Source organism: Watersipora subatra, chromosome 4, assembly GCF_963576615.1.
Source record: "Watersipora subatra chromosome 4, tzWatSuba1.1, whole genome shotgun sequence".
NCBI classification, from domain to species: Eukaryota; Metazoa; Bryozoa; class Gymnolaemata; order Cheilostomatida; family Watersiporidae; genus Watersipora; species Watersipora subatra.
This window is the reverse complement of record NC_088711.1, coordinates 42,466,135-42,517,954: the sequence shown is the minus strand read 5'-3', so window position 1 is coordinate 42,517,954 and position 51,820 is coordinate 42,466,135. Positions and strand designations below refer to the sequence as shown.

The following is a 51,820-nucleotide window of genomic DNA, read 5'->3' as shown; positions in this document are numbered from 1 at the left end:
CGCTTTCTCCCTAAAGACCCGACACATGTTATTAGAAAACAGTTACTTTTGTCATTAAAAACTGTAATATATCTATCAATAGGAATTTTGTTCAATCAATGGAGGTAAAAGAGAGGCAATTTTATAGAGTGATGGTTGGCAGACTACTAAGTACAGTTTGACTTCTAGTCAGAACCGATTTCAGAAGGAGAGCTGAAAAGCGATTTGTTTGAGTTTGTCTGATACATGTAGGAAAAATAATTCAGATTTGTCCAAAAACTATATGAATTCTATATTAAAGGCGATTGAATCATAAAATAAAAAAAAATTATAAAACTATCAAAATAAAGTCTAGAATAACCCCCACCACCAATGAAACAGTATAAGTAAAGATGTACATAGCCAGCCTCTCCAAGATACCAAACACTGATAATCAAATAAAAAGATGGTAGATGTAATTTAACTGATCTTTATTTTATTAAGATTTCTTAGAATACTTTGGGATCAAACTGCGCTTCACAATCCTTGAAGATGACAGTTATAATTTCTAGATACAATTCTTTTATACGTTCATAAGGAAGTTGGATGCTAGCGACCATTTCCTTTAACACTTTCTAAGCAACAGTCCACATAACCTAATACAGTTGAATCTTGAAACACGAGCAGCCTAATATACAAAGCTTTTGATTTATGAGACATGAATTGAGCAAAACCTCTGTTTGTCTTACAAGTCAAAAAAATGGATGCAACTCGTTCTGAGGGTACTACTACTAAATGGTGAGCATAGCGAACATACCGTCGTGGGCAAAAGTATTAACACCCCCCAATATTTTTTCGTATTAATTTAGTTATTGCACTATTACAAGGGCCCTGGCCCATATAAATCGTATAATCTGTATATGAAAATGATCGGCAGAAGATTCTCCATTTCTCTAAAGCATGTTACAGAAAAATAGTTGTTCATAGATGGGTACACAGGCTCTAAAACATGACAGTCTAATCACCACAATTTAGGACTTTATTTTATTTGTGGAATACAATTAGTACATGTGATTAAACACTCTCTATTGGTCCCAGAAGTCTCAACAAACTTTATGTAATGAGTTGGTGGCCCTGTAAAAAGGCTTTTGGGTTGATATTGCCTATCAATATTTTGTTGGCCATCCTTTACTGTCTACCACCGTCCTGCATCTCCTTGGCATGCTGTTGACCAAGTTCTTCAGCCTCTCTGTAGTGACGGGTCTGTACCATGCCTTGACAGTTGTCTCTATCAATGATACTTTTGTGGTTGGTTTATCTTTAGTAACCAGTAGCTTTTTCTGATGTCAGAAATTTCCTATGGGATTAAGATCTTGGGGACTGGGCAAGCCAGCTCAGCACCTCCAAACTGTGGGTGTCGAACCACTTTTTACACTGCTTGGCAGTGTGACATAGGGCATTGTCCTGCTGAAAAATCCACTCCTCATCTTTGTACAGGGCCCTGGCAGATTTCAACAGCTTGTCTTCCATCACTTCGAGGTACTTTTCAGTGTTCATTCTTCCTTCACACACATGAATTCTTTCTACACCATGAGCCGAAAAGCATCCCCAGATCATCACTGTCAGAGGGTGTTTCACTGTAGGCAACACACACTGTGGTTTGTAAGCTTCTCCAACAGATCTCCTGACATATTGACATATTCCAGCAATATCTTGAAGGTCAAAGTTAGACTCATCACTGAATATAACCTTGCTCTAATGCTCTAGACTCCAAGATGTGAGCTCCTTGGCCCACTCCAAATGACTTTTTTTGTGGACACTGGTGAGCATCGATTTTCTCCTTAGTGTCCTTGCTGTCAATCCATACTTCTGTAAGATTCTTCTTCAGTTCTTCGTGCAATAAATGTACCAGTTGAATCTTTGAGATCCTTTACCAGAGCTGTACTTTCTTTGAACCAGTCCTGGCGGCCCTTTATGACCAAAATGATTTCATCTCTGGTAGTTGCAGCCCGTGGGCTCCCTGGCTTGCTGCGATCTGTTAGTGTTCCATCCTCATATCTTTTTATGGAGCACCTAACAGTTGAAATATTCTTCTCATTCTGTTTTGCAATAGCTTTGTAGCCTAGTCCTTGCTCATGGAGGTGAATAATCACAACTCGATCAGCTCCTGAAGGTGTTTAGACATTTTCGCATTTGAAAATTTGTATGAAAATATCCAAAATGCACACTAGATGTTATACTATTCAAAAACTCTCAAATCTTTCAAAAATTTACTCAGTGATTACACTATGTTTAGGGATTTATGTAATGCATTGCTTTATTGCTGTGTACAGCATAGTGCACTTGTCTGGGGATTGAACTCGGAGATAAAAGTCAAAATTTGAATAAAAATATATGGCCTGTCTCCAAAAGTTTGAACAGAGTGAATCTTTACTCAATTAACAATATTTTAGTTTCATCAGAAAGAACAGACTCTAAGCTTTAATTTGGTGTATACTTTCCATGTGTTAACGATGTAGTCGCGTCAAAATTTAAGTTGAGCTTAAAAGAAAGCATTTTTTTCTCTATCAGTTGATTTGTTGTTTGTTGTGTTACGCGATCGCATTGCCAAGATATTTGAAGATTAAAACCGAAAAAATCTGATCGCCGTAAAAACGCTCAGGCCACCAAAACGTGCCCAGACCTGCCCAAAATGATGTCACGCGTTTGGCAACCTGTCTCTATCTCTTGTATTCACATCGGGTATTTGCGATAAAAGTCTAGTCTTACGCGGCTCTATTGGCATATATCTTATTTTGTATTTGCTCATGTCGGCTAGAATAAAATTTTAAATCCTGCTACAGATGCATTATTATGAATGTTTCAAAGGCCTCAAATAACGAAAATTGAAAATTTGTTCTACTCACTTTCTCCAAATGTTGTGTAAACATTTGGGTACCGACTACCAATTCTACCGGTCTACGGTAATTCTGTCAAGTCACTTTTGTAGAACGCGGTCTTTGTATCAGCACAGTTCTGCAGCTACCCATACAAACGATATACAGCCTCCCATAAGCCCCGCCCACATTATGTCCCCTATTACCTATTGCCTACGTACTAGTTTCTTACTAGTAGTATTTTTACCGAATACTAGATAAGTGAAATAAGCAAGCCACCTCTTTGAAAAGAATATAGACAGGGATAGAGTTTTAAGGATGAGAAGTCTGCTGCAAACTGGATTTGAACTCACATTCTCCAGTTCTGCGGACACCCATATACCATATCCGATTCACTACAATTTTCTGCAAATCATGTTTTGCATTATCTTCAACAATATTATTTTATTATATAATTTTTACAAGCAAAAATATTTTCATCTCGGCATAAAGCTTTTATTAAAAATATTCATCAAGTCGTGGCCACTCACACAGTATTAGCTGATACAATAAGACAAATTCATCTACTGCAACAAACTCAAACAAAACATCATGGCTTATCCAGCACGCATTCAAGTCTCGCTTTCTCCTTTATGGCAGTTTCCACACTGACAAAGCTTCTTCGGCTGGTGGGACGACATAAACATTCTGTAATCAGTAAAACAAATGTAAACAAAGTAAATGCAATAAATATGTCATTCATAGATATGTCATTCTAAAGCGTATCTATTGACAGCTTCCAAATTGGGAGTTGAATAGATTGCGAGTGTAATTTTAAAAACGAATAAACATTTAATAAAGGCACAAGTACGCCAAGCCAACGATTCGAAGCTTTGGTTCTGGAAATTAAAGATTTGCAATGATCAACCGATTTTACCCACTTCCTACGAGTGAAAATAATTTGTAATCATGACTCTAATTTACCAAAGAAAATTCGAAAAAAATATTATAGCTAGGTAAAACGGCAGATAAGCTATGAAACGATGATTGGAGATAGCAAAGAATTATCATTTTATTAATTAGTATATGTATTTATGACTATAAAAAATATTACATTTACTCAAGTATAGAAGACTCTAAGTTAATTTACCTCCATTCTGTCTTCTTCTGCAGCAAAACGCTGCTGACGCCTGTCAGCTTTGGCCATAGGCTGTCTACTCTAATCTTTTACTAAAAGTTGCTCAGATAACTCTGAGTAGCGGTCGCTTGAACTTGAAGCCATTTTAAAACTATGTATAACTTAGTAATTGTTGAAACGCGTTGAATCTGTAACGCGTAATGAGAATGAATTCGGAGAATCTTAGGGGAATTAGGAGAATCTTCGAGATCACAGACAACGCGTTTTACGAGTGATAACATTTATTACGGCCTATATAAAAATTTCGCACGCATGATTGGCTAACGAATCGACCTCATATTTATTGCTCGTGGTTTCGTTTCAGATACCTTGCTTGTGACGTCACGAAATAGGCACCCGCTAGAACGTGAGCCTTTTAAAAGAGGGCCTCATTCAAACGCATATATCTCTGGACAGGGTTGGTCTACAAAGACAAAAATGGCATCAAATTGTAGCTGATGTTTTAGCCTTTTATGGGTCCTAATTGACTTTTTTGACGCAACTACATCTTTAACCTGATAATTGGACAAGTAATGACTAATTGAAGTTGAGCAAATTTGGCATTTCACAGCTAAAGGACGAAAAGGGGTGCGTTAATACTTTTGGCCATGACTGTAAATGGTGGGCATAGCGAAGAAGGTCGTGTGTACATCAGGTATTTATTCTACAGTGGTATTCAGGTATTTTATTCTAGAGTGCTCTGTTTCATCGGTGAAAATGAAAATTGCGTAGCCAAAAAAAGAATGATGATTGAATTAAACATCAAGGTTACATTAACAAAATGCTCGTTTTTTTCTGCAAAATCAGATTATTTGGTTCGTTCAAACCAAAAGTTCATCACTATTATTATTTTTCATTGTCAAGGAAAATTACTTTAACTTTAAAGGTTAAGAGCATGCTTTTTCTACACAACCACTATTCACTTTTCGATACGACGAGAAAGCTAAGTAGAATAATTTTTCATTTCAAACAACCCTTTTTTAGGTTTTATCATTTATTAGTAAAGTATAAAAAATAACTATTATTTAAACTTAGAAAGCTAAATTGTATAACTCACTGGGATGGCAGAATATGTTTTCAGGTTTGAAATGCGTTCATTTGATTTTAGTTGTTTTAAATAACATTATTTCAATTGACATACATATTGGTTGATTAATGAGCTCAATTACAACACGTATTTAACTATATTTATAGTTCTAGTAGGCCTACAGCCAAAATGTGATAGCTTGCAAACACTGTTTTTACAATTTCGTAAGTGTGAATAAAACCAGATTAAACAGTTGGGAAGTAACAACCTGAACTGGTTTTTTAAATATGCACTAGCAATATAATATGACCTGTATGGATAGACCCATGCTTTAATACTCAACAATGCGTTTAAAAATTAGATTCAATAGCAATCTATATTAATAAATCCGACTTCTGGTGATTATATTAAATATATTTCTCGCATTCTGAATGTCTCGATAACTAATTCCATTCTAGTAATGCTTTATAGTGGCCACATTCGAACAGTAAGAAGCGAGGAAAATTTTGGCTGCAAAGACTTGATTCAATGGCATAATCTCACAATCCACTCGCATTAACTACCGATAAGGGTACTACGCTAACTGAAACTACAAGGTGACTGGCAGATAAAACTAATGTAATATAATCATACCTGCCAACTCTCACGCATTGGGCGTGAGACTCACGCAATCACCCCAAAGAAAAAATGAAAATGCGTGAGATTTTTGCCCCAATTTCCACAATTTTATATATACTATCGTTGATACATCAATTGCCCCAAAACCAAATCTCACGCATTGCCCCACTCTTGGGTTGGCAGGTCTGAATATAATGTATTATAAAAATGATGCTTCTGGAGTTGGTTGATACCCTCATATCAGACTAGCAGCTAATTAAATTAACATAACGTTACATTCCACATACAACAGAGAAATATTGGAATAAACTTTAGCATCAACCGTGCCGATAGAAGAAGCAACCACTACCAGAGGAAAGGCATAGGCTGGACCGCTAAACTGCCGTAAACTACTGCGCGCCCAGCGGCAGACGATGGAGTGCTGAGCCTATGGTCGGTGTGCATTACCGCATTTCGAGTCCTGCGTTTGCCGCTGATCGATCTCACTGATTGGACCAAGTACAATGTCAAGGCAGATATTATCCAATTACTAAGCGCTGCTGCTTCCTCTCTTATTGCCTAGGCTTTGCACTCTACTTCCTACTCTTTTAATTTTACAGTTTAATTTGCTTTCATCACATATAAGGTGCGTATTGAACTATACCTTCTAAACAAAAAATGGTATAGGTAACCGTATTATAATAAATTCTACGTATATGTAAAGATATTCTTTGTTCATTTGCCTAGTTGTAGGCTGATTGCGACATTTGATAGTAATCAATATGTCCTACGCATCTTTAACGCCTTGCGATGTTATGAGTTTCAAAGATTCATATTTGATTGTTAGTTAGTTCATTGTAACTAATTACTTCTAAAGAGACCTATTGGGTCATATATCTTGATCTCAAGCGCAACACATCAACAGCAAGTTTGAGAAATTACATTTTTACGAGCCTAATTGCAACATTTACCGATACCATTTAGTTAATTGTAACATATCGTAAGAATGTGCGTCTAGTCTTTTGTAAGCAACACATTTTTATACTAATTACTAGTATACACGTTTATAACTTTCAAGTGGAAAATACATTGGAAGAAAACTTCCTTTGTCCTGTTTCATCAGTGAAGCCGAATAGCAGAGCAACTGGTCCCATATCTCTTGGAAATCTTTGCCATACCAAAATTTGAGTTACAAGACCACTAAACTGCTGCCTAATTAGTTGCATAATACAAGTTGCATCTATGATTGCAACTTGATTCAATTATTGTAAAATTGCATTGATGCACAATGATGGATGCGCTGACAACAAGAACAAACTCTCGGCACTAAATCCAAGAAAAGTATAAGCTGTAAGTTAACAGTTGCAACGGAAAAACATTATATTTAGGTAGTCACTGAGCAAAACATTGAAGATCTGAGTCTAACTAAAATAATTTTCAACTAGCAACTACTTTTCATGATTGCATTTAACACACGAAAATGATGGATATGGGTTTTTAGCTGATTTGCTGATAAGCATTTTTAGGATGGTTAAAAAGTTTCTCATCATAGATCTAACTCTAACCCAAGGCTGTTTAAATCATTGGAAGGACTTACTTCTTTGCGATAATAACAGTGAAATATATTTTATATTCTTAAATAACATTATCAGTATTGTGGGAAATATATTCAGTTTCTTCTTATCAGCTTTCTCTTTTTATGCATGATTTATGTATTAATTCCTACACAAATAACAGATGAAGCACAAGTACTTTTTCAGCTATTGGTGTCAAGCTTAATGGTCCAAAAAAGTGTCCTGGTTATCAAGCTATCTTTCATTGAAAATATTGTTGAACCACAAATGCATTAAAAATCTCGATAACAGTAGTGTAATATACAATGTTAACTAGAAGTGTTTAAGTAGCCAGAAGTATTAACATCATCCTCTCCATCTCTTTGTAACATTGTTTGGGTTTTTTTTCCTTTACAGCCACTCTGTGCCACTTAGACCTTACAATATACATATCAAATAATTCTACAGTAGGTCTTCTCTCAGTTGAAAATATTCACCTAAAACAAAAACTATCACAGCAGTCTGTGGTGCATGTTAAACAGACTATGTCTGACCATTGAAAATTATTAGTTAGTCATACTCATGCATAATTTCTTTTTTTACAGTAGGGGAACACATAACATATCTGGTTGTGGGATCATTGTATAATTAGAAAGAGTTTTAGTAGAACAAATTCAGTATGCATCTAAGGTGTGTTCACATTGAATTGTCTGAAAAATGGCTAAACAGTTTGAAGAAAGTGAAAGAGCTGTAAATGTGCATCTTCACAATCAAGGGTTATTTTGTCCTGTCTGTTTAGCAATGGATTTGTAACCTGTCTCTTGCTTGTGAAGGTGCACAATCATAACTTTCTTTTACTTTCTTCAAGAGGTTTAGCCATTTTCGCAGTGAAAATTTTTGTGCGAAAACGCCTCAAATGCGCATTGAATTCATACTACTCAAAATCTTGTCAGTTATAAAATAATTCCATGATGTTATGTCCTCCCTTATGTTAAACATATAAAGAATATTTATCTAACTAGATTATTAGATGTCATTACGCACGGGCATAAATTACTAATAATTTTCAATAATCATAGTCTGGTTTTACATGCCCTCAGAGAGTACTGTGGTTTTTATTGTAGATAAATGATTTTAAATCATACAAAATCTTCTGAGGAATAGTTTTATACATATATTGTCTGGTCCAAGTGGCACAGAATGGTGGTAAAAAGCAAAACTCAAATTATGTCACAAAATAATGAAGAGAGGAATGTGTTAATACTATTGTTCAGAACAGTAAAGCAAATGGCCATAAGCTATACATAAACCGAATCGACTGTAAAATCTATTTTAATGCCATGGCGCTGGTTTTTTCAACCCATCTCCTACAGTGGCATTTTGTTAGAGGTGACACTCAAATAGAGAGTAACGCTGTATTTTTCGACCAGCGCGTCAGAGTTTTGGGAAGATAGATTTATTGCCTTCACATGCAAAGTGATACTAATGTTGCATATATTTTGCACTATCCTTTGGGTGGGGCGTCATAAATGCAGTGGGCCTTAGTATTTTTGCTAAACCGTTTTTCATATACCTTACGTCGAAATATCAGACCGAGTTAAATAAGGAACTACTTTGACTAACATAACATTAGCCTGATACAATTATTAATTATTTTGATGGTGTCACTTTCAAAGTTTTAAAGAAAAGTCGTCAAACTTTGGTTTTAGAAAACAGGCTTTGATGCGCATAACAATCGATGCTATTATGCCGTATGGTGTTCCTGAAGAGTAATCTTATCGTTCATCAAATGCTTTAAAGTCTTCAGGTCAAATTGTAAACCACATTATGGATGATTCTGAAGACAATGGATTGGATTTAGACCTTACTGGCTTCGAATCCGAGTGTGGTTTTGATGATCGAAACTATCGATCTCAGGTACAACGTCAGTAAAACCATGGCAACCACTGCAGTAACAACGAAAGGATTAATTGTTATTGGAGTAACCAAGACGTTACTAGTACTATGTTATGTAAACTTATGTATTGATCACTTTTTGTTATGGGCTCATAAAGATCAAAGAATGTCAAAGTGACTGTCAATTAGAGGTGGCGTTCAATTAAAGGGTGGCGCTGTGATTTTTCAACTCTTCTCCTGTGATGGCTTCTATTAGGAGTGGCATTCAAATAAAAGTGGTGTTTCAAATACAGGTTTTACGGTATATTGTTTGCCATGACTTTTGTCATGTGAGTTCCAAACCCAAAATGAAGTTGTTAAAAAAAGGAGAAAACTTCCGTGTTAAGTTTCCGTGCCTTAAAGACATTTCTAAGATAAGTTCATGAGAAAAATTCTAATCTCATTTAGTCTAGTTGCTACCAAAGCTTTAGTTTGTAAACAGTAAAAACATGCTACTGTGATACTTCAATTTCTTTTTTTGGCGCTTTTGTAGATGATTTGAAGGACAATCCAGCTTTTGAATTTTTACATATCTTCGCATTTCAAAGGGTAAGTTACTGGGTTGCTCAAGTGTTTGGAGCTATCGGTATATTATCTGCTAATATATGATGCTGTCTTTCCTACTTTACTATTAATACTCTGTGTGTGCTCAGCATCAGACAGAAATATTATTTAGGTTCTTGTAATAGTTCCTAAAAGCAAGACTTGTTGTATGGACCAATTTTTTTTTGTAGGTTGAGCTAGTTGCCCATCTCGTAAACATGTCGAAGATAGATTTGGGGATAAAAAAGAAGGTATTTCGGATGAAGGAGCTTGCAGCTCAGGGCATCGGAAAGTGAGTTTTGATACTTTCAGCCATATATAAGTCATTGTTAGTCACTGGTCCTGACCAAAATGGATCTTCCTTTTCTAAAAGTCAGCTGATCATTGCCACCTCATAATATCAGCTCTTAATTGGCTACATGTTGTCTCATTCTATCTAGCACTGAAGTAGTAACCGTAGTGGTCGGTAGTATTGATTTGAGAATTTGACATGGCTACTTAAAGAGCTCATTAATCAATCAATCTTCATTTGTGCGTTTATATTGGACTCTTTTTATCATTTAGTGTTATCATTTATGAAAAAAAACTATTTAAAATGCCTAATCATTATTTCTATTGTTTTGGAATGTTATATCAACTTTCTGGTAATTACCGGATCGATATTTTAAAATTGACTTTCGATCAATCTTTAATTTTTTTACCACAGCTTTTATTGAGTTTCGTCAGCATAACATAGGTCAATGGCTATATTTTTACCAATCCTTTGATGAATGAACCATATGTCGATCAAGTAGCCAAAAGTGCATATTAAGTTACAAGACAGCACGCCTTAAATATGCATTAGAATTACGCCCACACAGTATTCCTATACTCTAATTCCCCAACTTGTAAGTGCACTCAGTTTCGAACAGCTGTCTAGCTTCGTTGCAATGGTAATCATTTTTTTCTTTCTTTTAAGTCATTATCAAACTTAGGAACTATGGCTAACGAATTAGTTATATTTGATTATTTGTAGTTATATACAGTATGTATAATAAATTAAAGTTCATAGTAAATATATTAAACCCTAAAATGCACAATAAACGTGCACTTACGCTTTCTTTTTGCTAATTTTTGTTTCACTCACGCTATACTGAGCATTTACAAAACACAAAGAATGCGAAACAGAGAGAGAGCAAGCATCTTACATCTTTCAGGCGTTGTGGGAGGGATTTCAGCGAATGGCATATTGGTAGCTTTGTTATTGCAACATATTCAGCACTCTGATTGCTAAATTTGAATTTTCAGAGAAATTTTTGTTGATATCATATGGCAAAAAAATGTTGTATAGCTTGGGCGAAAAAACATCGTGCTCCACATCGTAAGGCGAAAAACTGTATTGTAGGGACATCGTAATCCAGGGGTGCACTGTATAGTACGTATTTAGTATTCATTGTAGCAACCCTTGAAATGACAGCTTGTACTTTTTTTTATTTCGTCTTAAAATATGAGCAGTGTAACATTTGAGACCACCTGAACCACATATGTACATCACTGAAAAGCACTGGTTTCTAATACAATATTCCCATGATTTAGTTGTTTGTGATCAGTCTCCCTTTCTAATGTTGTCATTTACTGGAAGCATTCACTCTAATAGCTTCTTAAGCATCAGCTGGGCACGCGGATCAAATGCATCGTTTGTGTAGCTAACATGTTGCCAATGGATCGTTGACTGTTAATGACATCTCACATGTAAACGGGTGTGTTCTTCTTCTTTGGTCAAGAAGAAACGGATGCATCTCTGATTGGATAGGAGAGAGTTGATTCCCAATATAAAAAATTTCAATTTCATATCTTGTGCAATTGACTTTTTTGCAACTTGCTTTTGAACGAGGTTGGTTGATCTTCTCACGAACAATTATCTGTATCTAATTAAATTGATAATGGAAATATGATGGACTCTGGTTTCTATTGAAACTGCTCACGACAAATTTTCGGATAATTCTATTGAAAGCAGGGTTGGTTTGATATATATCGCTTGATATAATTATATCGATATATATCGCCGATAGATATGTTATTTTTGGGTCAAAAAAAATCGATATTTTTGAAAAATAACCATTTTATCATTCCGTTTTCACCGTACAACTATTTCTAACAGTCTAAAAATGCTAAATAACACCTAAAATCATCAAATACTTGCATAAGGGCCTATTAGGCTTACCCAACACAGACAAACAAAGACAGCCAGACCAAGGCGGTGGGTGACATTGGCTAGACCAATTATTTAGTGTTTGAGTTGAGAAGAGTTTTTCAAATCTAAATTGTATTCCTTCATCCCAGCACTATCTCCCCGAACCTGATTATCTCAAACGTTTAAACTGTTATATTTTATTGCCTTATTGGAAGACCAGCTTGCTGAAAACCCTTCGAACTTCATACTCCATGATTTTGAATTGAACAATCTGACACCCAGAAACAGAATTGTAAGCGCTTTACACTGACTCACTGAGATGACAGAGTAACCCATCTAATCATTTTCTGTAAAAATCTTTCAATGAATAGCTTCAGAGGATTCTGGCTCAGTATAAAATCTATAAATATGACGATATAACTCTGACTGCTAGTGTTGAGTGTGTGTTCTCATCACGTGGACTGGTTCACAGCAAGTTGAGAAATCTGTCGGTGTGGTGAAGGCTGGCAAGCTGGTGTTTGTTTACAATTTTATACCAAACTAGACAAGAGTAGGACATTAGAACATGCATGGACTATCATAGTGTGTATTTACTATTTTCACTATTTTGTTTGCACTTTGCATTCATGTCATGATTTTCAATCCAATGTTTGACAAAAATTTTCATATTTATAAATATTATTATTATACTAGGCCTACAATAAATCAAGTTTTTGGTATTAAACATTGCTGATTGGTCCCATACAACCTATAAAATACATCAATCACAATGTAAACACCATACAAGTTCAACCTAGCTTCAATTTTTTTTTCAAAAATGTCATTTGTTTCAAAAATATCATAAATATCAATAAATATCATGATATATCAGAGATATGTTATTTTTAAAAATATCGATATTTTTGCCAACCCTGATTGAAAGCGAAATATTTTTGTTGTTGTTTAGTTTATTACATAAACTTAAAAATTTCTTTTGCATTTAAATGATTTTCGCTGTAGCGGTTTTGCTTGAGCAAAAGTGTACTAGCGCGAATAGCTGTATAAATGACATTGCCATTACAAATCATTGATTATCCATTAGAAAAATCGATGTACCCTAGGACACTTATATTTTGCTAGTATTTAGTTTCGTGAGTAGCATACAGAGTAAAATTTCGCAGCAACTTAATTTCGCAGCTCTGATGAGTGCGAAAATATAGTGATGTGAAAATAAATGCAGTAGAACAAACATAATTAGATTCCTCAGGTTCAGTTTACCGATAAAAAAAATTTCAATTTGCGACTAGTTTGTAATTGTGAACGGATTGTTTGTAGAATGGTGTAACCAAGGTCGATAATGCAATTTGATCGCTTGCTGCCATTTGTTTCTTGGACTATCAACAGGCCCGCATTCCTTGGGGCGGCTGGCCGGCTGAGCCGCCTCAACTTTTTGGGAATTTTTCACGGCTATGTACAGTCCAACTCGGATAACTCGCCCTCGGATAAAATGCAACATCTCATCTCAAACACAAGGTTAACTCGAACGAATTTGTTTGGTCAGTTCCAACGCAATGATCAATTGCTTCAGATAACTCGACCTCAACATCATTTATTCGAAAAGTTATTTGCTCAACGGCCATGGACACGGTTTTTATCGCTGTAGAATACTACTTCATTCCAAGCCATAGAGACAAACATCAACTTTTAGTAGTTCTTGGGCATCATTATTATCATCATCAGTGGCAAAATACTCTTGTTAACTACTTTTATAAAGGTTTGCAAAATATCAAGTTTTACCAAACGTCCGCTTGGCCATGTCCCATCGAAAGCGTAAAAACCCTTCGAATGAACTTAAAATAAAATTCGCGAAATTGATCTTTGTTAAAACGCTCAAAAAAAAGATGTCTCTTTCTGAGCATTTTAACTGCGGTCAAGTTTTGCCTATTTTAATTTAAAAACGTCTCGTCAGTCACATCACCTAAAACAAATCTCAAAAAATAGAAAAATGTTGATACTTTCCGATAAAAATTTTTAAAACTTCATACGAGAGGCTCAGCTGGAGGCCCTACATGAGAGAAACCTGTTGGGGACTTGCACCGCCCCCTCCACACCCTAGTTGTTTATAACTAGTCGCCTAACATTAGCCGCCCCAACTTGCAACCAGTGAATACAGGCCTGACTATCAATGAACAAAGCTATTTAATTTCGCGTTTTCACTCGTTCGTTATGATAGTTTAGTTTCGCACATGAAATTTTCGCGATAGGATGACTCCGCGAAAATGCGAAAGTTAGATAAGGCGAATACATAAGTGTCCTAGGGTACATGTAGATACTTTAATGTTTATAATGGAAAGTCCAGCAAGGTTGTCATTCGCTTCGACTACCAAAGGCCCCAAGACTGATTTTTATTGGTCAATCTATGTTTTAACACATTTCATCATTTTTAGTGTTTATGTTTAGACACACCAGGCATGTGTTATGCATTTTCTATGAACTCTATCTGTATTTATAGCCAATATTTTACAAAAATAAAAAATCTCAAGTAAAATCAACTGCCATCTCGCATATGTTTAATTCTTTTGATGAAACAATTTTATGACCCCTCAATTCTCCACTAGTGCTGGGTTTCCATGTGCTGAAGTCGCTATTCCTTTAAAAAATGTTGCTGACAGTTTTCTTTATAGTTACAGAAATGATACAAACCAAATATCATAAATTCTATTTGATTGTCACACTGAAACTTAACCGGAGCGTTTTAACTGCGGCGATCAAATTTTGTTGATTTAATCTCAAAACATCCTGGCAGTCATGTCACCTTTAATCTAGAAACATCCTGGCAGTCATGTCACCGCAAACATAAAAAACAATCGCAAATGATAGAAAAATACTGATACTTTCTGATAACATCACTAGGATTTTATGCAAGTCCATCTTTAAAGTCCTCTGGCTTTATTCGTGTTTATCTAAATTCTGTTGTTTGCCAACAAACAAGGTTGTGCTGCTTGTGCATCGTCTCCTATTTATCCAATTTTGTTTGAAATCGCTCCGACATCTACTACCTATTTTCAACTATACAGAACTAGACAAGTGTACGCTACACGTGTCCCTGAACGCTTGAGGGCATCTTCTAATTACTATCTTGATTATTTCTGCTCGTTGCTAGCCTGCGCAGCATGCTGCCTGCACTTCCTACCCAGACATGCATGCTTAGCAGGATTGGAGACTAGACTAAAATAATTGCCGGTTACGTAGTGTGTGATAAGGAGAACTCGGCATTGGGAAGTTGATGTTAAGTTAGCTAACGAGAAAACACATTTTAGACAAGGTTCTTTATCGAGTTGATGGCCCCATAAACACTGGGAGACTAGATAGGACCATTCCTGTCGAAAAATCTGGAGAATTTTCTAGATCTTTTGAAATTATGGCACTACAGGGAAAGCTATTGAAAGATCGTTAGTTTCTTGTTGGTAATTAGAACCTATCCCCTTTTCTTGCCTCCCATGTGGCTGGACAAAAATCTATGGGGTATAAGCTTTATGAAGAGCTAACTATTTGAGTTAACGCAATAGGTATTTATGCTGTCTTGTTAGACCACAAGAGGATGATAATTGCTGTTGGCTCAAGGCTGAAGCCTGGTTCCCATATACGGCGCAAGCACCTGCGACAACACCGCAGGGCTATCAGCAGTGAAATGTGAACCTAGCATCGAGCACCAAGGGTAGTTGCCGGCGGTCAATGCAAGAGTTCTGCGCTGTTCAACTTTGGCGAAGAGTCGCAGGCAAAACCTTCCCGAAATGCACTGTGCAGGTGAAGGTCAGCATTTTCGAAATGGCATTGCGAGCGAACATTTTTATGCGATTAATAGCGATGCAGCTTTATGTGAAGAGAAGCCGCCGAGCCTCGCGTCGAATGTTACCGGCTGGCCCTCGCAATCGACATGGGAACCAGGGTTTAAGAACTCCAAAGATATGCCTTGCCAAGTTACTGGTGAATGTCAGGATGCCGATGTTAGCAGTGAACTCTGGAATATTTGCGTGTGCTGAGCCTTGATCGTTAGAGCAATCCAAACCATGTCTATTTTCTTTTCCTTTGACCCGCTGTTAATTTGTCCTTGAGCCAAATCCGAGTGCTAAAAGGTAGATATATTGGAAGATTGGCAAGTCTGGCAGCCTACTAGCGAATAATGATAATCATTGGGTTGATACAATTGTGATATAATTTTAAAGGTAACATGTTACGAATATATTGCACTTGGAAAAGGCTAAACTTGAAGTGCAAATCTGATAGTTGTCAACAAGTATTCGTAGTATTCGTGACATAACATTTCTATTCAAAATTTAAGCACTAGAACAACTAGATTACCAACGTGGTCAGAAATAATGCCTCGTTTTGCAATTCATGCCACAACACATCTCTAGAACGGCTGCTACAGTTATTACTTCTGTGTCTATCAAGAAATGAATTAGACATCATGGATTAACTTCCAGATATGAGGCAGTTTTACATTTCAGCAAGATGCATCTTTTGGAGTATCATTGATTTGATGCGCCACGCCACGTAGACATGTATAGCAGCTACTTGTGAACTCTCGGTGACCTGTCTTTTATCTATTCATATTAAGTTTGGTCTTGTAATGTTTTTATATGTAGCATTTGCAAACAGATATTTTATCGAAATACTTCATACAATGTTTGAGGCTGGTGCAATGTTGCCACCAAAAGTTTGTGGAAACCTCTTTTTTTCGTTCGAAATTGGCCTGACATTTCATGTTTCTCTACAGTATAAGTTTAAGGAGTCAAGAAGGCGTTGGGGAAACATCTACTGGGTGCTGCCTAATTCCCTAGACTTTGCAAGTATTGCTAACTGTACTAAGCTAGTCTTAGTATACTTATTCGCAAACATCAGTGCTATGTTTGACATCTTTCTGTCTTCATCGTATACAATGACTCAAGAATGCCGGTTTGTAACCCCCATTTGAACACGAAGCATATCATGTGATGTAGCTATCATATACGCTTATCTCATGATCAGCCTGATATTGGAGGGAAATAATTGATAGAAATGTACTGATGCCGGAGTTGTTTTTGATGCTCAGCCAATTCATTTTGTTGGTAAAGTCTGCCCAATTATCTGCTAATTTATACACAGCCCTAAAGTTTTGTAAAAGATAGCTCAACATTTCTACTTCTGCTACCAACCTCCCGTTGTTGTTATTGTCATATATTTCGCTAGTTTCCTCACAAAATGCTACTAAATGATAAATGCTCAGTTGCTAAAACTTTTATGATTTGCTCTTTGTCATTCTCATACTAACAATCGCTTCACACCAGCGGGCATGGAACCACCAGTAAGTTCTTTACTGCCTTACGGCTCTATTGAATACCCTGCGTGTACCTAGTGGGGCACACAGAACAAAATGTTGAGAGAATCTCTGTCGTAGAATGGTTTGCGCTATAAACATTCATTTAGTCCTACATGTATGTGTATTCATAAACTTGGAGTTATTCCGTGCCTGCTGCATTCAGCCATATGTGACTACCAGGGTAATTGCTCAATCACCTTCCTGTGAATCCAAAGTAGTTTGAGCATACGCTGAACATGTTTGTTACAAGACAAGGGTTCAGTTGTTGCAGCCATAAATGTAAGGATCTCATGTTATGGCTTTTAACAGTGTACCGCCATTCATGAGCTTATCAACGTTCAATGGTCTCTCCCTGACTGGGGTATAGCGACCTACGTATGCTCCAATCAGGGCAAAAATTTTATAATTCTCCTAAACCTATGAGGGGCAAGCAATTTCTAATCCAAACACTTCGCGGTGTCCCCCATTGTGTACCTCCATGCTTAGGAAATCAAAAAGCATCATTAATGTTGTTGCTATAAAAGCAAATATTAGCCAGTGTTGGATTCATCATCTGCTTCGGATGACATCAATACTAGGTCCAGAATGTCTGTACAATATTGCAATTGAGTTTTTACTAAATTTAGGTGTATGGCATTGTGAGTAAGATAACACGTGTTGGATTTGTAACGGAGTAAAATATCCCATTGCGCTGCTTGTGTCTCATTGGCTCTTTTTGTTATCAGTGAATACACTTTCATAATTTTTTTAGGTTGCTGAAAAAAAGTAACTGACAAATTAAAATACAATTCATGAAAATTATCTGATAAAACTGATTGAACATCAGTCTCCCTTTGATACAATTACCAGCTTAGGCGCAAGCTATGGTTAGCTTGTGTAGCCATCGAGCAGTGCATGGGGAAGCTATGCAGCCCAACACCGTGGAACGCTGATGACCTAGAACCTAGGGCTGTGTAGCAATGACCTTACAAATCAATTCGCTATCGCCTACTAATAATTATCTAATTTTGAAAAAGCATCTGATGTTGTTAATGGAACACTTGGCCATGCTTAGCATGTCGCAGATAGTAGCTATCTTCTGACTGGAGCTTAGCACATGTCACCATGGGCAAATTGTAAGACCCTCATCTCATGTGGGAAGGCAAGATGTTCCACGCTTTCATTCACAGATTTACAATTGTAAATAAGTTAGCCAGGTCTTTTATAGCTAACTAGTAGGCTTGCCTGGCAAATGCACTGTGTGAGAGATTGTCATAAGTAATAAGTATGTGCGTAATTATCCCATAAAGTAGCAAGGTGATAGGGAGGTGTAGTGGTAGCGGGTTTGCTTTTGAATCTGATGCCCGGGGTTGGATTCCCATGTAAGGCAATATTTTTCCTCGCGCACTTTTAGTATTTAACGCTTTTACTATAGTAAAGATTTATTCCGAGGTATTTGTCAAGGAGTATACTATGTTACACAGGGCTGAGAAGACTGAGGTGCTATCGGAAGATCTGCAGAATGCTGAGAAGAAAGTTGAAGTGCTACGATTGGTTATACAGAACCTAATAAAACGTCTGACGGCATCCTTACAGGCCCACAACATCCAGGACACCGACAAACGCGCGGTATGGGAGAAGCCTAGATAGGATTGGGTGTTAAAGGAATAGGGGCTATGAGGTGGGAGCATGGTATAGTAAGGAGGTCAGGGTATGCTGAGAGTGCCATGGTAACAATGTTATGTGTAAGAAGGGGGCCATGGGGTTAAGCACACAAAGAAGGAGAGCCTTTAGCAATGTAGGTTAGGGAAAGTTGGACAAAAGAACTAGTCAGGCCTTAGCAAAGGGGTGGCCAATAATGATGAGTTGAAGAATGTACGGTCAGAGAAATTACTCCAAATCTATCCATTAAAATTCCTAGCATAGTAATGACTTTGTTCTGGAAGGAAATAGAATGGTGGGTAAAGAGACTTCGGAAGAAAACTTTATTGTGTCTTGAAAATCTTCATCTACTACTTTTATGAGGTCAGCTGTCATTAACCTATCAGCTGCTGTTGCTGGCTTAAAACAATCTTGTTTGATATATACGTGAGATCCAAGGGTTATGCTAAGAAGGCTGAAGAGCTCTTTAATTTATTTCAAATGCAGGCATCTCGCATCTTATGTGCTAATAAACATTCATGACTGTAGGAGCTTATTTAGATATTACGTATTCAGATCTAATTATTTATGCAGATAACCTAACCTAGGTAAACCGATATTCCGTGCATAACCTAACCATGCAAGTGATGATAGCTGAATTAGTAGGCTGTAAGGAGCAAGAGGATATGTTTATAGTATCCAAGCTTTTGCTTACAATTTAAAACTCACTTAATAGAATGATAACCGTAATAGTCTCCCCTGCTGGACCTTTAGAGAGACTGCTTACAACTATGCGCTGGACAAGTTTTCTGATAATTTTCTTATGTTATCCAGATAATGGATATGTTTTTGGAACTTTAGCCCTTTAGTTAATGTTATCTGAATACTAGGAGTCATATTTTAGGGCTATAAAAAGTGACCTGGAGTCAGTCAATCGATCTGTGCCCGAGTGCTTAAGTTAGTTGTTCTAAAGACTGGTCACTTTTGTCTATGATATTGGAGAATCAGCCTTGAAGTTACAATCAATTTCTCTGCTTTTAAAGAAACTTCTAGAGCTGCCCTTAATCCACGTAATCATCGTATTTCCTTGTTATTCATATTGTTAGGAAAGTGGCCTACTGTAAGCCTTTTCGTTCTCTCTAACTTACTAACATGTTTCGTTTGTTGGGTATCATTAAATACATTATTTAGTTTTTTTATTTTAAAACTTCATTTTAACTGCCAATAAGGATTGGCAGTCAAAGGGTTTAACGCTAGGCTGTTCCTTTTAAATATCTCAGTTTAGATTGTTATTGCATTAGGTCATTTGGCGTGTCAGCGTAGGAGATAGCACCCGTAGTCCTTGTCAAACACACGCATGATAAGAGATGTCACAAATTGAAATGTACATGTTGTTGTTTGCATGGCCAATGGTAATGTAACAAAGTGTAAATTTGTTGATGACTAGAACTTGTTTTAACCTCTACCCGTGACAGGCTGTCAGTCTCAGCCCACTAATGAGTGGCTGATGAGTGGGCTGACCAGTTTGAGTCAAACCGCTGACCCTGCCCAACGACAGCTGCTGAAGGACTTTATGACTGCCTATAGCTAGTTCTTAAATTCTTTTAACACAGATTTTAGCATGATACAGCGATTTGTACCTGGCATCGTACTGACCTTTTTCTTTTTAACTAAACAACTTGCTTTATGTTGTCAAGTCAAGCAAGGTATTTCTGACGCAATGTCCAATACTATTGCATGTTGTGCCGATGTTTACTGGGTGTTTATGTTCACATAGTTGCTGCTATATAGAGAACTGCAGAGACGCAGACCTTTCACTCTACCAGTTTAAAGTCTGTCACCTTCATTATAAACCAGGAACCTATGTCATGCATGTTACATTTCCCACTAATGTCTGTTTATTCGCTACGTTTTGATGGCGCTTAATCCGCAAGTTTGCTTAACAGCAAACTGAAGACAGCAAGTCAAGCTAGTTGTTTTACTCGCAAGTCTTTAGCAATATTTTTAATTACCTTTGGAAACATCTATATCGGCTTTGGCGAATGGTATGCAAGAAAATTCCGCGCAAGCCATTCCATTTTTACAATTTTCCACTTTTCAGTCGTTCCTATTTAGATTTGACGAGACAGGAGTGTAGCACTAAGACCTTTGGTGTAGGTTCCTCGTCTTTTTTAATAAAGCACCCGCTTTAAGCCGCAACATGCGAATGAATGGCTTTTGAAACACTCATTACACGGTAACTCAACATGTGCACACAATTCCAAACCTGCATCTTCTGCCCCATTGAAACATAGTTATTTAGAGCCTTAGCAGCCTTGCAGGCACCAGTCAACAGTTGACAGAGCTCTCTCCTCACCATTCACTGAGTTGTCACTTTCAGACCATGAAGAACCTTGTCTGTCATGCTATGCCATCATGAAGTTCAATCGCATTTCTCTTACTGTTGTAGAAAAAGATGCCAGTTGTGCTTGTGGCCAACTCGATGAAGGAGAACAGCGAACACCTCGGGGAGGGGCTGCTCAAGTAAGATTCATTAAAAGCGGTTGTCCCATGGTGGCCGAAGTGAAACTTTCGACATTAGAAGTTTTTGTTAAAAAAGCGGTATAAGTAACCAAATGGCTCCGATCATGCTCAATTCGGTTTTTTTTACATAACTGAATCCAGTGTTTGATTTAACAGTAATTTATTAGTGAATGAAATACTGACTTAATTTTCCTTATGTGGTAATAAGTATATTTTCATCAGTGATCCTCCGTGTGCACAAGCTAGGTAAAAGAGTAAATGATGTAAATGGAATCGGAGTTCAATTTGTGCTCATGTGCTTATTTGTTGCTCTTGTAACTTGACTTGCTTTGGCCGAGATTTGTGCTCTTCTAAAGTTTTGCTTTTATTGCTATTCGGGCACAATGACCTCTCACTACATGCTAGTATGATTATCTCAACGTCACTACTTTTGTGGAATGTTTGTCCTTGCCATTAGGATGTGTTGGGATTCCCTACATTTAGGGAAGTTGCGCATGGAGCACGTGTAGGGCATTCAGATTTTAAACGCGTAACCCTACAGTTTAAAAAAATAACAATAATTTGTGCGATGATTGAGACCCATGAGTATTCATTCGTAGAGAGACCTCATTGGCAGGCGGTAAGCGGTGATCTCCTTAATGTGCTATTAAAATCTTAGCCTGAGAGCTAAGAGAAAAGTTAATGATTGTAGACTATGTGAGTATGCAGTATGACTGCTGGCAGATGCGTTCGATGATTGGTAAATATATTTTTACTAGAATCATTCATGAACCATCGTCCAATTAATTAGCGTGTTGACCGCGTATCGTTGAAAGCTGCATGAAGAAGGCAATTCTATATTGAAAAGTTTAGCAAGGCTCACATTGTTACAAAAAGGGGATTTTGAAACCAACGATAGACACAGCATGCTTCCTGCTGTGATCTGGCAGCTGAAATACTTCACCAGATGATGGAAGACTGAGAGGGTTTGAAGCGTATCATAAAAAGAAATGATTAGCCTCTTCAACTCAGCTTCAAAACAAAAAGTAAATTAAACATGACAAACTGATGGAAGAAAGTCCAAAAGGTGAAGCTACTTTTAACTCGGTGTTAATTGCTTTTGCAGGGCGCCGATGTATTGAATTATATACACTCTTTGGTTTATGAGCTAGTCACTGAGAACGTATTCAAATCATGTGCATTGGCTGGTGTGCAGAGGCCGTAGCAATTAGCCTGCCTAAAGGGTTCTTGGCTATTCTTCATAGAATCTATCGCATTAGCATCAGCGAAAAATGGCATCACTGAGTTTTTGCAAATTTACTATACTTTCGATCTTTGATGCGCTAGGTGTATTGCTCATCATGGCAAACTGACAAACTAAAAATCAAGATACTGTTGTATCTGGTAAAGTCGGACAACTATAGGGTATTGGAACTGTCATTCGAACATTATTGCCTTTATAAGGAGCTATTTTAGATGTAGAAAATATATGTTTTTAAACTTTGTGTTTAGTGGGTATGCACTGTGTATTCCAGTCATGTACTTATTGCAATTGCATAACCATAACCATAGTTTTTACGGTGATTGAAATACAGTCAGTGGTCAAAAGTATTAGCACCCCTGCCTTTGTTGGCTAGTCCATCTAGCAAAACTTAGACTAACTCCGAATAAACTTTACTTACTGCATAATCTATTTAAGCAATGCATATTGCACATCATTAGAATGCTGAGAATCAAAATCTTTCTAATGAGAATTAAACTTGCAACAATAAAACATTTTTACTGAGGAATTGACCTCAGAGGTTGACTCCAACTTTTGCTCCAAAAAGCCCGTTTCACATGCCCCCGAGACTGCTGCGATAGTTTTTGTTTTAGATTAACGTTTTTAAAGGATAAAAAATCTTCTGAGGAATCATATGATATGTATATTGTCTCGTCTGGGTAGCATAGAGCGGCGGTAACAGAGCAGAAACCTAATTGATCACAAAATGATGAGGTTGTTGATACCTTTGGCCACGACTGTAGATACACAATGGTAAGCTAGTACATTTAAGGGTTATGCAAACCTTACACTAAAGAAAACATAGCTAGACTGCTTCACAAGAATTCATCTATCGCGTGGCTTATCAAAAACAACAATAAGCACTGATAAACTTTCTGAAAGGCGTTTGATTTGTTATTTGTCTCAAGCTATTCAAATGGAAATATTGCAAAAATGTTTCCACAAAGAGTTATCGAATAACAAGTAGCGACGTTATCGTAAATGACTTTAGACATGGGACTCTGAGACAGTCGTTGATTCTTATTCCAAAGTCATCTATGTGGAATGCTAATATATATATATATATATATATATATATATATATATATATATATATATATACAGTCAAACATGGATAACTCGAACTTCACGGGACCGAGCAAAAGTGTTCGAATTATCAGAGCGTTCAAGTTATCAGAGCACTGTCACAAGTCCATGTATTTACTTATTTATTAGTAGATACATGTACATATACAAACTATAATATAAATCAAAAGCACAAATGGCTTGTTTCAAATTAAATGCTTCAAATGTAAAGTTTAAAACGTTTTCATGAAAAAGTATAGAGATTTTTCTATCACTTGAGATTGGTTTGTTGTTTGAGGTGATGTTATTGCCAGGACGTTTTTCAGATTGACATTGGCAAAACTTGATCGTTGTTGAAATGCTCAAAAGAAAAGACATTTTTTTCTTTTGGGGTTTTACCCACGATCAATTTTGCCGTTTTTTCTTGAAGTTTATGCAGATTACCTTACTTTACCTGGGATTCGTTAAGAGCAACACTCGGAGGCAGTTCAATTAGAAGTTTTACGAGGTTTTACGGTACATTCTATATCACTCACGCTTTTTTAATAGATACTTATTGAATGTACACACATATTCTGTGTTTAGGTCAAACGATGAATAGTTTTTTTGTAGCTCAGACAACGTATACGTTTAATTAGAAAAATTTTTAAGACGATTTAAACATTCAACATTCCGACGTTGATTCAACACGGAATCATCGTCGGAAAACTATTCATCACGGGCTAGCCGGGTCACGCACTCAAGGATTTTCGCCACGCACATACAAAACAAAAACAACATGCGATTTTTGTTTTGTATGTGCGTGGCGAAAATCCTTGCACGCGTGACCCGGCTAGCCCGAGCTATTCATCGTATCGCAGTATAAATCAAATTTCACCAAACTTTTAGAAAAGTCGTTGACAAAAATATTTTGCCGATGGTGGTAATAACGACGCTTATGAATTACGAAAAGATGAAGTTTACCTCTATGGCTTGGAATAAAGTGATTTTCTAAAGCGATAATAACCGTTTTGGTAGCCGTTGGGCAAAAAAACAGTTCGAATTAACAGTGTTGAGTTTGAGTTATCTATAGCAATTTATCATTACGTGGGAACGGACCAAAGGAAATGTTCGACTTAACCATGTGTTCGAGCTATCCGTGGACGAGTTATCCATGTTTGACTGTATATATATATATATATATATATATATATATATATATATATATATACTTCCAACTTCTAATCTTTACTCAAAGAACTATATATATATATATATATATATATAGTTCTTTGAGTAAAGATTAGAAGTTGGAAGTATATGGAAACTAAAACTTTTGGTCAAACTCTGTAGATTTCGATGTAAACTTTTAATTAATGTCACAGTTACAAATATGGACACTAAATTAACGATTTTAGCTATTAAGGTCATTTCTTTTAACGATTGTACTTACAAAGCCATAGTGAGCTATAATTATTCTTTTGGTATTTACATTTTGCCTCTATCAAACGGTACATACAGGATTTGGTACATGTTGGCAAGTTGCTTGATAGATTGGTTTAAATAATTAACAACATACTTGGTGTGCCAACCAAAGTGAGATTCCACCTGAGCTCAAAAAGTCTTGAACAATTACAGAGAAGTATTCATTGAGTGCTCAAGAGGACTGGAGCTTATCGGCTATGAACAACAATCCTATGAACTTATTCTAGAGAGAAGCACTTTAGTTTATTTTCAACAACTTTTAGAGGTAAGTGATTGACTCATTAGGCCTGTTGATAGACTTCAGAGGTGAGTGTTTTATTTACTAGTGCTGTTGATAGATTTTTTAGAAGTGAGTGTTTTATTTATTAGTGCTGTTGATAGACTTTTTACAGATGTGTGTTTGATTTGTTAGGTATTGTTAGGTATGCCGATAGACCTGTTGTGATGTCAGTTGTTAGGCCTGTCAATAAATGCTAACACTAAATAAATTTTGTTTTAAAGATTTTGAGAGTCAACTTGGTTTTCTTGAGGTTGAGCTTGTTGCAATGAGTTCTGACACACTCAATACAATGCTGGTGTAATTTCTGCAGATATCCATTTGGCTGGATATGTTGATGCCTATAACAATAACATTATATATTTCATGTATAATACTGCATAGATAGGCTGCCATTGACCTAAAGAAATACTATGTGTGTATTCTACAGACTCAATAGAGGTACTTTTATTATTAGGTAGACATTCCCGCTATAAAGAAAAGCAAACAGACCCTATCGAAGCTAACCTTGGATATGGATGCGACTAGGTCAAGGTGAGTTTATCGATGTCTCTTTGACGTACTTCAGTAGATGGGTATATAGTACAATGATAAGCATTGTTTGATGTACTGATCCATGAGTCGCTGTCATAACATCATTTTATGTAAGCGAGTACAGTGGAACCTCAGTTCTCGAACACAATCCGTTCCAGAAGGTTGTTCGAAAACTGAGTTGTTTGAGATCCGAAACAAGTTTTCCCATTAGAATTAATGTATGTAAATTTTAATCCGTCCCAAGCCGATTTAACAACTTCGGTAAAGTATTTTTTAACATTTTACACCATAAACTGTACTGTATACAGCATACTATAAATAAAAACGGGTAGATATAGATCGTGTTTAATTTTAATAAAATATTCTCTATCTATGATGATGAAAAAGGAAAACGAAAAGTAAACATTTTGTATGCTTCGCTCTTAAAACATCGAAAACATTAAAGGTTACGATAAAATACCAAAAATCACAGAAATTGATAATGAAACAGCAAAAAAATGCAACAGGTCATTTACATCGAAAATCGTGTGAAAAAGAAAATAGAAACAAATGGCTCCTTTTTGTAAAGAATTAATGACATGAAACTTCTCCCTTTGTTTGAGAACCTTCCGAAAGTGGCTCATAACAATGTTGTTAAATGTATAAACAGGCTGTTTCCGGAGCTCTTCCGAACGCTTAATTCAAATACGCATGTTCCGGTTTGGTTGAGAACCGAATTTATGGTCGAGATCCGAGACGAACAAATCTCAAATTTTTCGGTCGAAAAGCGAGTTGGTCGAGAATCGAAGCGTTTGAAAACCGAGGTTCCACTGTAGTTACTCATGATTGCTACCTCCTTTGGCTGCCCCCCCCCCCCCGTCTACTCAATGGTTCTAAAAGCTATATTTCTACTCTGAGCAGTATTTACACCTATTGGAATAGATATAGCTGTAGCTGCTAGAGAATAAATACTGCTGACAATGTTAACTGTTTCAAAATACTGACCTAAATACTGACCTATTTCAACTGACCTAAACACTGTTAACTGTTTCGACTATGAAGGCTTAGAACCAGAAAATTTTATGTGAAAATATCATAGGTTAAAACCGGGAGTTAAACGGAGCTTTATCTCAGTTTAATTACAGTTAAAGACTAACTTGCACAAATTTCTGTTGATTTTATTAGAAAGTATTATTAATTTTCTATCATTTGTGATTGTTTTTGATGTTTGAGGTCATCTGACTGTCAGGATGTTTCAAAATTAAAATCGACAAAACTTGATCACGGTTGAAATACTCAAATCAAGCGAAAGGGCGATTATGATGTCTATAGTTGCAAAGAGACCGACAAAATAAGAGATGCATAACGCTGCAACTTGAATACAATGGCTGATATCTATTACAGCAACGATATCAGTTAGTAACATCATTTTGCACATATCTTTCTTTGTAGCGATCAGGTTTTGTCAATTTTAATCTTGAATTATCCTGGCAGTCAGATCATATCAAACATGAAAAATAATTGCGATTGATAGAAAAATACCGATACTTTCCAATAAAATCTACTAACATTTTGTGTAAGTACATCTTTAAGAGCTTGCATTTGGAATAATAACAATAATAAGACAACTTCAAGTATAGACTACATTTAGAAGACAACTCTCATGTGGATATTATTTGCATTCGAAGCAGTTTCAAATCTACACTTTTAGGGAAGATAATCGCATGTTTGCAAACCTTAAATGCGAGACAATTCCAAATTTACATTACTTATGGAATTGAACTTCATGTGAGTACTATTCGCGTGTGGAACAACTATGCGTATGTTAAATTGAAATAGATGAGTAAGCAATGCGCGGTATGTACATATATGAGACCACTCATGTGTGTGGGCGTGGTAATTACAAATTTATAATACTCACTCACGCTAGAAGTCTGGTTGACAGGCAGCAGGCTGCGAGTAAAGAGAGTTCTAGCCACCCCTCTGCTCACAATCAGACCAAGACTGATACACTGATTAATGACCTAGAGGATGCAGAGGTGAAGGTCGCCGCATGTAAGGTGAGTTTTCGGTTTGTTCTGCATACAAATAGATCTACAGGGTAAGCTGTTGCTAGTAGACTGCTCGTTTACTCAGTTTATGGGAGGGTATGTCTGACCCCGAGATCGTTATATAGGATAGAAAAGCTAGCTTGTGTACTAAATAAAACAACAATGGGAATACTATAATAAGATTTGTCTCGCTGAATACTATTGTACAATTTTTAGGTACTCTGCTTTTCTTATTTCTAGGTATCTCCAGATCATTCTTTATATATTTATTCTATTATAAGAAAAAAGTTGTGGCAAATGTATCTAGTGAAGAGAAGTTGTGAGAAGACACAAACGAGTGTTTACATAGTTTTCGATGTCATAGAAGCTTGAGATTACAAAGATATATATATATAGTTTGCTGATAATGTACGGAACACACCAATACATACCTTAGCCCAGGGGTCTGCGACCTTATCCACTAAAAGAGCCATTTGGACCCAATTTCCGCAGGAATGAATGCAGTAGGAGCCACCAACCTCTTTTGATATTTTAAATTGAAAAATACATAAATTCTATATGTAAAGTTTTTCTTCAGCATTTAATGCTTTTATACTATGCTTACAACATAAAACGAGAAGGTGTGGTATGTATAATGATTTAACTACTGAGAAAACAAAATTACACTTTTGCAAAGAACAATATAATAGCTAATAATAACTTGATCGTAATGTAAAAATATTACGTTGTTTATAAGGTTACTTTCAAGAAAAATCGCAACTTCATGTTTAATTCAGTCCTTCTTTTAAGAAACGCTGAACTTAAGTTCTAGCTGGAGCAAATGTCGTTCATGCAGCTATTTTTGCTCAAATTAGCCGAGTTCCAAGAAAAAATCAAAAAGTGTCATGCCGGCTGGTGTAATTTTGGGGGTTTTATTGGCGCATAAATAATGACGCATAACAAGCGACAATGTTCGATTTATTACCATAATTACGATTTTTTAAATTATATTACAAAATCTAGTGATAAAACTTGTATATTTTTATGAATTACTCAGCATATGGTAAAAAAAGAGAAAAATTCCAAAGTCAGAGGGAGCCGCAGGGAGGAGATGAAAGAGCCGCATGCGGCTTTGGAGCCGTGGGTTGCTGACTTCTGCCTTAGCCAACCAAAAGCACCGCTGTTCACGTTTAATTAAAAGAAATTATTTATCTTATTATTTAAAAGAAATTATTAAAAGAAATTATTTATATTTGAAATTATTTATCTTTGATAAGAAGTTAAAAATTTTCTACCTGATTCTGTCACCCATAAACATATATACACTCATGAATAAATTCCTGTGTAAAATTTCTCATAAGACTTTTCTGGCTTCGGTTCGATCCTTCCTGTGTCTAATACAATCAGGAACTGTGCTATCTTGTTGTTGTACTCTTGTACACAGTAATAGAAGCTATTGGCTGTGTGTACACTTTACGCTACTCAGTCCAGATAAAAGGGTTGCTAAATATTTTACAACTCGTTGCTAGATAAACAAATGCTTTTTACTGTGTTGGCTTTGACTTTGACTAGTGTTCCATGCAAGTTTAACAAATAACTATCGGATCTGATACAAAGCAATGTTTTATAATTTCCTGTCGCTGTGAATGAAAAAGTATTGGTTCATAGTTTTGTGCCATTCAACTAGTGAAAAAAGCATTCAATAAGCTGGTAATCGTCTCCCTATTTTTCATGCTATGTCAACCACATGCGCCGCACTGCCTTCCTCGGCTAGTAATCTGTGATACTTGTGACTGAAAAGTCTGCCAAGTTTGTGGAGGCAGAAAGATTGAAAAGCAATGTGAAGGTTTATGTCTTTGATAAATTCTCTCAACTCACAACCTCAACCTCTGACCAAATTATACTGTGGCTATTGGTCAAAGGAAGTTGTGTATATGCTTGCTGTATTAGGTATAGAAAGGAGTCATTTGCTGTGTAGTAAACTACGACTTTTTTTCTCTAGGATCAGTATGCTACTATGATGCTCACATTCCTCTCAAAAGAGTCTGAGATCTGTTTAAAGATAGTCGAGGTAAGTACATACCATCCAGTTTTGAAGATAGTCGAGGTAGGTACATATCATCCAGTTTTGAAGATAGTCGAGGTAAGTACATACCATCCAGTTTTGAAGATAGTCGAGGTAAATACATACCATCCAGTTTTGAAAATAGTCGAGTTAGGTACATACCATCCAGTTTTGAAGATAGTCAAGGTAAGTACATACCATCCAGTTTTGAAGATAGTCAAGGTAAGTACATACCATCCAGTTTTGAAGATAGTCAAGGTAAGTACATACCATCCAGTTTTGAAGATAGTCAAGGTAGGTACATACCATCCAGTTTTGAAGATAGTCGAGGTAGGTACATACCATCCATTTTCATACACTTACCATGTGGCTGAACTGTTTCTTTCCATGCTGTGACTAAACCGCACCACTATACAAATTAGCACATAACTACAGAGAACTATACCGGAAACACCGACTATGTGAATCACATGAAGTCTCCATGAAATCTGAACATCTGGCAGGATTAATCCAAGTTACATTGTGTCTCACGTTAGCCAATCACAGAGTGACTGAAAGTAAATGGCTTTTTGTTTGTTGTTTCTAATGTTTCCACAATACTTATAAGCAATTTGGATGCCAGTCGCAGCTATTGCTGGAGTACATAATCGGTAGCCATAAGTTGTGGGTCTGTTTCGTATAATGAATCCGTTTTTGCCATTTGTTGAGAACACAACACCTTTTATTGACTTTTTGTCAGAATTCCAAAATCAGCTTGTAACTTTTGAATGGAATTTCTTTGGAAAAACAGAATGAGTATAAATTATGCATACGCGTAGCTGCGCGAGTTTCAGACACTGGCTTTCAAGGGCACATACACATGTTGTCAGGAAGGTGCATCATGTTGATGTTTTCGTGTCTACTTAAGCCGAGTGTAATTGACTTCACATACACTGGTTATTAAAGACTGCTACAAAAGATGCTGCTCAATCAAGTCACTTGGTCAAGGCTGTTATAAGCAACTTTCTCAATTTTTTTTAACCTAAATATTTTTCTAGTAGCGTGCTATTCATTTCTAACAGTTTTCAAAATACATAGCTGTTAGCAAAATTGCCAAGGTAAACGCAACTGATACAGAAGCGTTCTGAATGATATATGAAGATGCGTGATAAACCATCAATTTGTGTAATCATCCAGCCTTTTTGTACTCTTGCAAAGATGTAGACTCTATTCCTTCAATGCTCAAACAATGCTTTTAGTTCTATTGGTGCTCAAAGGTCAAGGTTATTTTGTGTTTTAGTGGATGGATGCTCAACATGCTTTTTATAGGAAATCAGTTCAGCAGCTCGATGACCTTTTACCCGACCTCAAATATATGATAGGTTAGTATGATTTAGGTTAGCAGTTACATAATTATATAATAGGTTAGCAGTGAACATTTAAAACAGTCTTGGTTAATTTGATGATGAAGAAATATAAGAGATTTGATTGAACAATTGTGCAATTGGAGATTAATCGTAAAATCCTTGCTGTAAGGCTGCAAAGCCAGTCACCCCTATGTGTAATTGGACAGTAACTGTTGTATCTCTAAAATTTACTCCACCATAAATACAAAAGGAAAATTTCATTCCATAATTATTTATTTACATTTTTTTAAACCGAAGTTTTAGTAGAAATTATCGGAAAGTATTGGTATTTTACTATTTTTCTATCATCTTCAATTGTTTTTTATGTTTGAGTTGATCTGACTGTCAGGATGTTTCCAGATTAATATTGACCAAACTTGATCACGGTTAAAATGCTCATTTTAATCATCAGGTGTGTCGATAAATCACAGAGAATAGTATTACCACAATTATTGAAAACTGAACGGCATTCACTTGGCGCGTGTGTTAGAAGGACGGTCTACTAAGCCGAAGGTCAGGAGTTCAAATCTCATTGAAAGCATTATTTTATTTCAAGCTCCAACCCTGGCTTCGGACATACAGACAGATACGGCTCTTATTATAGTAAAGATTCCAAGTTTAGTTTAAATCAATAAATTGAAAAAATCTTTCATCACCAATTTTTCAGAATGGTCAAGTTTGATATGTTCAACGTAATATTGCAGACCAAAACACATCACGACCGGTCTATGGCTACCCACTGGAAGAGCACCTGCAGGCTACTGGAAAAGAGGTAGCCACTGTTATAGAGACTTGTGTTAGCATTCTCTATCACAATGGAATGGAGGAGGAGGGACTTTTCCGTGTTGCTGGCAGCAACTCCAAGCTTAAGAAACTCAAGGTTTGACTTTTTACCTTTTTATACCTTTAATAAAATGATAGTCATGTTATCCAGTCCTCTACATGTACTCTGAAAACAACATATAGTTATCATATCTAGCACACTAGTTAGTCAACATCATAAAAATATAAACCATATATATAAATATGATAAATATGATTAATATATATATATATATATATCATAGATGTATGGGGTTTATGTATCTATGGTCAACATACATGTGTGAAATGTACAACAACAGCCTAAGTTGGCAATATACAATATATAGGCAGCAATAAAAGGCGCTGTTAGCGGCATATGAATATGTTAATAGTGCAAAAAGGTTATCTATATCGATGTTTTGAAAAATGTTTGGGTTACTTCATCTCAATCTCCTACTGCAAGCTATTTCAGGATATTATCAATCTTTTTCCTTTGTTTTTAGCACAGGCAGTCATTGGTTGTTTCAATTTAGCGTTTCAATCAGTCATCAGCGTTTATCCCGGGCACAGTCAATAATACACTCCTAATTCTTAAGCACACCTCAGAACAGTATATCTTTGTTAAACTGTCAATTGTCATACATTGCTCTCATCCTGTTGTTGACAGCATTCTTGGTACAGTGTGGGTACATATTGTTTCTTGATACTCATAGCTTAGGTCATTTGAGACAAGTTCATTTTGACCTTTAAATCAATATGATATTTTCAGTCATTTCTTCATACAACATACCTTGAGCAGAATTCATGCTCAGGCTTGTGCATGTGATTTTTCAGATACTAAATATATAGCGACTATTAAAGGCAAGCAATGTATAGCATTGTAGGCCTATGTAACTATGTGAGCTCTACGTGTATTGAGATGTGCTTAAATGGCATCAACAAGTAATTAACATTTATATATGAGATAAATATATATTAATTTTTTATATTTTTATTTTATAGCATAAATTTTTATCTCATATATAAATGTTGTATAGATCATTAGATAAATATATATAAATATTTATATATTTATCTATATAACATTTATATATGAGATAAAAATTTATGTTTAATTTTTGTAATATCTTCAAGCCTTACGGGAGAAAATTACTCAATTAACAAGCAAACTGACTAAGCAACAAATTGTGTTACAATTAAAAGACTCAAGGTACAGTCATACCTTGACATACGAGAAAATTGAGATACGAGCAGCATTCTGAGCGAGTTTATTCTTTGAGATACGAGCTGATTCTCTATTGCCACTATATGCCCAAGTATGTGAGAGGCTGTTAACGAGAGCAGCATCACTCGGTTTTTTTCCTCTAATCAAAAACAAAATGTGAAACAAGTATTAAAAGGTTGGCTAACAGTTATAGTGAACGCGAGGTAAAAAACATCAAACCAGAAATGGATAATGAAAAAATTAAAACGACGAAATTAAAGTAAGTTTAGTGAAAAATTAAAACTTAGCTTTAAGTATGTATTTAGTAAGCTAAATTCATTTAAGTTAAATTCAAAGTTTTTATTACGTAACGTCACAAAAGTTTAGTGTACCAAACAAGTTACTGTCAAGTCTCTCTCTCAGACCGCCTTTTCCCACTACGTCTACCCGAAAGGCAAAAACTTACAGTAGTGTAAATAATAATGTTACATTTCGTAGCAGGTTTTAACTAATATATAGGTATTTGTTACTTTGTTAGTGCAAGTCCTAAATTACTACAGCTAAAAACATGTTTTTTCACTGTAATATCCTGTTTTATGTGGTGTTTTTTCATTGTATAGTAATGAATCAATTTGCATTTAGTTTTTTTATGTAGGAAATAGTGCTTTGAGACATGAGTAAATTGACATACGAGCTCAGTCCCAGAACGCATTAAGCTCGTATGTCGAGGTATGACCTGTACTGTCAATGAAAGAGATCTGGTAAGGATAAAAATGTTGTACATTTTACATGAAGGAGCAAGTAAAGAAGGTATAAAATTTCAAAAACATATAAAACATAAAAGGAGATTAGAGCACAGAAACAGTTGAAAGAGTCCACGGTTAAGTGTTTTCATTCGCTGATCACAACGTTTTGTCAACTAGAAAACATTTTTCAGTGGAATATCATCATAATTGAATTACAGCATTTTCCTTAGACCTCCTTTTTATGACGAGAAACAAATTTGCGAGACAATTCAAATTCCCTAGATTTCTTGTAAATTTCTTTACGCACCCTTCTAAACTGAATGATTCTATAACACTGTAGGCCACTGTCAATGACCTTTAATAAAAAACGGGTTCAGACAAGGACCTCCGAGTGATCCCTGACTCAAATATAAAACGAGGGAAAGCATGGAGAACACCCCATCATACTCAGTCTCAACTTGTTATTGATTTTAGGCTGCATTCGATGCAGGAAACCTCGTAGACATGGATGATTACTACTCTGATTATCATGTAGTAGCTGGTGCCCTAAAGCAGTACATCAGAGAGCTGCCTGAGCCCTTGCTAACATTTCACCTTTATAAAGAATTTATTGACTGCGTGGCCATGTAAGTACACAAGTTATTAGTGGAAGGCTCTAGCCATGTCACAAAGCTAATTTACCGTAGATATCAGCATCCTTGACATCATATCCTTGACAGCAGTCTAATAAAACGAAACACCGTTTGAAGCGCTGGCTGTTGGACACTGATTTTAACTATTTTTCCTGTGTAGCTTTTTTGACTGTTTTGTCTTATACAACCAGAAAGGTTTGTGTGAATAAACAAGTGCAAGTCAAGCTTGCCGATTTAATTTTGTACCTTTATGCGTGAAATTGTAAGAATCTCACTAAACACTAATAAGTTGTTGAGTCAAGTTGATAGAGCTGTTGATCTGGTTTCTTCTTCAGAAAAAAAATTAGCTGTAATACTGTTTGAGCTCTGTGTATTGTATTTTTCACATTATCTGCTGCCTTTCTAATTTGATCTCTACAGCGTATAGTTAAACAATAGTATGGCATAGAAGCCGAGTGGTTGAGTCTGGCTACATTATTATTATTACCATTGCCCTCATAAGTGCTGCTTACAAAACTGCGGGAGCCGAGTGCAAGAGTGAGGAGCTACCTACATGAACTTCAGCCAGCGTTTAATCTAGTCCTATGCCTGTATCATATTACTAGCAAATTAGGGTAAAGTATGGCTGTACTAGTAGGGTGTGATTAATTGCTCATAGGCATATTTGAGTACCAGTTGGGTGTGGCTTAAGGCTGGTTCACACTATATCGCCGTATTTCGGCGTTGATGCCACAATACTTCGGTGATCGTCCATGATAACCCTGTTCACACTATCATATACCCATCCGCGTTTGCATCAGGAAATACTCAGTGATGTAGTGTTTTCAGTTATATTTTTAAATTTTCGTGAAAAAACTTCTTTGTTTTCGTGTGCTAGAATAAAAAACTAGACCCGCAGCGACTATAATAAACGGATATGAATAAATCACTCTATCAGCGAATACAAATTACCATCGCTGTAATGGTTCACATTTGAAAGGCGGTCGTCGATGCTCGGTGAAGTATCGGGAAAGTTTGACAGCTGCAAACTTTCCCGACGTGTGCGCGATGCTTCGTCGATGCCATCAATTCACGGTTCACACAATCGACGATGAACGCCGAAAGGGAAACGCTGGCAAATGACGATATAGTGTGAACCGTTCTTTAGCGCTAGTGTGGTGTGGCTAGGTGGTAGTAGAATGTGGCTGAGCACTACTTGAGTGTGATCAAGTGTTGGCTGGATGCAATTAAGTTGTAGGAAATTGTGATCATTAGCTCATTTCACTCAAGCAGCTTACTGAAAATTTATTACTGGCTCATGCCTTGTAGAATTTTTCTGATTAGGGGCTCAGTCGAGTCTGCCTTATAGTTGCAGTAACACTACTGAGTCAGGGATATACATGTACGTGTATGTTGTCATTATGCACCCCTGAAGAGTGAACCTTAAGCCTGGTTCCCATATCGATTGCTAGACTCCGGCGGTAACATGCTATGCTCTGCGGGATATGTTCACATAAAGCCACATCGTTAATAATATCTTAAACATAATTGCGTAATCAAATAAAATTTTCGCTCGCCATGCCGTTCCTATAATGGTGACCTTTACCCGTACAGTGCATTTCGGGAATGTTTTGCCTGCGGCCGTTTGCGAAATTTGAACATGCGCAACTTTTGTGTTGACCGCCGGCATCCACCGGCGGTGCACTGCAATTCGCGGCGTGTAGGTTCCCATTTTACCGCAATAGCCTGCGGTGCTGTCGCCGGTGCTGTCGCCGGTGCTTTGCGGCGTATATGGGAACCGGGCTTTAGTGTGCAGCTGACATGCGCAACGGTTTAGTCAGCCTCACTTGAATATTGATAGAAAAGACAGGAGTACAAGGCTGCAGGAACTTTGGAGAGTTGTCGACAAGCTGCCACCCGCTAACCTTGTCAATGTCAGATATCTAATTAAGTTCCTTTGGAAGCTCTCAGAGAAGCAAGCCGTGAATAAGATGACACCTGCAAACATAGCAATAGTCTTTGGACCAAACCTTCTTTGGCCTGAAGTTGATGATGGCATGTAAGTTCCTAACCTCTGTTATCTAGATCAAAAATAATTTTTCGAAGGCCTGAACCTCCAATGTTACAAGCTGATTCAGTATTATCTAAATAATAAACATCTTCCAGGAACCTCCAACATTCCAAGCTGGTTCACTATTATCTAGATAATAAAGATTCTATTCAAGGGCTTGAACCTCTGATATTATAAGCTGGTCAAGTGTTTGCTAGGGAATAAAGAACTTTTGTGATGTGAATCATAAATCTTGTGGAGTGTTACACCATAATTATTTAAATACAGTTATATAGTATCTAGATAACTCATATCGCTACGCTATTGAAATAAACGCTCAGGACAGCATCAAACCTTTCTTTCTTAATATTTTGTTGTGTATATACAGTCAGTCGTACTGTAAAATAAAGGACTATGAAATTAGCATTAGCTAGTGGCTTATAAAAGGACCAGAAAGCATCCACAATTAGTTCTTAGTGAAAGCAACTGAATTGTAAGTCTTACCATGATAGAATTTCCATATTGAAAATTACAAACCACACGGTAGATGTTACTGAGATAATAGTAATTATTTCATACTATTAATAGTCTAACACCAGTCACAGTCTAATACCAGTCATAGTCTAACATCAGTCATAGTCTAACACCAGTCATAGTCTAACACCAGTCATAGTCTAACACCAGTCATAGTCTAACACCAGTCATAGTCTAACACCAGTCATAGTCTAACACCAGTGATACTCTAACACCAGTCATAGTATAATACCAGTCATAGTCTAACACCAGTCATAGTCTAATACCAGTCATAGTCTAATACAAGTCGTAGTGTAATACCAGTCATAGTCTAACATCAGTCATAATCTAACACCAGTCATAGTCTAATGCCAGTCATAGTCTAGTACCAGTCATAGTCTAACACCAGTCATAGTCTAATACCAGTCTTAGTCTAACATCAGCCATAGTCTGATACTAGTCATAGTCTAACACCAGTCATAGTCTAACACCAGTCATAGTCTAACACCATTCATAGTCTAATACCAGTCATAGTGTAACACCAGTCATAGTCTAATACCAGTCCTTGTCTAATACCAGTCGTAGTGTAATACCAGTCATAGTCTAACATCAGTCATAATCTATCACCAGTCATAGTCTAATGCCAGTCATAGTCTAATACCAGTCATAGTCTAACACCAGTCATAGTCTAACACATTCATAGTCTAACACCAGTCATAGTCTAACACCAGTCATAGTGTAACACCAGTCATAGTCTAATGCCAGTCCTTGTCTAATGTCAGTCCTTGTCTAATGTCAGTCATAGTCTAATACCAGTCATAGTCTAACACCTGTCATAGTCTTATACCAGTCATAGTCTAACACCGTCATTCATCTTGTAAGAATATCGTTGGAATCAACGAGCCAATGAGCATGAAGTTTGCATGCTAAATGTAACTGGCAGTCATATGGGTCATAATAATTGCAGCTTTTTACCTTTAAACATGCAAGTTTTGACCTTTTTTCAAATTATCATTCTCATAACACTGTCACTTAGTGTGGTATTTTGTTAATCCAGGCCCGATGTTGTTCTGTCCACTATGCATAACCAAGTTGTGGAGACACTGGTGCAGCACCATGACTACTTCTTCCCTCAAGGTAGCCCCTTTTTAAACCTTTCTTACGCTGCTTCTCTAAGATACCCATTAGAAATTGCTTCTAGAAGATTCCTATCAGACCTACCTATGATCGTTATTCATGACATCTCATAGCTTTAGTTACCTCAGCTGTGTACACTGAGAATGTATTAACATGGTATAAGTATGGCAATGATAGCCAGTTCACAACTATCGGAAAAGTGGCAAGACAATGTCACCAACCTTCCTTTTCTAGATACCAGGTAGATAGTTTAAATGATATCCAACTACAATAAGGAAACTAACAGTTTATAATGATTTGTGGAGTTCTTTGCTTGTGAAACATCAATTGAAGGGCTGCCTTGCTAAAACTGCCAAATTGAATTTTTAAGAAACGGATTAATAAAATTAAGCACCGTTTTAGATGTGGCCATGTTAATTTTTTAAACCAATTTCACGTGTTAGAATCGCTTGATCGATCAATTAAAAATGCTTGGAGATATCTTAGATTCCTGATTGTAGTAAGATTTCCTATTTTAGTTTCTACTTTTGTATTTTACGTAATAATTACATGAATCTTAATAAGAATAGTTTTGGCAGCTCGAATTTGATGCCTTTAATGGCACAACTCATATCTCAAAGTTTTCCATCACCACCTAGAGTTGCCCATCACGTGCATACTTGTAGTAGTCTGCTATGACCGTCATAGTTTATCATACTGAGGCGAAGAAGTAGCTAGCAGACAATATTGAGGTAAAATGGTGATATATATTTACTGTTAACTCATGAGATTCATTTAGTAAGCTGAAATGTTATCAAAACATAGTATTAATTTATATGGTTTAATAAAGCAGATTAAAAAACCTGATATTGGATAAAGCAGCCAGATTATCACAAAGCGTTTAAATAAATACAAAATACTCTAGAGTTTTCAAGAGTTTCTCTTTCAAGAGTAAGAAATATTTTATTTGATGAAGTGGTAAGCCTTACCAATCTAAAGTTATTTAACCTTGTTAGGTCCCATGTAGCATATATGCTACATAGATTCAAAGGCAAGTGCAAAGGCAAACTCGCAACAAGCATTTCACGCTGAAGCTAATAAGGTGAACATTTTGTAAATTTACCTGTCAATAAAATTATCGCTAGCAGTTACTAAATGTGTAGCAGTTATTCCCAGTTATCAAGTCATTCTCCTTGTGTAGAGAATGTTTTGAGGTGATACATACAAAGTAAATGCAGCGATACTCGGTACTAGTCTTGCACCGATTGGCTGTCACAAGCGGGCTGCCGCGTCAATCCTTCAGCATTGCACTCTAAACAATTTTCACCGATCTCAGGAGTTGTCGTGTCAGTGCTATCACAATCACGTCTGCTGCAGTTGGATGATTGCTAAGTACTGAATAGAGTTGTGATTAAAAGAAATTTAGAAAATGGTATTATCAGGCGCAATCGACGAAAGAACAATTATTAGAAGTGCATGTGATTTCGTTTAGCTCGAGCACCATTGTAAGGATGTAGGGTAGATGTAAACTGTGTAAGACAAACTTTTTTAGGCTAGTTTTAAAATCTGCTAAAACCACAGAAAACTTTACCTAGCACTCTTCTAAGTTTGGCTATTAGCGAGTCAACGTTCTATGTTTTAGCAATGGCCATGGGTCATAACACCTTAATAATATTGACTGCCTTACATCCTTCTTATTCCTACAACAGTTTCAAGATATTTAGAATGAAAGTTAAAAATAATTTAGATTTCTTCATCTCTTGTCAAAGAGATTATTTACGAAATAAAATCCATCAGATTTAGTTAAACAATTAAGCTGGTACTATAAATCAATACTTGGTCTTAAGGATTCGCTGGGCGCAAAGTTACACCAATGTTTTATTCACAGTAGGAGTTATTTGCACTTATCGCAATCAACCAATTACATTTAATCATTCCAACATTCAACGAATAAGTGCAATTGAGGCTTTTGTTGATGTGTATTTTTATCTGCTGCAATGATGCATTGCTTTCACCTTTCTGCAGTGTGAGACCTCCTTTGCTTGGCAGCTGACACCAATGCCATCAGCAGCAGTGTAGTTTCACTGTATTCCTACCTTTCTTCTAACTCCAGCACTACCCACTCTCTTGCCATTCCAGCCTATTAATTCGTCGCACCTCCTTTCCTCACATATTCACATCGTAAGATTGATTGCCTGTGGATATTTTCTGCTTACCGATTTAATGCGTTTGGTTTCAAGTCTGATTCTGGTTTAGCAATAGTATGATTTGTTGAAACTGCGGGTTCTGAATTTCAGAGTCAGATCTCAACTAAAAATTTGCAGGTTTTATTTTGAATCAAATTAAATTTTCAGATCTGCATTTTTTCCATTTCTGCAAATAATTTTGATACCAATTAACCACATTGAGTTGTGTTAGCAGGGTTTGTACATATTCTACCATACTCTAGCAGAGTATCTGCTTACCTTGTCATGTTTGAACAGTGTATTCTGCCACATTCCAGTAGAGTATCTACTTATCATGCAGGTTCTCTACCAAGCCTGTCATGCTTCAGCAGGTTCTCTACCAATCTTGTCATGCTTCAGCAGGTTATTTATCTACTCTGCTAAATTCTCATCACTAGTCAATAGTATTTCTCATTTCATCAACACAAGGAGAGCATCAATTTTGTATTTTAGTGATATTAATAATATCACTAAAATACAAAATTTTACCTTTTTACTGTTTTACTTCTAGTAAAACAAAAGCTCTATAATATCATATTATAGAGTTTGTGTTTTACTAAAAGTAACTTGTTAGCTGCCTAGGTTTACTAAATACAGTTAGGCTACTATATATTTCCTCTATTAGTTTAGTACTCAGGATAATTCTTGTCATTTAAAAGTTTTGTGTTGATTGTCAACTATCTGATGGGGTGGGGTGGCTGGTGGTTGAGGGCAGCTTGCTATCACTTTTACGGTCTAGCTTTAGGCCCATAGGCTAGAGTTAATATTATAACCCCACAGTTAGCGGGTTAGCAGGTTAGCATACAGACAGTTTATTTTATAACTTTGTACCATAGCCAGTGTTATTTGGATGTCGCTATCTCCATCACCCAATCTTTGAGATCGGCTTGTGTTTTTCTTGGTGGTTTAATATCTAAAATGATTTATCTGCTCAATTAGAGAAGATATTTACATGATCTCTGATGCCTATGCGAATGCCCTGAGTCTAATTTAACTCTTGTCTATACTTAGCCTGGTTTTTGTGGTGGAAATTTTGTGAAACAAAATATTAAAATAAAGTTTTTCTTTTATAGAATTTAAACAATAATAATACAAATACAAGTATAAATAATACAAGTTTTATGTTCAACAATTAACCGCTAGTACAAATTATCTATGAAGGGCCTATTTGACGAGTTTTTTTTCAAAATTCTTAACCATTTCAAATCATTGATTCCTTGGAATTTACCGTCACCTGGGTGATGGGGAAAGTTGATATTAATGCTACCATGCTGCTGGGGGAAGGGGCAGTTGTTGTTTTGCTTTCAATTACCCAATATTAACTATATCTAAACTCTCTAGAGTTTCAATTGCTCGACTGCTCTCTCGGACTTTCGCAATGTGATGACGTGGCAGCTACAAAGACCGAAGAAACTGGAGAGGTGTCATCTAGTTTCGAGCCTGTGCTCCGACCCAACCTCGCCGGCTCTAAGTTTAGTTCAATGAGTGGTTCTATCGATTGCGGAACCAATGATAATTCTATTGAGGAGAGTGTGACTCTCAGGAAGAAGGGCCGGGGATCTCGGCTAAGTTTTCCTTCGGCTCTCAACTCTGCCACTGATAAAATATTTGGAACTCGTCGAAGCAACGGAAGCATGAAGATAAAGAAAAACGGGAATGGTGGTGAGAGGAAGGAGAGGAAAACCTTCAAAGAGCGACTCGGCCTCAAAGCATCTTCTAGAGAAGCGTTTCAAGAAGAGTCAAGGTCGCATGAGGCTCAGCCAGACAGCGAAAGTTCACTAGTGGACAAGACCGATACTGATGAAGAAGGTTCCCAATCTCCTGTTTCCCAGATTGTATTTAAACCCGGATACGCCCGACCTGAGGAAAATCAATTTGACTGCTGGTTCACTGGGGCTCCAGATGCACCACTAGCGTCAGAAGAAAGTGATCCAAGCCCTGTTCAGCCTCCAACTAGGAGTTTTCCTCTCAACAGCACCTCACTACCTCACCGCGTTCACTCTGACATGTATGACACCGCTTTTGCGCTTACCTCACTCCAGGGTGGTAACTCCGTAACAGGACTAGAATACCTCCAAAAGGTCCATTCAGTAACTAACAGCGCTTTCACATCCCCTAACAGACCTGGCTCTATGGACTCACCATCAGAAGGTAATCTCACCTTTTGCAATGGCAAATGTGTAAAAGCTCTCTTTAGCTGCTCATTTCTGTTGTCATCTGTTGCTTGCTGCCATAACTGTTTCCCGCTTGCTGTCCTCGTCGGTTACTGCTAACCCCTCTTCTTGAATGTTTCTGTTGCATTGCAAGTTCTCTTTTCATTTAGACATTGAGTTTGTGAAAAGAGCTGCCGTCGTGGGCGTCACTCGAAAGAATGCGCAAAGAAAGCCTAAAGAAGACTGGCATTTAGAAACCGGTGCTGTCAACTCTCAATCCCCGCTGTCATCCCTGCTCGGCTCTACCCTTGCCGTGGCTCAAACACCACTCGCCCCTTCGTCAGACCATTCTCGCCCTACCGGCTGACTTACACTGATTCCCCTGTCTAAACTAATATAACCCTACACTGCATTCCCTATTGCCGAGCTTCTTTTAGTTGTCACATTATAACAATGCTTGCAATCACAAATGCTTTTCAATCGTATCTTTCATCAAGCATCTAGTATGAAAACTTATTTAGTTGGACTACTATGGTGAGAGGTGTACCGTAGCCAGCATTATGTACGATTTTGATGTTCTCTAGTTAGCACTATTGATGCTAATGAAAATAGGTTAGAGAGGCCTTAGACACGCTGCTTCTATAGCTTTTTGTTTAAAATTTGTTATAGACCCTAGCTATTTTGTTAGAGACCCTAGCTGTTTTGCAAATCAAAAAATGTTTTCCGAGTTGCATTTTAAACTTGAACTGGTCTCTTTAGCTAGTTTGTTGAAGGTCTTCACTGCACCCCTGGGCATTGATATTATATCTATTATTGTCTGAAAGGTTTTTTGAATTATTATGAATTATTAGCATTAATTGTTCAGCTAGTTTTTTTTATTTTGCCAGCTTGTTGTTTTATTGTATCCCTTATTATTTAGGCATTATAAAGCAGTTATGTTGAACATTAGTTACCTAAGTTTTGTCCATGTGATGTTTTGTTTTACTTCTTTGTTATTTGTTTACAATTGGTTACTTGTTCACCATGATGTCTTCAACTGCATGCAGTATTATGCTTTCTGCCTTTCTTCATAACACTATACATTTCATTCGTCAATAACATGTCTATGAGGTTTGTGGTGTTTGGCTGTTGGAGAATTAATACTCACGTATTTATCCATTTTTCAACAATAATGAACTCGGCTGAAATGATCAACTTAGAAAGCATAGCTTGGTTTCTTCAAGTTGCAGTTTTACATTGATTCCGTGTGTATTTGACTTATTTAATTGCACTAATTTTTCATGTAACATTTGAAGAGAATTTGAGTTATGGCTTCTGAGTTGTTGGCAGATGTGACATTCGCTGACGTCTCTTCAGTGCTCTCACACCAAAACTCCGTAGAAAAGCTGCCTACAAGCCAAAACAAGGAAGAGTCCAGTTCTGGCATTAGCAAGGGGAAGCCTACAGTTAACGCATCATCTCTGAGTGCCTCCCAGCTCAGCCTCACCTCAACAGATAGCGGGTTAGTTGGTTGCCAGATAACAGACGATGGTTGTTATGATAGCCTCACCATTGTTTGTGTTTTATGAGTACTTGAACTAAAGAGCCCAGAGAATGTTTTAGTTTGTCTCTGTAGCTAGATATATCTAGCTAAAGACAATTAATATAGTTTCCAGTTTGATATTGGAATTGTCTTCTCTCGTAAGGCACTAGTGCATCAAATATAACCACAATTCATCATATATGTTTATGACTGGTTTGTAAAACAATTAAAGATGTACAAGCAGTCAACTGCATTGCTGCTACATTGCAGATCACCTACATGTATGTAATAAGTATTCACTTGATTATACTGAGAACGTTAGTTGGCTAATTTTAGGAGTAGTCCTTTCATGCATGTTCTTATTTTAATCCTACAGCTGATGATTCTTTTAACGTCTTACTGAGTGTTTCTTTTTAAAGCCTTGGCTCCTTAGAACAGTTTGTGTAAACTCGTAAATAGTCAGTGGGGATCATGTATAGTGAAACATCAAGAAATGCAACTTACGTAGTGGAATGGTTACATATTAGCACAGTTTGCTATTGTAGTGATGCTCCCATCAGCCATGCAATGATGTATGGGTTGTAACAAAGCAAGTCTTTACATTGCTAATATAAAGTTTAACGTTGTAGTAATATTCAACAGGTGAATGTTTTATTAGCTCATAGAAATCCAACATCTAGCACAGCTAGTCAAAATTTTACTGTAGTATTTGTATGAGAGGAGTGATATTCCCACTGCCTTCAATACTTACTCAATCGTTGTTGCGCACACTGTGCTATATAGTGTAGCAATCTTTTTGTATGACACACTTGAGCAGATGATGATCTCTCAAAATCATGTTTTATCTTGTCCTATAAGCAAAAAACAATGCTGACCAATAACTGAGTTCGTAAGAAATAGGTGAAAGCTTGGTTTCTGCATATTCAATTTCAAATATTTTCTTCCTTTGCAATCTTTCTAGTGCTCGTATATACCATGTATTCCATATGCATTTCATGCTCATCGACAGAGGTATTGTCATTTATGCCTAAAAACATTCACTGAACATGTTTACCTGCATTTTAGATTGATCATTACAACTAACTCGTGTAGGCCACGATCATTCACAAGCTTCCGCTAGTGTGGAGTCGTCTCTCCAAAGGTTGCAGTAGGCGCTAGAATTAGAAAGCATGCGCATAGCCTATTTGGTTTTGATTATTAGTTTTGCATCTTATTCCCCTACAATCTGCTGTACAATCGTTGCTTTAACTTGCATTTGTTCTTGCTCTTTGTACTTATCCCTTATATTTATCACCTACTATACAATTTTTCAGAAATAGCAGCCACACTGCGCATAGCCCGTACAACCATCGCAAGAACAAGAAACTTGCTCCAGCCCCACCTCCTTTCATTAATCACGCTAGTAAAGAGGCTGCTGCTATAAAGCCTGATCGGCCTGAAGGCAAGCCAGATAGGCCCGAGGACAAACCAGATAGGCTTGAGGGCAAGCCAGATAGGCCCGAGGGCAAGCCAGATAGGCCAGAGGGCAAGCCAGATAGGCCCGAGGGCAAGCCAGATAGGCCTGAGGGCAAGCCAGATAGGCCCGAGGGCAAGCCAGATAGATCTGATGCCAAGCCTGATCGCAATGCGTCTGTTAAGAAACCTGATGGCCCTCCACCAGGACCACCACCATCACTCACTTCACCTGGATCACGGTCAGCCACCCGACGGTCCTCCGAGTCTCCATCAGCAAGTAGCTCAACTAGTAAGGCTCCTTGTCGACCAAACAATCCCCCACCGCCGACCCCCTCATCGGACACCACCCCTACAGCGTCCTTGAATCCTTTCCTTGATGACACCGTCAAGTCTGACTCGTCTGTTAGTCTCGAGCGATCAATTTCTGTAAGCCCAAGCGCCCATGTAAAAACTCATGTTCGCAACATATCTGCTGATGTGCCAGGAAATGTGGTGACAGAGGTGCGGGGTCACAGCAGAACCAAGTCCCACGATTTAAAACTACGCCAGCCCCCACCCATACCACAACGCACACACTCTGTGCTTTCTCCTAAGCCTCCATCAGAACATAAAAGTTCTTTAGAAACGACTCCCGAGGGAGATCTTCCTACAAATGATTCTTCCAAAACTACTCTGATTAACATGGACACTCCGTCTGGCAGCAATCTGCAGCAACGTAAGGATAGTATAAAGGAAACTGATCTTCTAAAAGACAATAACGAACATCTTCATCATAGGAATAGTGTGACTGATCACACTGCCTTGTAGCATATTCAACATCTTGACATAGCTGTCTTTTTTGCTTCAAGGCCAGCTTGTTATCAACATATTACATTTGTTTCTATGGCTTTCTTCATACACATTAAAACTGAACAGCTGACCACATTCACAAGATAGTTTCATGTAATGGATGACTTATTGACCTTTCCAATCATGCTGCCTATCATAGGATTCATATATTTCATATGCTTATAGATTAGTTATTGTTGTCAGATTGTCCCTTTTTACTAGTAGTTTGTGATTTTCATCATTTATATTTTATTTTTTTTAAAGAGTGACTGTAACACGATGAGGCATATCCTCTTTTTTGTGAACTCAATTGTTAGATATCAAATATTTTGGAGTTAATTTTTGCTGAAGAGCTTATTTTGATTAATATACCCTTGCAAGTTTTGACACGTCGTACATTTTCAGCAGAACATCTCAGTTTACTCATACCAATTACCACTAGTGTCCCATACAGTTCAATCAATTTTCCTACAGTGTAATCGATCAACAGTATTCCCAAAATTCATCTCTGATGCACCTATACAGTAAAAAAAATTTTCTAGTGATATTCCTGTGGCACTCTTGAAAAGTGAAAATTTTTGATTGGCAAGGTGATAGTGGCGAGTTAGCAGGCTTTTTCTGTGAAAGTCCAGAACATGTGAAGCGGTAGAAGAGGCTACTTCCTTACTGATGTACATGTACATAGTACAGCTTCCAACGCATGTGCCTTTGTTGCTTACTAAAACATTACTCTCTAACTAGCTCATAACATTTGGCCATAAAACATGGTTTCACTGTGAATATGGTTATACCATGTGGCACCCTCATAAATTTACCTACAAGGGAAGTTTTGTAACAAGACCCTATTTTACAGTTACAATATGTACTAGAAATACGTGAAGTTTATACGGTATTTTAGAATTTCTCTTAGGCTAAAAATTGGTTTCAACCAAGTTGAATCGATCACTTGTAGAGAGTGTCAGTACCAGTCTGTCAGCCACATAGACCTATTAGTTATACTTAATATAGTATAGTTAATAGGTCTATGGTCAGCCATCATACTGGATACTAGTATTGGAGAAAAGCAGGTTTTATGTTGAAGAGATTTGAATATACGCATGATTTGAAAGATAGGCAGTGCGTATGCAAAAGTTAAAATAGTCCAAGAATGGATGAGTAACTGCCTATGATAACACGGGTGGGGGACTGCATTAGTCATCCTCACTGGTTCCATGGATATAAGCTAGGAGCTTTTATGTATAGAATTTGATTGAGGGTGAGCCAGCTGAGTCTTCCGTAAACTTCTGGAAGGAAAGAATTTTATGCTTAGCCTGTTCACATATTCGCTATTATTATTACTAGTACGATGGCAGAGAGACTGTCATGCGTAGTAATTATGTACACAGTTATTCTCAGGAACCGATAGGTTGTAGAAAAAAGGTGGTGCGGCGTCTACTCACTTGAATGTTTTGTTGCGATTCTATGTTCAATTCCAGCCGGGTGCAATACTTTCCGCAGTTATTGTGGCTTCCGGTAAATGTACCCCGCTCTTATTATATTAAAGAATGTTAATATTTTGCAAAACAGGTCAGGGGGCAACAGGGGTCAAGGGTCAGGCGGCAAGCTGTAGCAACAAACTTTAATAGAGTGAGCTAAAGCGACGATTGCTGGTTGACCTTGAAAACAACTGCCCATTTGCATGCACTTTAGCCAACAACAATAGATCTAATCAAAGGCCAATAAGACAAATTGAGATATTTGACATTCTCTAGCACAGTGGTTCCCAACTGGTGGTCCATGGACCTCCTAGGGGTCCACAGGAGGTTTTGAGGGGGTCCACAGGCTGGTGCCGGTATTGGTTATTCTAGCTAGATACTTACAGCTATTTCTGTCATAGTGGTTGAATAAATGAAATAAAACCCTAAAAGGATAGACGACGGCTATCATACGGGCGGGGTTTAATGATTGAAGTCTGTTGGGATTGTGCTAGCCTGGGTTTCTGGGTTAATGCAATTCCCGGGAGGTGGTCGCGTTGTCTTGTTAGGTTTTCGGGTCTAGACTTTATCACCTATCTGCATCAATCGCTAGATAGTACCTGATTTCTGGTTAGTAGTACAAAACAACAAAACCTATAACCTGCAAACACATAATTCTCTCTTCCCTCTTCAATTTGAGCGATATACTAAGATCCATGGAAAATAAAACATTTCAACTTACTTATTTTTACCAATTTTCAGATTGGTAGGGGTCTTAGTATATGCTTAAATTTAAATATAATTTTACCCGAAATCACCCAAACAACGGCCTTTTTTCCCTAGTTTTTGATTAATATGTTTCCACCTATAATATAAAATGGCAAAGTCTTTTGTCATTGTCACATTGTTTTACCAGGATAATAAGATGGGACAGCAGCAAAGCTGTGCAGTTTAGTTTTCATACTCAAAATCTAGATGTAAAACCAAATTTGGATCATTTCACAATGGCGACTATTAATATCATGAATGCTTGTTAATGGCAGCTGACTGATCTTAATTGTGACAATATTTGGCAACTATATTTATTTGACAACAAAATGAAACCAGCAGATCGGTAAAATAACCAAAGATGTTTATGAAGATAAAACCATTGAAGAATTTTGGCCTTCCATGATTCATCCACAGACGGCCAAACACGCCCTCCGAACTCTGCTCCCATTTGTGTCTACATACTTATGCGAGTCTGCTTTTTCCTCCATGGTTGTTCTCAAATCGAAACAACGAAACTGACTGGGACTTGAAGGCAAGATGCAATGCACTTTGTCAACCATTTCCCCAAAGATTGAGAATTTGGTGAAAAACAAAAAGTATAATCTATCCCAGTAACTGAAAATTAACAGTCAAAGCAATTTAGTATATATCATTGCTTTATGTAAATAAATAAATAGAAACATGTCAAATCTATTGACTCTTATATTATTCTAATTTATAATGTACACCAATTTAAAATGCATTGTTATAAACGCCATATATTATGATGTTTATAAAAGGGTCTATGACTTTGAGATAAAGAGCTCAGAGGGTCCATGGCTCTAAGGTAGTTGGGAACCACTGCTCTAGCAAATCTAGTGATGAGACAGGAGTATTTGAAGAAATCTATAGTGTGCTTCATAAAAAATTTAAAACACTCATATTTTATAATGATATGCTAAAAAGTATATAAAAAAGTGAAATCCTTTGAGATTTTGAGATCCTTGAAAGTGAGATCCTTTGAGAAAGTGAGATCCTTTGAGAGGTGGACAACAAAAAGGACATTCTATTGATCTACTGCTGGTGAGAGTGAGATGTTCTTTACTTTGCTATATGCATATCTGTATGCATGCTATATGCAACTGTTCTGAGAATTCACTAAAATCATCCTCACATGACAACATAAGGAAAAAATAAACGACACTTGGCTAACTTCCTAAAAAACAGTAAATCAGGTGCTATCATCATGTGAACCTGAATGATTCACCTTTGTCTCAGCTATGTAGGAGAAGGAAGCACATGGCACATGAGTTATAATAACAGTGTAGCCTATCGAGGTGGTCCTCAACTTAAAGCGCTGATTTATTCATAAGATGAAGTGCAGTCAGAATTTCAATGCAATCTAGAACACTCTATGTAAATCAATTTGTACCCTTATTAATATCTGGTTTCACCTCCATGATGATTTGTCTTTTGGTTCTTTGACACATTACCATTTGAAAAATCTGCTTGGCACTTTGAGCCATAATGAAGGGCAAAATCACAAGAACCAAACAGGCGAGAGAATGGAAACTGAGTGATGCGCTGATGCCGTCTTTCTTCCCACAAGCACAAAGCATTCGTGCCCATAAATCATCCAACCACAGCACCATATGTCATACAATTACAGAACCATATATCATACAACCACAGTACCATATATCATACAACTACAGTACCATATATCATACAACCACAGTTCCATATATCATACAACCACAGTACCATATATCATACAACTACAGTACCATATATCATACAACTACAGTACCATATATCATACAGCTACAGTACCATATATCATACAGCTACAGTACCATTAATCATACAACCACAGTACCATATATCATACAATCACAGTTCCATATATTATACAACTACAGCACCATATATCATACAAACACAGTACCATATATCATACAACTACAGTACCATATATCATACAACTACAGTACCATATATCATACAGCTACAGTACCATATATCATACAGCTACAGTACCATATATCATACAACCACAGTACCATATATCATACAACCACAGTACTATATAATATACTGCTACAGTACCATATATTAAACCACCACAGTACCCTATATTATACAACTACAATACCATATTATTATACTACTACAGTAACATATATTATTATATTATATCATATATTATACAACAGCAGCACCATATGTTATACTAAAGTCTTGCAGTCTGCTAAAAACTTGTTAACACAGTAATTATGATGACAGATGCTAGGGAAACACCTCTCTCACATCTTCACCATTGTTCCAGAATTTTATTTCCTCTTTCTCATTTTTATTAGCTCAATACTTAAATCTCATTGGCCACTTTTCACAAAACATGGATTTTCCACTTTGGAAAACTTATGCTTGCTCATCGTTTTACAAAGGCCAACTGTTGACATTGCATTATTACTCAACAGTCAGACTCACCACAGCCCAGCTGATTACTTGGTTTTCTATGCATGACTAACATTTGCTGCTTGAGTGGTTTTTATTCCAGTCAAATGATTTTTTCACTACAAGGAAAATGAGGGCATTTCCTGTTTAATCACTTTATCCTTGCGTCTCGTCTCTGCCTCCAGCATTATAACAAATAACCATCTAATGTTTTGCTGGAAGAAAATACTCACAACAGTGTCTGACTGTGCAGGTTCCCTGCCAGCTAAACAACAAGATGTACATGTAACTGCCTTTTACCGCTATTGTTATATACTTATATTACAGCATATTTATCTTTTTTAAACTTGACATTGTTGGCATTACACAGTGATTCATGACTGCTAAAGTGACCAGGCTGCAAACACTTTTTTGTGTGCTATGTGTAAGCTTGCTTTTCCTGTTTTGTTATTCCTTCTGTTCATGGCTATTTTCATCAGTGGAGCAAATTGTAGTGCAGTTACTGTTAATACTTACAACAAAAAGCAACTCATTGCACTATTTAGATAAATAACGGATAACAAAATAGAC

The 51,820-nt window shown here is 36.9% G+C and overlaps 1 protein-coding gene across 2 annotated transcripts; it reads left to right on the top strand.

The window, feature by feature from the left end:
* Positions 1 to 6,182: 6,182 nt before the first annotated feature.
* LOC137392824 (rho GTPase-activating protein 17-like) lies at positions 6,183 to 46,976 on the top strand. Of its 2 annotated transcripts, XM_068079154.1 has the most exons (16): positions 6,183 to 6,260; positions 9,596 to 9,651; positions 9,837 to 9,937; positions 18,623 to 18,767; positions 21,229 to 21,302; positions 25,246 to 25,357; positions 25,827 to 25,903; positions 27,828 to 27,942; positions 29,915 to 29,983; positions 31,257 to 31,338; positions 32,067 to 32,242; positions 34,591 to 34,742; positions 36,589 to 36,786; positions 38,348 to 38,427; positions 44,114 to 44,285; positions 45,620 to 46,976. In XM_068079154.1, exons 3-16 carry the CDS (start codon positions 9,864 to 9,866, stop codon positions 46,566 to 46,568), a joined length of 2,475 nt encoding a protein of 824 aa, XP_067935255.1. In that variant the 5' UTR covers positions 6,183 to 6,260; positions 9,596 to 9,651; positions 9,837 to 9,863; the 3' UTR covers positions 46,569 to 46,976. The 2 variants fall into 2 exon arrangements, with proteins under 2 accessions (XP_067935255.1, XP_067935256.1); XM_068079155.1 differs by lacking the exon at positions 9,596 to 9,651 and having other exon boundaries at positions 6,218 to 6,260.
* The last annotated feature ends 4,844 nt before the right edge of the window (positions 46,977 to 51,820 follow it).

Bases quoted from the DNA above. Each gene is read 5' to 3' on its own strand.
- LOC137392824 (XM_068079154.1), top strand. From the start codon at position 9,864: ATGTCGAAGATAGATTTGGGGATAAAAAAGAAGGTATTTCGGATGAAG. The intron at 29,984-31,256 runs GTAAGTACATAC...TTTGTGTTTTAG, and splicing joins TCTGTTTAAAGATAGTCGAG to TGGATGGATGCTCAACATGC. The intron at 32,243-34,590 runs GTTTGACTTTTT...TATTGATTTTAG, and splicing joins CCAAGCTTAAGAAACTCAAG to GCTGCATTCGATGCAGGAAA.